Below are 72,089 nucleotides of genomic sequence, written 5' to 3' on the forward strand. Positions count from 1 at the left end.
GAAATTTAATTTTAATTTATATTTTATAAATAATTAAAAGTTAAATATTCGGATTTCCCGAATAATTCTTCAAAAGGCAAGAGGGGTGGGCATTATCTGATTCGCCATGAGTTTTTGACAAAAGTATTTTTTAAAACCAATTAAAATCAAAAATGCTATTGTTTTCCTAAATATTTTTTTTCAAATTGATTTTTATGAATATTTATTTACAATATTTAATCATTTTAATATTTCCTAAAAAATTAATCAATTATATTGAATTTATTTTATTCAATTTTAGGGTTTGCAATTTATTCGCATTTATTAGTTAATGTACATTCGTAATTTATTGTAAATAAGTTTATGTGTTTCATTTTCATAACTAAAATGTCATAAAATCAATTAATTAAATTTATACGATTTACTTAAAACAAATTTGCATAATTACCCTTGTAATATTTGTATTGTGTTTCTAAGATCAATGAAAATTTTAAAGATGTCTCAAATATTGCATTCGGATATATTCATGTACTTTTCAAAAAGCTAATTAAAAATCTAAATTATAAATACTGCATACATAAATTTAATAAATAGAAAAAGGTATAAACAAACCTTTATTTATTTGTTGCTTTTCAGCATTATACTCTGAATTACTATTCATTCTAAATTTTAAATGTAAAATTTTATTGAAAAAGTAAGTACAATGAATGGTGAAGTTGCAAAACATGTGGCTGTTTATAACAAACCTGTTTCGAAGCGTGCCATAATCACAACAGTAATTCTGGTCTATATCAATTTGCTTAACTACATGGATCGATTCACAGTTTCAAGTTTGAATTTTAATATGTTATTATGATAGTAATTATGTATATATATTGATTATATACTGCATGATAATATATAATACATTTTCATTATAATATTATTTCTTTTTATTTTTAATAATTTATACATTTTTAAATGTCAAAAGTTTTCAATTTTTTTTATGACATATATATATATATATATATATATATATATATATATATATATATATATATATATATATATATATATATATGCATACATACTTTATATAAAAATTTTATGAAAAGATGATTATTTTAGTTTTGAAATTGTTTTTTAGCTTTTTAAGTTTTTCCATTACCACAATTTTTTTAGATTGATCATAGAGTGAACATCAATTAGAAATGCTTAATTAGTTCATGTAAAGATTACGTTAAAGCCAAAATTTTGAAAAAAAATTGTTTTTTTTTTTTTTTTTTATAGGATCATTAAGAAATTCACCCATAAGCAAATTCCTCTTCATTAAAAAAAAAACAAAATTAAATTGTGAGAAACCTAAAAATAAAGAGTATAATTTTTTTTTAAATAAAAAAATTATTTTTTTATAACATTTAAAGTTTTATTATCTTTTTGTTATAATATTGTTTAATTTAAAGATATTTCATAAATAATTTATAAAGATAAAGGCTATAAAAAACTTTAAATTACATTGCGTTACTTTAAAATACACAACTTACATAAATTTGAAGTATATAAATATGTATATTGAGTAAAGTCATATTTTTTTGCTTTACGCTTTTCTGTTATACAACAAAATCTTATAACAAGGTTGCAGGCCTTATGCTAAACATAACCTTTTATAATACCAAAGTTTTAACCATGAGATATATAGTAATCCATGGAGATTTAATGCATTTAATGCAAATGTCTATTAATGGCTTAACATTTCAAATCATCCTTTCAAAAATCATTGTCAGTTCTATTACAAAAGGGCATACATTTAAACTAGAAAAATTGTAATTTAAATACAAATAGTCAACAAATGGAACACTCTCCTAGTTGACATTGTAAGTACACAATTCCTGAGTAATTAAAAAGAAAACTTTAAGGAAGAAGCAATCACTTATGATTATGTATATATATATATATATATATATATATATATATATATATATATATATATATATATATATATATATATATATATATATATATATATTTATATGACAGGTTGACAGGCATTCAAGCCTTCACAATTATTTGGTTTAAACTTTATATATGGTTAATAAAATAATAAAAAATAAATAGTTACATATTTTGGGCAAAGAGCCAAGTATGGTTGTCATGACTTTTTTTTTTAAATTTATATTATTTAAGTTGGGACTTACCAAAAAAACAGAGTACTGTTAAAGACCAAGAAAATTTTAACAGAAAACTTAAAAAACTGTAAATTACATCAATCAGGAAAATGTGAGGATAAAACGGAGTTCCAAAGTATTGATGTGCAAGTAAAGAAGCTAAATGAAAAAAATTTTTATATGCGACTTTGTTGAATGACCAGTCAAGCAAGAATGAGTTTTGGTTGATGGAAAGAGATCATAGCTCATATAAGCAGCAACCATGATAAGACCATGTTTTGCAGAAAGAAAAAAAAGAGAAACAACTATACAATGATGGAGTAGTGGTTGAACTTTGGAAATTATAGCAGGTTCAACTACATTTACAATACATTTTTAGACCTTGCTTAGAAAAGAATAGGCATCTTTAGAAGGGCCATCCCAAACATGAAAACAGTGCAGGGACAAATAAAAAATTTGTAGAGGTAAAGAAATGGAATCAGAAGTACTTCATTCAGTACATTCAAGTACATTCAGAAGTATTTCATTACTAATGAAATTAGTGAGCATAATAAAGAGACAAATGCAAATTTTAGTAGATAAATAAACTCTCTTAAAAAGTATTTTCAGAAAGTTTTATCGATATATCATTTTTTGAAATCATTTTTTATGTTAAGATTTTAAAATTTTAAGTTATAGGATTGCATTATGTATCACTGAATCACAAGAATTGTTGAAAGGAATTTCACACATGGTGACACACAGAAGTTGCAAGTTTGTCTAGTTCATGTAGTTATTTTATGGAATTAAATTGTTTGTTAGTGTTTTATATCCATTAAGCTTTGGCGTCCCGGAACGTTATTCCTGAAATGAACCGAGAATCACGTTATCCCGGTAGGAATGTAACAGTAAAAATGAATCGGGACAAAAATTTTTAAAGTGCGGTAACGTCTTGGTTTAATCGGGACAAGGTTGGTTCAGTAATAGTTGAAACCGCACGTTTTGGTTCATTTCCTGATTGGAAACCGCACCAACCAAGATCAAACCGCACCAGTTTTTTTTGTTTAATACCGTGACAAAAATTTGACGTTCCGTTACGCTACCGCACTTTTCCAAAAATGTTATTTTATAAATTAAAATTATAAAATACAAAATCAAAATAATAAAATATCGTAACTTTTTTAAATATTTTTGGAACTTTCGTTTTTTTTTATTTCAAAGAAACTTAATCAACAGATGACTTTATGGTTGTTTGAAAAAACAATCAATGGCGTTTTATTATTTTTGTAATGACCTACTTTGCTTAAGTCAAAAAGTTTAGCTTCGATCCTAAGAGTGGACTGAGGTGCTAACCTAAATTTTTTTTCTTCTTTAGGTTGGTGCATCACGTTCATCATTGGCCCATAAGATTTTAACTGAGTATTCTTAGTTTTTGACCAGACTTGTCATTTTTGACGAGCCCCATTAACCTATAAAAGGTCTGTAAGCTTTATATAGGTTAATGGGGCTTGTCTACCGACAAACCATTACTTCTTGGTTTTTTACATTTTTAAGGCGCTTAAAAATGTAAAAAACCAAGAAGTAATGGTTTGTCCTGAAACGTCACGGTTTGTCACGTTATTCTTGGTAAGTTATAAACTGAGAATCATGTTAAGTCCCGAAACGTCACGTTATTCCCAGAACGTAGCGTTTCAATCAGGACAGTTTTTTTAAAAGTGCGGTAACGTCACGTAACGTTATTTTTTTGAACCGGGACGCCGAAGCTTAATATCCATACAATTTAAAATTAATATATCTCAATGAGGTATAGCAGTCATCAAATATTTCTAGCTAGAGTACAGCTTTTTTGTAAATCATTATATATTTTTCAAACTATTGCGACATTTCAAAAAAGTATTAAATAATGGAAATAAATAAATTAAATCATTCAGGTAGCCTAAAATATTGCTAGTGTCAGGTGAGTGGTCAGTGGTGAATGATAATCCGAGAAAAAGTAAAGTAGAGGACTCAGTAAGAGTGCTGTCATAGTTTAGAGGACTGGGTCAATGTGGTATCATAGGCCTTGCAAATAATAAAGAGAAGACTGATTGGGCGATAGATGGAAGGACAGAGTTTTTATAGATTTAAACCATATTTATCATAAGGCTTGTAATAGCATATATTGCTTTTTAATAAAACTTTTTGAAAATCTTTAAATCTTTAGTCTAAATTTTTTTGTATACAATATAATCTTTTTAAACAATTCTTTTGTAACTTTTTCACGAACAAACTATTAAATAACTATTTAATCATTCTAACAATTTTAATAATATATTGTTCCACCTAAACAGCTTTTTACGAGAGTTTTTAGTTTTTGCACAATCTATCTGTTTATTCATTAAAAAAATTCCTTATTATATACAAAATTTGGTTTTATACTTGTTATAAGCCTATGTTTGTAACGTTAATGTTACTAGAAAATATGCATAGCAAGCGTAATTTATTGTTTCTTAAAAAATTCTTTATATAAGTGTTGTCTGAGTTTTCACACGGGCTATTCATTTATTTATTTACAACATATTTGAAAAAAAATTTGACATAAAGCTATAAAAATTTAATATCAAGGATTACATGCTTGCATATAGATACCAATATTTGGAGCCTATATTAATATATGCTCCAAATCGAATGCTATTATAGTAGAAACAGATACAGTATACACTATTGTTGTAGGCGATTTTAATTGTCATGAAGGGTCAAGATTTTATGACAAGTTTTCAAATCTTGCTGCTAAAAACAATCTGGTTAAATCTGATATAAACAGGTTAAATAATGCTTTTACCTATATCAGTGTTGATAGTAAGAATAATTCTTGGCTAGATCATATCTTATGTAGCCATGCTGTGGATAAATTAATAGCAAATGTTTGAGTATTAACAGAAGTCATTGCATCAGACCATAGACCTTTAGTTTTTTCAATTTTATGCTCAGTAAATAGCAAAGCTGCTACAGTAGATAGTAACTCTACTTCCAAAATGTTGCCTTGTAAGCCGGATCTGCAAGCTTGTGACTATTCCATTTTAACTCAATATGAACAAAGGGTGGATTATTTATTTCAAAGAGTAAAAGTAATTCTTAGTATATTAAATTGTTCTGTATTTCATGAATGTATTGCTTCTGAAATTGATCTTTACAATCTGCTGTGGCTGACATACCTCATAGGGGCTTAAAAGTAAATTCGGAATTTAATGTTCCTGGATGGAATGACTATGTTGCAGATAAACATGAGTTAGCCAAGGATGCATTCAAACAATGGGTAATTGATGGAAAACCTAAACATGGAATTATCTTCGAAAGAATGAAAAAAACTTGGGCAGTATTTAAACTTGCTTTTAGGCACTGAAAAAAAATCATACTGAGCAAATTAATGTTGACATATGTGCACAGAACATCAATAATGGCGATCCTTTGAAGTTTTGGAAGAGTGTGTATGAAATTAGTAATATAAAGGCAACTAATCATGTTGCTAGTATTGGTGGAGTTACTGGTGACAAGGACATCGCCACTATGTGGAAGAAACATTTTCAAGCACTATAGTTCACTTAATGATAACTAGCATAGAATATAGTTTGAACAGAAAGTGCATTCTTTATTGCTAGACATACCTATTATAGTTAGTATTATAGATGTTAGTAATGCTTTGCATAAGCAAAAAAAGAGAAAATCTGCTGGACCTTGCTCATGGAATCATTTATATATGGAGAACATAGACTGTCTCTCTAAGTATTTTTTTTAGTTTATGCTTGATGTATGGCCATTTGCCATCAACATTTTGTGAAGCCATGATAATACCTCTAGTAAAATCTAAAATTGGAGACTTAACAAATGTAAATAATTACAGAGCAATCGCAATCTCTCACGCTTGTTCTAAAATACTTGAAGGTATTTTATTTGAAAGAATCGAATCTCATGAGAATGCTGATGATTTTCAGTTTGGTTTCAAGAAAAATCATTCCACATTGTCTTGTACATATTATTTAAAAAAGACAGTTGAATACTATATTTATAGAGGAAGCCATGTATTCACATGCTTTATAGAGTTCAAAAAAACTTTTGATAGCGTTAATTATTGGAAACTGTTTTCTAAATTAATTGATCAGGGTATTGCCAAGAATGTTGTCTTTCTACTTGCATCTTGGTACAAGAATCAAACTATCTTTATCAGATGGCAGAAAGTAAACTCTGATAGCTTTAACATAAGCAATGGTGTACGGCAAGGTGGAGTTCTTTCACCGTTCTTGTTCATAATTTATATAAGAACACTGATTTTCAATGTTAAGAATATGCATATTGGATGTAACATAGGTAGAACTTTTTTTAATCTTTTGGCATATGCCAACGATATTGTGCTAATACTCCATCTTAGTTTGCATTACAATAATTATTAACTGCATTATAAAATTATATATATATATATATATATATATAATTTTATAATAAAATTTTTACTATAAAATAAGTTTGTGGTGTTATAAAACACATTAAATAGATTTATTATGCCTTTGTACATTGATGGCAGTAAGAAAAAAGTCAAATTAATTTGTTAGTTAATGCAAAAACCAATAACACACTGAAAAAGTTTTATCTCATTTTGCCCAAGGCTTAAGTATATATTAGTTGATTTAGGGGCTTAAGATTACATTGCTATCTATATTTCATTACTAACTTTATTTCAGTATGACATTGCTATATATGCATAGCTGCATTATATGATAGAAAATTATAAGTGTAAATACTTTTTTTTGATTATTTGGTTTATTTTAACTAATATTAGTAATTAAATTATTTAGGTGTTTTGCCAGACATTCAGAAATATTTTGGTAACATTGATAAAATAAAAGCGGGTCTTTTGCAAACTGTTTTTGTATGTGCTTATATGGCATTTGCACCATTATTTGGATACCTTGGTGACCGCTATTCACGAAAGTATTTAATTGCAATTGGAATCACCATATGGTCTGTTACTACTTTTGCTGGTTCTTGTATGGGGCAGAATGTAAGATAACTATTTCAAATATTTTTTTGTATTTTATTTTATAAAAAATTAAATAAAACAGAACAAATATAAATCAAAAATTTTTTTTGAAGATAATCTTTTTAAAGCTATATTTATTTTGTTAAAATCGGAAAAAATAGTTTTTTTTATTAGAGAAATTAAGTGGGGTTTGGCTCCTGGTGCTCTGCCTCCATGGACAGGGCATGACAAATCATTTTTTTAAAATGATTGTTGACGTTTGTTTCTTAATTTATTGACGAATGTCTAATTTAAGAAGTATGTCAAATAACAGGGCTGACAACTCGGGGAGGGGAGAGAAGTCCCTTCCTCCCCCACTTTTTTTCTAAAGGTTTTTTTAGAATTTCTTTTTTTTTTAGAAATTTTTTTTTTTTTTTCAAAAAAAAAATGGAAATTCTAAAAACTTTAATTTCAATTCTTTTAATTTTTTTTTTATATTCAATTAATTTTTTATTAAATTATAAGGGAGTTTTATTTTCAAATAACTTTTGTTCTATAATAATTAGATATATCAAAGATGCTTATTGAATTTCATCAATTTTTTATAAATTCAAAACAATTTTTCAGGCATTTGCAAAATGCCCGCAATTTAAAGATAACTAATATGCAATAACCTTATGACTGTAAACTGTTATACATTAATACAAAAGAGTGAATTTTTCTCAATTTAGTTTGTTAAATTTTTTTTAATTATAAAAAAACGTATAAATTTGAAGCAATTGTTAATAAAAGGGAGCTAAAAATAAAAAAAAAGTTGCTTTGACATTTCTTTTTTTAAACATTTGAAAATAATAATATAATATTAAGTATTTAATAATAAAGTATCATATTATTGGTGTCGTTAAACGCACAGTAAAAAAATGAAAAAAAAAATGCAATGTTTTAGCATGGTTTTTTTAAAAAGTAATTGCAAATTTTAACTAAAAGACAAGAGGGGCCTTGTCAGTATATACTAAAAGTAAAATGGTCATATTTCTGGATTTTCTTGGAGCCATAGGTTAAAATTTTCAAGAAATTCTTATTTTACTAAGCATTCTCAACTGTATTAGCAAAACCTGAGGCTTATAGTGACATGGCGGAGTTGACATGGAATACAATATAGTTTAGACTTTTTATAAATGCAGTCATAATTATAGTTGATACTACAATTTTAGATTTTCTAACTATCTTATATATATATGATTAACTTAATTAAAAAAAATAAGAAGAAATAATAATAATGATAGTAATTGTGATGAAAATTGTTCTTTAACACTAATTATTATTTACTTATTAGCAACATATAAAAAAATTGTTTAAAGTATTGTTTGTTTGACATACCATTATCTCATATATACAGTAATGAAAAAGATTTAACAATATTTATTTCCAAAAACCATTTTTGTACCATGTAATGCATTTATTACTAAAAAACATTTTAATTTAAAAAACAGCATACATGAACATAAAAGAAAAAGAAATATAAAATATGTTTTAGTACTTTGTATGGGCTCCTTAATTCTTTAGAATTAAAGAGCCCAAGAGAATTCTTTAGAACTCTATTGATAGTGGCAACAAGAAATTCAACACTAACCTATCATTATGGCTTTTTTCAGATCTGCTAGTGAAGTTGCAGGTCTTGTTTTAAATGAAAAATGCTTAATGCATTAGCCTAATGTGAGTTTGACGTCATAAAATTCTCTCTATTTTTTTATTTTTTAAAGCCATTACCTTTTTTAAATCTTTTCAATAATATTAATTACGGGCAAAAATGAGTTAAATATTATTTAGCCTGTTTTTTTATTATTACTTTTAAGGAATTATTTTCTTTTGTAATTTTTTTATATTAAATAATTAAATTTAATATTACATTAAAAAAAATATTTGATATAAACAAATTTCTTTTCTTGCAAAAAAAAAGCAAAGAATTTTTTTCCAAGCACTATTTATTAAGATTATATTGCTGTATATATCATTTATTAAAAAATAATTGCTGCGCTTTAACTTTTGTTATAAAAAAAAGTTTAACTTATGTTTGCTACATATTTTTGATGCAGCCACGGAACACATTTATTTAAAATTTAATTTTGAGTTTAAAAAAAAAATGTTCAAGAAGGAAAATTGATAAAAATGAGCTAGTTTTTTTTAAGAATAAATTAAATTTAAATATTAAACAATATTTAGTAATATTTTTGAATAAATTTGACAGTTAAATTAAATCCAAGCATTAACTTCAATTTTAATAAACTTAAATTTATTTTTTTAATCAGAATTAAATTATATATTTTTTAAATCAAAATTAAATTAGATATATTTTTTGAATAAAATATATATAGTTTTATTTAATTTATTTTTTATTTAAAAAAAAGAATTTTTTTTTTAATTGCAAATTATACAAATTAGAAAAACAAGATAAAGGGAGTAAATTCCAAGATGCTAGCTTTTTAGCGCCCATTTAGTATTACTATTATAGTATTACTAGAGTAGTGCCCATTATAGTATCACTAAAACTAGATGAATAAAAAATTTTGGAGCACTAAAGAGCAGTCACAGTAAAAGGAATTTTAGTAGATGGTACAAGAGGCACTAGCTCTTTAGAGCAATGTCCGTTATAGTATTTATAGATAAGAGAAAGAGAAGCAACATTACGACGATGTGACAATGGTTGTAGGTTGGCTGCAAGAGCAGGTCCAGCTATGTTTACAAATCAAGTCTTCTTAAGATACGCATGCAGTTTTTTATCTCGCATGACCATGTATAAGTTTAAATAAGCATAAATTTTAGACAATTTAGTCACGACCATTTATTTGTTTTTTTTAATGAGGAAAGCGAAATATAAATTGCTATCTGTTTGTAAAATATATTTGTATAATTTTAATGTAACAAGTATATATGTAATGAATGCATATATTTCATGCATGTATGCATATATATGAGTCTACCTCATAGACTTTACACCACTTTTTCAGTTATATAATTATATTTAATTATTCATCAGTATTCAGACATTTAGCTTATTTGAATAAAATGTTTATTACGTACACAGAATGTCCATGGTTCAAATCCTACCACTATCCAATGTTTTGTTGTTTTACTTTTAAATACCGCTGCTCATATGTTTGCTTTGTGACCATTATCTTTTCTTTTTTGCATATAAAAAATCTTTTTTGCATATAAAAAATCTTTTTTTTGTATGTTTTTGAACGATACTCATCTTTTCACATTCAGGTTTGTTATACCATTGAAGCCTCTAAGTGTATGTATTTTCTAAGTAAGGCGCACACACTTATATACATAGTTTCTGAGCTTCTATTATGCCATGCCATCTTCACATAGCCTTAAATGTTGCATATTACCTTTCTACTCATGTACAATTTTTATCCCAAATCTTTTAGCGCATTGTAATTTTGGATACCTGTTGCTTTTTACCATTCAGCCCAGTGTGCTCTATCCACCCCCTCTCTTTTGGTTTACTATATTATTGGTGAAATATACATAAAAAATTATTAATAATAAATCTTTGCTAACTTTTGTGCTTTTATACTAGACTTCCAACTCGTTTTTTTTTGTTTTTCTGTTTTTGGCTAACTCTTGCACTAGTATAATCTTTTCGCGTTCTTCCCTGAGACTCCAACAGTTTCGCTAAAGTAACTGGTTATATGTATGAACTTACAAGACAAAAAACCCCATGCATCTCTTGGGAAGACATGCAATGCGTTTTTGCACCTTGATTAAAAGAGAAAGGACATCATTCAAAGATCCCCTTAATTGTGGCACCATTATTCCATACAAGGACCTATTTGAGATATATATAGACAAAGTACAGAATCCAAAGCAAGCATGATAAAGAGATGCAACCTTAGCAGATGCTAATTTTGCAGTCAATTTGATATATGGTTTCCAAGAAAGTTTGAAGTAAAGGTTAATCCTATAAGACGAAGGGTAGATGACTCATCAAATACATTACTCTTCATAAATATAGGAAGATATAGAATGTTGCTATAACAATTGGCTGAAAAAAAAAAGATTTTTATCCGAGTTAAAGTTCACCAACTTCTAAAAGCCTCATGCTGTACCAGAAGTGAGATTCTTTTCAAGCTCAAATGCCCCCTCCAATCAATCAGAGAGTGTTGGGTTCTTATCAAAACAAGAATAAATGTTAGTATCATCAGCGAACAGTTCCACTTTAGATGTGAAAATTTCTGGATTGTGAATGTAAATTAAAAAAAGTATAGGGCTAAGGGTAGAACCTTGAGGAACCCCTGAAGTAACAAGAAATGAAAAAGAGTGCTGACTCTTGAGGACTACTTTTATACTAGGATTGGTAAGGAAGAATTCAATAGTCTTAAAGTTGTTACCTGATATACCGTAAGAAGTTAGCTTATAGAGAAGACATATATATATGAGAAGCCATAAAATTTATTATAAATTTCCAAATGATCAAAAAGATTAGTTAAAAGTTTTTATGTTCCACTTTAAAAATATATAAAAATTTTCATAATCTAAATGGCAAATTCATCTTTTTCATAATTACTTGTTTATTCATATCAGTCTTTTCCCACACTATATGCATGTTTTTATTTAACTTTAAGTCTAATATGCTCTAATTCTAAATATAATAACTCTATAATTATTTTTTTTAGAGTAAAAAATATTCTATTTTAATAAAAATATTCTATTTGAAAAGAATAATTTTTTGTTGTTTACTTATTGTCGTGTTATATTCTATATGTATTCTATATTTGTTCTATATTTCAGTCATTTTGGGGTTTCTTTGCTCTCCGTGGTTTTGTTGGGATTGGTGAGGCAAGCTACTCGACAGTTGCACCAACAATTATTGCTGATCTGTTTGTTGGTTCACAAAGAAGTGTAGCTCTTACAATATTTTATTTTGCTGTGCCTTGTGGAAGGTAGACCTTAGTTCTTTTTATTAAAATTAAATATATATTTTTAAATATGTTGATTCGTAAGTGAAAGTTATATATTATCACTATTTTTCTCATCTTAGAAATAATTTTTTTTTACATATACATAAAAATTAAACATTTAAAATTTTTTGCACTTTCGTTTAGTGATACATTATTATACTATATTATTTCTGATAAGTCTTTATTGATAAAACACTGTGTAAAATGAAAAAAATTTGATAAGTGATTTTCTACTAATTTATTATTGCTCTGTTCTTTTAAGAACATTATATGCATTATTATACTATGTATAAGAATGTATAGCTATATAAAGTAATGTGCGCATATATTATATGTACATTATGTAGTAGCATGTTTTATATATGTTTGTGTGTGTGTGTGTGTGTGTGTGTGTGTGTGTGTGTGTGTGTGTGTGTGTGTGTGTGTATGTGTGTGAGTATATATATATGTATGTATATATGTATATAAATATATATATATATATATATATATATATATATATATATGTATGTATATATAACATGCTATTACATATATATATATACACATATATGTATATACATACATACACACACAGATGTATATATATATATATATATATATATATATATATATATATATATATATATATATATATATATATATATATATATATATATATATATATATATATATATATACACACACACACATGGTGTATAAATTTACAAAAGTGAATGTCTTTATGATCTTGTGTTAGTTACTAAAAAGTAAACTTAAAGGCTTTAAAAATTGTAAATTCTAGAAATGAGCTAAACATGAAGGCGGGAGAGAATATGAGTTTGTTAATAGTCACACAAAATTGTGTTTTTGCAGATAAAACAAAAGATTGTATCTTACTTCAACAGAAACCATGGTAGTTTTGTTAAAAAAAGAAAGAGACAAAACCTTACAACCATGTTTTTTTGTTTTTTTTTTAATTTCTATTTACCTCCCCAAGGTCATAAAGGCCATTCAGTTGAGGAGGCTGCTTTTAGTTGTGGTTACAACCCTCTCTCAACTCTATAATTTCAAAACACAAACCTTGACAAAAAGGGTTGCTGCATGGAGAAGCAAGTTGACAATGTGCCTCATGAAATGTTAAAATTGCCTCAGTCACATTTAATAATTGGACTGAGGCTCAAGCTTCTCTGCTAAGACAGGTCCAACTACATATACAAAAATCATTAAGTAACACCTTTTAAAATTTTCATTTTTATCAATGAAATCTGACTAAAGAATGAATGCAAAGTAAACCTTGACAATTAAATTGAAACTTTTGAAAATACTTGCCTATACTTCAATACTCTTAGAGCAAAATATAGATGTGCTGCAGCAACTTATATTGCTGATACAAATATGGTTCCATGCATTGATTACATAATTGAAGCATTCAAAATTTACATGGAGAAAAACAGAGTTCCATTAAATCGTTAAAGCAAATTATACAAGATGTCTAAACTTTTAACGTGTATATCGTTTAGACATCTTGTATAATTTGCTTTAACGATTTATTGGAACTCTGTTTTTCTCCTTGTAAATTTTGAATGCTTCAATTATGTAATCAATGCAGGGAGCCATATTTGTATCAGCAAGTTGCTGCAGCACATCTTTATTTTTAAGAAGCTTCCTGCATTCATTCTTTTCCTGCAAACTGGCCCACATGAAATAGGTTCAGTTAAATGTGGGCAGCTGGCCACTTAACAGCTTCTATCCAAGCAGTTTTAAGGATCTTGAAAAGATTATTGACAACTCCTATTAAGAGCTGCATTCTATCACTGTGATGATTTCCAAAATCAGAGCATTGTAAAGCCCGCTAAAATTGATTAAACAGCGGGCTTGACAACTTTGAACAGCTTTACATAAGCAACAACCCTGCCAAGTTACTGAAAAGACTCAAGGCTAGATTTGATTGAGTGTTTAAAAGTTTCCAGATTTGGTAAGACACTCAAATTTGACGCTACACCATGCGCAAGAGTGCATATTTGAATGGGTTTGAAGATTACAAATTATATTTGCAACTTTCATATCACAAACCGAATTTAGTTTAACTCCATTTGGATTAATCAGTGAATTTGTTCAATATTGGAGTGAGTTTCTGGCAAATTTTCTGATACCGCAACAAAAGTTTGTGTCTTAACTCTTGTGTTTTTGCCAGTCTCTTGAGTGAGAAGTTGTTGTGGCAGTGAGCTGGTTTAATATTTTATTGTAGTATCAACAATTCGTAGACAAAATTTGAAAAAACCTATGCCACCATCAATTCCTAGCTTAACAAAATAGCCACCAGATATTTTGAAAGATTAAATAACATGATTCAAAAGACATATATAATAGGGTAAATAAATAATAGCCGATTCAAACAATATAAATCATCACAGTGAGCAATAGATGTACCAGAATCCCCTTTTTCATCTGTGATTTAAATGTCTGCAGTGACTTCAAAATCATGAATGGAAAAGAAATCACTCAATTGTTGAACTGCTTTTAGAAAATTCATTTAAAAAATTGTTTCTATAATCTTGCTGCTTGATGTTTGGTATACAGTTCTGACAAGTTTCTGTAATTCATTGTTTGACAGGCCCGTATTTAATTGTACATTTGCAAGGGCTAGGGTGGTCAATTTTGGAGAGCTTGGTAGTGGCTGTTGGATGCTGGCTGATGGATGCTGGCTGATGGATGCTGGCTGGGCACTACTTTGATCTAAAGCCAAAATATACATATTTTATGTTTATAATAAACTTTGAATAGAAAGTTTGTAATAAACAAATAAATATCACTGGGCAACAAAAAAAATTTGGGCTGAGATTAAAGAAAATGAAAATGAAAAGTTTTTATTAGCTCTAGTTTCTGAGATATACAATAAATTTTTATTTCAGTTAATTTGCAACTTTCAAATAATTCGTGTCAAGAGATAAGAAACTTGTTAAAATATATACTTAAAATATATAATTCTATCTAGTCTCATTTCTTAATAGTCAAGACTTTCTTTCAATATATATGTAAAAAGTATTTATATTTTTAAGTATAAATATTTGTTTGGAGTAATTGTAAGTGGAGGCCAGCCAGATGCTTTAGCAATTTGAATAGTTCGTTCATGTGATAATTTCTTATTGTTAATAACTCGAGATGCGATTTGTTACTTGTTTGTTGTTTTGTTTGGTTACATAGGCGTCTTTTGCTGCTTTGAAAGTTAAACTTAATATACTTGCAAATATTATTAAAATCAAGGAAATGGTTTTGTAAATTACAAGGTAATAATTCTTGAATAATTCTTTCCTTACAAGAAAATAATTTTTTTAATTATTGATAATTGTCACAGTTAATGATAATTTAGATCTTTTTTATTGACACCAAAAAATTATTTTTACTGCTCTTCAAATAACTATTCTCTCCTTTATAATTCTCTTTTTTTTTGGGGGGGGGGGGCCTTGGCAAATAATTTTTATCAATTTTTTTTCAATTTTTTTATCAGTTTTTTTTTTTGTGCAAATAATTTTTATCAATTTTTTTTCGTGCCTTGGCAAATAATTTTTATCATATTTTTACAAATTCTGTATCAAAACAATCCTACTCTGTAAAGATTAATTTTTCAGGAATCCTCCAAATATTTTAACAGTTGTCTTAGTTATCTTATTTAAATTAAAATTATGTTAATTATGTCAATATAAAAAATTATGTTAATTATGTAAATAAAAAAAAAATTTTGATTTTCTAAAACATAGTCAGTTAGCTTAGCCAATATAAAAAAAATTTGGTTTTTTCGCAGTTTTTCTGTTTTAAGATTTTTATTTTTTATGTAGGTATCTCTAGAAAATCTTTTTAACTATTTTTTTACATTTTTATACATTTTGATGGTAGTTTTTGCCTTAAGGTTGTTAAGATTTTTACGCTATGTATGAGCCAAGTCAAATTAGGCTTTATTTAGAAAATCAATATTTTGGCCTATAAAATGAAATATTATATAGCAGTTTTTATCATTACATATAGAATAGGTCTTATTCTACAGTTTTTTTTTATTGGCGCACTATGAAGTCGAAATTTCACTTAATTTGAACATTCAAATTGAATTTTTTTCCGCTGATAAAATTTCAAAATTGGTATCACAAGGTACCTTGATGTGTATGCTATCTTTCCATATAAAAAGTGGCATTCTAGGGTCAGCTAGGTTGGCATTATCACTATCCAAGATAACCATGGATTCAAGAGTTTAATTAGAGTAAAAGTTCTTTGCATATAATTTCACTTAATTCATGGAAGAGATGATCAGATCCATGTATGAAATAGGTTGTTTTGTCTTTGTTAATGACATAGTAATACAATTTTTTTATTCATAGAAAAGTTAGGTAAAACAAACAATATTCTGTTTTGAATCTAAATTTTTTTAACTTTAGTCAAAAAGTTTAGTGCCAAAAATTAGTATATGCGTGCATTTTGGTTTCAGAAACCCTTTCTTTTTAAAACTTGTTTGCACTTTAAAGATTCCAACATGTATACACATACATGTTTGATATGTGTTTCAGGTACATAGACAATTTATTTATAAACGTTTAAAGAGTGGTATTTGTCTTTGTTAATAAATTGGTAAAGATTTTCTAAATGTTAACCTTTTACGTACAGTCTTAGAAATCTGAGAATAATAGATATTCACACCTTTTTTTCCTTCTATTTATATATTATTGTGGTGTTTTTTCATTGGGCATTTAAAAAAAATCATGCACGGAAACTTGTATATGTTTTGTCTATTACTTTCATAATAATAAAACTGTGATCTCCAATATGCTCTCATTTAATTATAACCTATATAAATATTTTGTAAACAAAAAATGGTATATTTTAGTAATGTTAACAAAGAAAAAATTAAGTTTAAAGCGGAATCTTGCACAGAACAGAAAAACTCAAATTTTAATTACTAGATAATTAAACTTTAATTCCTCGGAAAATATAAGTTTAAGCGTTACAGCAATCGTTTAAATGCAGTTTATGAATGATCACTCACGGAAGTCACACAGGAAAGTTGCAAATTTATTAAATCATGTAGATATTTTTAAGAAAATAAATTGCATGTGAGTATTATAAGTGGAATACTTTACTTCTATGACTCATATTTAATAAATTTTTGATGAGAAATGGCAGTCATCAATTATTTCTAGCTAAAGGATTGGGTTTTAAAAATTGTTGTTTATTTTCAAACTGTAGCGGTATTGATACGCAAAAAAAATAAAATGATCAAAATATATATATTTAACTTATTCAGGTAGCCTAAAATATGATAAAGATATTTTTGCTATAAATGTTTTTTGAGAAAACCATAATAGTATGCATATTACTTTAAGTCCCAGTTTTTAATTGCTAAAACAAAGAAAAATAAAAAAATTACGCACAGAAATGGAAATGTCCCACTATCTTTTTGCATTGAATGGAAATGATTACAATGACAATTAGCAGCTGCAAAAATCATAGGGTAAAGTGATGATTGACATGAATCCAATAAAAACAAACAAAAGCTTCTATTACTGCCTGAATCCAGAAGGGTAAGTAGGTTCCATTTTTTAGCAGGAAGACAAATGGTATCAGCCTAAGGATTGTCAAAAAAAAATCTTGAAATGAATCCTAGTAACTACTAGCTTTAAGGTAGTAATATGATTACAGGGTGAGTCTGATGTTAAAGAACTATGGGATGATTATAGGTGAGATTATAGCATGATCTGAATCACCTAAAAGGGAATAAGAATAATAATGCTGTATCAGTGTAGTGGTAGAGTCCTCTCTATAAGTAAAAAGTTCCAAGTTCAATCTCCATCATGTTCTTGGTAGTACTGCACTCAACTTGTTTCTCTGTGCAGCAACCTTGTTTGTTAAATTTTGTGTTTCGAAGTTAAAGAGTTGAGAGTTGTAACCATAATAATGTAGCCTCCTTGACTACTTTATTGTGGTTGACAACTTTACAACAGCAGCTGATGATAATGTTGGTTGTTAGAGAGTATTTGACTCAAATATAGATAGTATTTGCACCTTAAGCAATAAGCTAGGCAGGTTATCTTGTTCCACTTAATCAATCAAAATAACAAGACTTTATATGTGGTTTCAACAATTTGCACTAAAAATACTAACATGAACACTGTCTGTGCATAACATGGTGTTGTTAATAGTCTGATATTTTACAGCTTTTGATGGAATTAAACTATTTGATAGCTACCACAGAGTTTAATAAAATTAAAACTTTAAACTTTTTTCAAACTTAAACTGAACTCTCCAGCTGTACAACAAAAAATTCATATGTAGATATAAAATCCAAAAAAATGGTTTAAATTTTTAATATTATTTACCTCCACAAGGCCGAAAAGGCTACTAAAATTGAGGAAGCTACATAATTGTAGTTACAACCCTCTCTTAACTCTTTAACTCAGAAATACAAACATTGATAAACAAGACCTCTGCACGGAGAAACAGCTAAGAATTTGATTCCATGTGGGAATCAAACTTGGAACTTCTTGCTTACAAAGTTAGTACTCTACGACTACACCGCTACTGCATTTAATATTATGTTATTCAGCCCTCAAAATTAGGTTTACTTCGGCAATGTCAACCTTAAAGTGTTTGAGGTCAGCAAAAAAAGTGCCGACCTCAATTCTATGTTTTATTGTAAGACCTTTGTATCAAGTTTTTTTTGCTGACCTGATGCCGACTTTTAAAAGATTGAGGTCAATAAATAATTGCCGATGTCATTTTTTCTAATTCTGAGGGTTGGTTATTATAAGGTAAAGGGTTATGTTAAAACTTATACTACTGACATTCTGCTTTTTTAAAACTCCTTTTGTGATTTTTATTTAATTTTCATTCTTGTGATTTATAGTGGTTTAGGTTATATAGTGGGATCAAAGTTTTCACAACTCATGAATCAATGGCAATGGGCACTAAGGGTGAGCAAACTCAATAATTTATTTTGTACCCATCTTGGTACAAAATAAAACATTTATATGATTTAAATGTGTATGTGTGAGTGATATCTAACTTCATATTAAACATTTTAGGTTACTCCAGTACTTGGTATAATAGCTGTTCTTTTTACTGTATTTGCGATGCATGAACCAAAACGTGGAGCTGCAGAATGTTTTGAAGATCCAAAAAAAATAGACGATGTTTCAGAATCAATTGTTGCTGAGCATCCTTCAAGCTTTATTGATGATCTTCGTGTAATAGTACACATGTATGTTATTTAAAATATACACTACTCACACACAAATATGTGTATATATATATATGTATATATATGTATATATATGTATATATATATATATATATGCATATTTGTATATATATACAAATATGTATGTATGTATATATATATATGTATATATATGTGTATATATACATATATATATATATATATATATATATATATATATTTATATAAATGTGTTTATATATATGTATATATATATATATACATGTGTTTATATATATATATATATATATATACAGGCCTCGGCCGGAATAAATGAGCGCGAGAGCAGAAAAAAAGCTCTCCTAAAATGTACATGGCGAGCGATGCGAGCTGCTCCTCTAAATACCTTCCTACGAGAACTTTTAGTTTTTGCACAAGGTATCTGTTTATTCATTAAAAAAATTGCTTTTTAAATACGAAGTTTAGTTTTATACTTGTTACAACCATATGTTTGTAACTTTAATGTTACAAGAATATACATAACAAAAAAGCTTCATTTATTGCGCCATGAAAAATTCTTTAGACAAGAGTTGTCTATTGGTTTTTAAACTAGCTATCAATTTATTTATTAACAAAATTATTTTTTTATATAATTTATTTATTTACTAAACATTACTTATTTGGGGGCGACTGAATAAGTGCGAATTTCATAACTGCAAATCTGCATAAGTGCGACTGGCATAAGTGCGAACTGGCATAAGTGCGAACTGGCACAAGCGCGAACTGGCATAAGTGCGAATCACTTGCAAAAACTGGCATAAGTGCGAACTAGCACAAGCGCGAACTGGCATAAGTGCGCCAAAAGAATTTGCAAACATTGGCATAAGTGCGAACTGGCATAAGCGCGAACTAATTGCAAAAACTGGCATAAGTGCGAACTAGCACAAGCGCGAACTGGCATAAGTGCGCCAAAAGAATTTGCAAACATTGGCATAAGTGCGAACTGGCATAAGTGCGAACTGGCATATGTGCGAATCAATTGCAAAAACTGGCATAAGTACGAACTGGCACAAGCGCAAACTGGCATAAGTGCGCCGAAAGAATTTGCAAACATTGGCATAAGTGCAAATTGGCATAAGTGGCGAATTGGCAAGTTCGCACTTATGCCAATTTGCACTTATGCCAGTTCGCACTTATGCCAATTCGCACTTATGCCAATGTTTGCAAATTCTTTCGGCGCACTTATGCCAGTTTGCGCTTGTGCCAGTTTGTACTTATGCCAGTTTTTGCAATTGATTCGCACATATGCCAGTTCGCACTTATGCCAGTTCGCACTTATGCCAATGTTTGCAAATTCTTTTGGCGCACTTGTGCCAGTTCGCGCTTGTGCCAGTTCGCACTTATGCCAGTTTTTGCAATTGATTCGCACATATGCCAGTTCGCACTTATGCCAGTTCGCACTTATGCCAATGTTTGCAAATTCTTTCGGCGCACTTATGCCAGTTCGCGCTTGTGCCAGTTCGCACTTATGCCAGTCTTTGCAACTGCTTCGCACTTATGCAGATTCGCAGTTATGAAATTCACACTTATTCAGCCTCCTCCTTATTTGATTAGAATTTTTGAGAAAAAGCTATAAAAGTTTATACTGCCTATAAAAAATGTTTTATATTTTCTTATTGTAACAGAATGCTTTAGAATAGTTGAATGCAGACATTTTAAGAATAATTAAAATAATTAAAAATTCCATAATAAAAGTGATTAATATATTAAATTAATATATAAAATATATAATTCACTACATCATTTAAAAATTATTATGCAATAATATAGAGTGTAATGATTTTTGATTAGATAAATAATTTTATACTTTATCAATATAGTAAAGTTTTATATTTATCAGTTAGTCACATCTAATCTAAAACATTTACATTTAAATTCACATCAAATCATATTTATCAGTCACATCTAAAACATTTACATTAGCGCTCTTTTTTATTATTTTTTTAATTAAAATTTTTTTTTTTATTTGCAACAAGCGTGCCTTTTAAAAAGCTTGTTGCAAATAAAATGTCTTTTTCTCTCAAAAGTATAACTATCATTGTAAAAGCTTACAATGATAGTTATACTTTTGAGAGAAAAAAAAAATTACTTTTACGAGAGCCGCAAATTGCTTCCCTAAACTGTTTTAGGGGAGTGTGGGCGAGAGTGAGAGCAAAAGCTCTCGCTTCTCACCAAGGCCTATATATATATATACACACATATATATATATACACAAGGTTTAAATTAAGCAATTGCGATTTGCAATCTGGAAAAATATGTGTTCTTCAAAATTTTAGTTTATGCAATGCTGTGTACTTTGTTTTCAAGGAGCAAGTTTTTAGCGAAAAAGTTATAAAAAACAAAACAAAACAATAAACTGACGACTACAAAAGTAATAACACTCTAGTCACTAACTGCATTTTAAAAGTAATGAAACTATAATAGCGTTATTACTTTTATAAAGCACTTATAAATTTTAAAGTTCATTCTTTGTTCAAATACCATTAGTAATTCCAATCTTTAACCAAAGTAGAAAAGCATCTAGAAAAAATAAAGTGGATATTCAAATATTATTAAAAACTATATATATATCAGGCCTTGTTAAGAAGTGTTACGCAGCTCGCATTTTGCCTGCGAAAAGGCGATTTGTCTACGCGTTCAGCTGTAGAAAATGCACTACACAAAAACTTTTATCTTTAAGAATATTTAAATTATCTTTTGATGTTGTTAACTCGACGTTGATTCAGAAGAAAAAAAAGTCGTTAGTAAAAGCATTTAACCGCAATTGTAAACTAATAGATTTTTTGTTAAAGAAACAGTTTGTTTAATAATTTTTTTGTTGTTGTTAAAAATTAGTTAAAAAAAATAAAGTGTTTTAAGTTTTATCTTAAGGAATTAAATATATATAATAATTTCTTTTAAATATAAAAATTATTTTTTGTCATAATAGTTTAAAAAATGCATGATTTATTTTGATGTAAATATTTTATTAATAATATATTTTGTTTATTGTTAATTCAATAATGTAAAGTTTTAATGACGTTCGTTTAATTTATGAAAATAAATTATGATCACAAATATGTTATCCGTAACTGATAAATTATAAAAAAAAACTCTTTATTGTTTAAAAACATCATTAAAAAGAGTTCACAAAATAAATAAGAAAAAGTTTATTACCAGTTAATAAAATAACCAAAAACCAACTGTAAAATTATAAGAAAATAAACAAATATTATTTTATGTTTTATGAACAAAGTATTTTTTTCAAAATAAATTTTAATTTATATTTGAAAAAAATAATAAAAATGATTTTTCAAATAGGAACTTAGATTTTATTTGTAACTTTTGTTATAGTGAGAAAAAAAAAACTGTATGATTTTTAACGCGTTAATAAAATAACTTTAATTACAATTCCGTACTTGAAAAGACGCTAGTGGCGCAATATAACTAATAATAACAAAATATATTTGCTGAGTTGAGTTACTTTGAAATACATTACGCCTTTTTGTTATGCAGCGAAATCTCATAACAATTGCCTGATGATATATATATATATAATATATATATATATATATATATATATATATATATATATATATATATATATATATATATATATATATATATATATATATATATATACTCTTCCTGATGATTCAGCAATGGTAAAACTTTGTTGAAGAACTTTGTTTAAAAAAGTTGAAGAAAAAAGTTAGATAAGTGTTTTTTACTCATTTATTATTGCTCTGTTCTTTAAGAACATTGAGCATTTTATTTGTAAAATACACTAACATAATTTACATATATATGTATATATATATATATATATATGTATATATATATATATATATATATATATATATATATATATATATATATATATTTAATTATTTTTTAATCGTCAATATAAACATTTTAGGACATGGGTTATTTAATGTACACTTGTATTTATATGGGCTTTATACTTATTTTGAAATAAATAAAATATATATTTGTGTGCGTGTGTATGTGTGTATATATGGTGATGTACTCGATGAGTCACCTACTCTTCATCTTCTAGGATTAACTCTTACTTCCACTCTTTCTTGGAAACTATACATCAAATCTGTTGCAAAATTAGCATCTGCTAAGGTTGCATCTCTTTATAGAGCTCGTCACTTTCTTACTTCGGATTCTATTCTCTATCTTTATAAATCTCAAATCCGGCCTTGTATGGAATACTGTTGCCATATCTAGGGCGGATCTTCTAATGATGCCCTTTCTCTTTTAGACAAGGTGCAAAAACGCATTGTAAACATAGTTGGACCTGCTCTTGCAGCCAACCTCCAACCATTATCATATCGTCGTAATGTTGCTTCTCTTTCTATTTCTACAAATACTATAATGGGCACTGCTCTAAAGAGCTAGTGTCTCTTGTGCCATCTACTAAAATTCATTCTCGTGTTACTCATCATTCAATTAAGTGTCATCCTTTTTCTGCGACTGTTCTTAAGTGCTCCAAAAACGCTTATTTGTCTAGTTTAGTTCGAAGATCAGTTTTTTGGAATTCTCTTTCTTCATCTTGCTTTCCCGATTCATATAATTTGCAATCTTTTAAGTCGTCTGTCAATCGTTATCTTGCTCTACAATCTTCATCTTTTCTCTTTTAGTAACTTCCAACTTTAATTAGTGGCTGCTTGCAGCCTTGTTGGAAGCGAAGATGTTTAAAAAAAAAAAAAAAAGTATGTATATATATATATATATATATATATATATAGTTTTATAAAAACTATGTTATATATATAGTTTTATAAAACTATATATATATATATATATATATATATATATATATATATATATATATATATATATATATATATATATATATATATATATATATATATATATATATATATATATATATATATATAATATATATATATTATATATATATAAACTATATATATATAAACTATATATATATATATATATTTTGATTATTATTACCAATAACTGGAGTTTTTATTATTATTGCCTATTATTATTACCGATACTTATATTACAACATTATTTACAATGTTGTTACTGTATATTATTATAATCTACTTCTCTTTTTTTGCTATATTTTAATTAGGTATATAAAAGTCTTTATTCTAGATAGATGTATAAAAGAAATTTGAATTATGTCCTAAATTATTAAACTTCTTACTTAATTATTATTCCAAAAGTTTTTCGTTTAAGTATTGTACTGTTTTTTTGTTTTTTTTTGTGTGTGTTTTTTGTGTTTTTTTTTTTTTTGTGTTTTTTGTTTTTTAGTTTGGTGTTTTAGTTTCTTATTATGGTGTTTACTTAAAATTAGTACTTGTACTATATGTAAATATTCCATGAAATGTAAAATCTATTTCAGAATACATTTAATTTAAGTTAATTTATATATATATATATATATATATATATATATATATATATATATATATATATATATATATATATATATATATATATATATATATATAATTTTAATTTAATTTTATAAATCTTTATTTAAAATTGATTAGCATTACAAATAATGAATTGTACCATTTTGTCAATTGTACAATTCATTATTTGTAAAAGTTTGAAATTAAAATTGTACAATTGAGTAAAAGTTAACTAAAAATGCAGGAAAAAGAACCGGCTATTAATGTGTTGAAAAGGCAGCGTAGCTGCCAATGTTTCATGGGAGGTTGGGGTCACTGACACCATCACAAAGAATATGTAAATATTTTTGAATAAAGGATTGCTGATAGGTAGTAGTGATTGCAGTGTTTAGAGTAAATGGCAATCTGTTGGGGTTTCTGCTATTGGTGCAAGGTAATTTAGTGGTTATCAAATGGTTTGTGTCAGCAAGGATTTTTTTAAGGATATTAATACAGGTCTTGTATAGTAATTCAAAACAAAATGTCAAAACAAATATCGAAACGGTTTGAGTTGGTTGCATCAACTCCGATGTTATGTAAGACATTTTTGTGGAAATGTTGTCTCTTTTTTTGCCACAAGACTGCAAGAGGTAAGAATTGGGGCACTATATATCATGTGGCTAATTGCCTAAGATCTGTAGACTTGTAGAAGGTTGGACTGAGTGTGTTCGATTTGCTTAAGGCGCTTTAGTAGAAATGGCACTGATTTTATAGTATTGTGCACTTTTATCCATTGTTCATCCCAATCAAGATTCTCATTAAGCAGGATTTCAAGGTATTTGTAACAATTTCAAGTTCAGTTTTATTGAGTATGGGAGATGGTAGTGCATGAGTGTCTGAGCACTGAGCATTGATTCTAATGACTTTACATTTTGAGCTGTTGAGTTTCATTCCATTGGCCACAGACCAATGTGTGATGCCATCAGCAATGGACTGATGGCAGGAACTATATCGTATTTATTGTAGGTCAGGATGTTGTCAGCATATTTTTTGAGAATTGTTTCAGGTGGGAGGTGGGTGTTTATATCAAAAATAAAGAGAATGAACAAGATTGGACTGAGAACACTACCCTGAAGTACTCCAGCTTGTCTATATTTCCAATCAGTGGTGTGATCACTTATTTTTACTCTTTGATGATGATTAGATAAGTAAGCTGCGATTCGAGATTGCAGCTTACTTATTTAAGCTGTGAGCCAGTTAATAACTAAAATTCATAATAACTGTATAACTCATAGCTGTATATAAGATAATGTATTATATTTAATACTATATATGTTATATATAATGTTAACTCATATAATATAATTGTTATATATAATACTAACAGCTATATAATAACATCATGGGTTTGTTCCTCAACTGTCCTGTTGTGTAATGTTATTTAGTCATCTTTTTTGTTTTCATCATCAGATCTGTCTTCATTAGCACTGTCTATTTTATTACTGTCATTATTTTATCTAATTCGTTAATTTTGGTGATTGATATTGTTGCTATCATTTTTGTTATATTTAATACAGGTAATCTGCGGTGCTTGAACTAGACTGAGCAATGAAAGCCCACAGAGAAATATGAAACATTTCTATTGAAAAAAAATTTTATATATAGGAGGATAACTAATAAAAACAAAGAAAAATGAACAGATATTCAGAATAAGCACAGATTTATTTTAAGAAGAAAAAGTTTATACACAGTCATAGTCGCCAATAATTTTATCGTTAAAGTATACTTAAAACAAAACAGAACATATAAGTAATACAAATGTTTAAGTTACCTTAACACAAATATACATATGCATAGAGATATCACTATTTAAAAATAAATACATATAAATTGATAGGAGATATAAGATAAAGACAACATCACTATAAAAACAACAAAACCATACAGAGTTTAACGCGTCCATAGATACCTAGATCGAATGTTGCTAACCAATTAAAAAAAGGTTTTGAATAAATTATAGCAATAACAACGAAAACAGTAAACAAAACCACTACAAGTCAAACGTCAAAAACTACGTAGAGCGGGGGGAAAAATCATATATATATATATAAAAAAATTACAACCTTAAAACTTATATTTTTACATATATATACACATGTATGCATACATACAAATATACATACATATACATATATATACACACACATACTTATGGTCAGTGAAGTAAAGTATTGCATGTTCCATTAAAATAGACTCAAGTATTACTAGAAACCAGTGTAAAGAATTCTATCCCTGAACCATATCTAGCTAACCCAGCCATACTTCAAATTACCTATGATAGATTTAACATTTATACATAGGATTTATATTATCTTCTGGTTCTAAAAGTTAGCTCAGACATGTTTCCAAAACAAACATATTCTCTTGTGGAAACAGCTATTATGTATGTAGCCGTATCTATGTATTTTAGTCATATTACTAGTAACCAGCATAAAGAATTCTATCCCTGAACCAAATCTAGCTAACCCAACCATGCTTCAAATTACCTATGATAGATTTAATATTCATACATAGGATTTATATTATCTTCTGGTTCTAAAGGCTAGCTCAGACATGTTCCAGACAAAAATTGGCATAACAGTCATTAGGATGTCAATATGAAGTTTCTTTTTAATCAGATTTATGAATCAAGTTTTTATTTTGTTGTTCTAATTTTCCACTATGTTTTGGCAATAATCCTTCAGTTAAGCGGCGTAAAATAAATTATTTATTTTCTTATTTGTGCTTGTCACAAATAGGTCTGAACAGGGTTTATACATCTCTCTAATGCACTTTTCCAAAGGTAAAAAAAAAATGTTTGTTTAAGGAAAAGGATCAGGGTTAAACTTTAGGGTTAAATATCAAGTCAGAACAATCTAACCCCTGCCTTAAATTCGTTCAGACCAGCCATAACTCTAAAATCCTAACAATGATGTTCATCACCCTAAACCTTGCTCTCACATGATCTATTTTTTTATTTGTGGAGGAGTGTGTTGTTTCAAATGTAATTGTGACAAGGGCAAAAATAATTTTATGCCGGTTAACTGAAGGATTACTAATATAGTATAATGTATTATAGTGTAAACGTATTTAATACTATTACAATATTACTTTTAATCATTGTTTTTATGTAATGTTTTTACATGATACTTAAAAAAAGTAAAAGTAAAAATGAAAATATTACTTTATTTAATTTAATTTAATTTTATTTAATTTATTTAAACTTAAACCACTTTAAATAGTTATAGAAAACTATTTAATACCCCTGTTTATGCTGATGACAAAGAGTGTTAAATTGTCATTAGAAAAAGCCTTAAAGGAACAATAAAACAATACTGCGAAGTTGTTTTGTCATTAAAAGAGCTTTTGTTAATATAAAACAACTTCGTGGCATTGTTTTATTGCTGTCTTATACAGTTTATAACATTAATGACATGCGCTTAAAATAAAACAAAGTCAATAATTAAAATTAATTAATAAATTAAAACATCGTAATAATTAAAATTAAAATTAATTAATAAATTAAAACATCGTCATTAAACTTTAAACTTCATATTTGCGCAATTCATATTGCGCATATTGCGCAATTTCATGCAATATTTTTGTTCTAATTGTTTATCAATAAAATATATAATATAAGTGAGAGAAAAAATTTGGTTTAATAAGATGAATTACATTTCCATAAGTTTAAGTATATGTTAAAGTTATTTTTTAGAAATTTTTTTTTCGAACAAACAGGAGAATAATTTATTTTTTTTAATTTAAATTTTTTATAATTTAATTTGTGATTTAATGTTTGCAGTAATCACTGGTTTAATATTTGCAACAGAATATTGAAATTGTTTTTAATTAAAAAAAAATAACACCTTTACAAAAAATATTTAGTTATTCAAAATGTTTACGATTTAAATAAAACTTTCTTCCTTGCTTGCATTATCTTCAAAATCTGATATTGTTACTGTAGTTAGATCTATGTTTGAATTTCAGGAGTTCCTCGCTATTCCACTGGGTATTATGAGCCTTGCTGCAATTAAATTTATAATTATTGTCTATGAGTGTTAAAATTCTTTTTTTTATTTATTAAAAGTTTTATTTTCGTAATTATTTTAGTAAGAGAATTTTAGAAGACTAAAATTCTCTTGTTCAAACAGATTTTTTTTTTAATTTCTTTTTTGAATTTTTGAAATATGTTTGTTACTTGTAAGATACATACTATCCTTGTTATTAAATAACTAAATATCTATGAGCATGTCGTATAGCATTTCTGGTTGTAACAGGTTTGGTCGGAAAGCGGGTGTGATTACACTCTATATCTGACCACGTCTGTTTTGGAACATTTCAAAAATGCACAAAAAAAAGCTTGAATGATGGGAGACTAAAAAAAGAAATGAATTCCTGAAGAAAAAAAAGACTAAAACAATTTTTTTTGTTTTTGTTTTTTGTTTGCTTGTTTGTTAATTCGCCTCCCCAAGGCTCAGAAGGCCACTACAGACAAGGAGGCTACTTAATTGTGGTTATAACCCTCTCTATAACTCTGAAACACGAACCTCAACAAACAAGGCCGCTGCGCTGAGAAACAAGCTGAACGTGGTACTACCAGGGACGTGGTGGGGATCAAACTCAGAACCTCTCGCTTATGAAGCAAGCGCTCTACCACTACACCACTACCACATATAAATTGCATTTAGAATTAATAATTTCTAAACTTCTCTCTTTTATAATTTTTTTTTATAAAATTAAGCAAAACTCTTCTATATAAAGTAACAAATTACTATTAATGATCATTTAATAAGGAAACAAATGTTCTTCAATTTATCAAAGCGTATAATATAATTCTTTATTTATGTACTTATGGTTTAATTCAACAAGTTTCTAATAAAACTAACACTAGTTCAATTATATAAAAAATAAAATAATAAAAAACTTTTTATAACTATTTCATGCGTAGTTTGCAAAAGTTTAAAACATTTAAAACAATTCTTCTTAAGTAAGATAAACAAAAGAAGTGTTGAGTTACTATAGAAATATTTTAGCAATCTTTTTTTTTAGCAGTGCCTTTAAAATGTTTAAAAAAATTTGGAAATGCACCAGACCCCTAGTGTCTATAGTCAGTATCCAAATTGCAAACTAAGTATACATTTAATAATTTTATATTTTAATTAAAGGGATCCCAAAGTGCCAAAACAAGTTGTATTCCTATTAAAGAGAATGATAAAAAAATATGTTTGAGCTGAATTTTTTTGAATAAAACAAAATAATAAAGGTATACCAAGAAAAACTAACTTTGTTGTTTTACTCAAACCTTACTGTCTCCATGTTAGCCAGTTGCTTTAAGTCGTTAAAATATGTGCCGCAATCTACAGACTTTATAATTTATTCAAGCGCGTTTAATTCCAGAGAGTTTTAGTATATGATGTCATTGTAGGATTTTTTTTTTAAATCAATTCTTTTTTTGAATCAATATTGTTTATCATAATAATATCGTATGGCGTTCCTATAAGTTTTAGAGGAAGCTAAACAAAAGAATGTTATTGAGTACCAACCAAATAAAGTTAAGATTTTTATGATACACTCTTAAATATAATAAATATATAAAAAAGGCATTGATCACTTTATTATATATTCTGAATCACCTATTGAAATGACATCTTACAAGTTCTTAAATTTTTACTTAATAAAGAATTTTGATAAACAACATCATTTATTAGAGATATTTGCTGAGTTCTTGAATTTTTGGTTAAAAAATATTTATAGATTTTACACTTAACAAATTTACAGACAGTTTATTATTAATTAAAGCAATAATTAATGTTTTATGGCTATAATTCAAGACAGATGATGATTAAAATTGTCAATGTGTTGCAGCGCACAATAAAAAAAATGTTACATTTAGTATTTCCCAATTTATGTTGTATTTGGCAAGTATTTTACATCAAAACCTGTTTGTTAAAATTACAAATCAAAAAACTACCAAAATTGAACATAAAAAGTTTTTCTTTAAACAATTTCAATTTTAAAATTTACTTGATAATTTTTTTTTTTGCAATCTTGACCAATAATTGTTTAATTTTAAAAATAAAATAAAATAAGCAATACATGTTTTACAGAATAAATTTCATTAAATATCTTCTTATATGACTAAATAAGAATTTCGAGAATACTTGTACCCGATGTAAAGTTTAGCAAATAAATGCTGTTAATTAAACTTTCATAAGATTAACTCTTTTGCTGCCAGCCGTTTAAAAAAAAATCTTTTTGCTGGGACTGCACATTTTTTTGAATAAAAGTTAGATGGCATAACATTGACAACTAATTAAAATTCAAATAGTAAATCTCTTTAAAAGCATGACAAACTATATATCAATAGAAAGCTAAACAAATGAACTTTTCAATTAAATAAGTTTTTAGCATCATTGAACAATAAGAAATGCAAAGTGCTTAAAACGATTATTTTATAAATTTTTTAGTTTTTATGAATAGTAACTAAAACAAAACTCATTTAATGTATAAAAACTTTTTCTTCAAAAAGTTTTTCGTCAAAAAGTTTTTCTTCAAAAGACTTTTGTAATTACTTTGTAATTAGCAAAATTCTTATACAAGTTAAATTTAACAGTGTTAACACTGCTTTATTTTAGAACTAAATTTAAAGAAGTTTTTTTTATCAAGGATTACTCAAAGATTTTGAGTAATCCTTGATAAAAAGTTAGAGCCATATTGTGTGATTATTAAATCAAATTTTACCAGAAAATTTACATCACTAAAACCAACCCATCAAGTTTCATCAAAATCTGAGGTGGTCCATGTTGAAATTTCCACTAACTAAAAGTTATCACTTTGTCAAGTGATAACTTTTTATAATTACACAATATGGCTCTTATTTGTTCTTGATTATGTAGAGAATTAATTAAACCTTAAAAACAAACAAATTATTTGTCAAGAGTGAAAATTTATGTACAAAACAAGATAAATTGTGATGCATACTGGGTCATTCCATACCAAATGGACCAAAATTTTAGAATTTTAACATGGACCACCTCAGATTTTGATGAAACTTGATGGGTTGGTTTTAGCGATGTAAATTTTCTGGTAAATATTGATTCAAAATTTACCATTGAAATTTACAGATAAATTTACCGGTAATTTTTAAAGTGGAGAGGGTAAATTTTCCTTTTAAAAAAATTCTTTTTTAAAGAATAATAGAAATAAGTAAAAAAAAATTTCAAAATTTTCTGTGAAATTTACCGGAAATTTTTCTGGGAAATTTTACCTTCACAACATGTTTTGTTCATACTTTGAACTCTATATTTTAAAAACAAAATTTTAGAAAACCTTATTTCTTTATTGTATACTGTAGACTTACTTTAATAAAACTTTGACATTAAATTTTTGAATTTCATACTTTATCCATAATGGCTACCTAATAAACCTAGGCTTTTAAACTTTTAGAAATTTACTGATAAGATATAATTCAGTAAAAAATTATGGACTTCTAAAAATGGCTGCGGCTAAAACTTAAGAAAATGTATCTCCATTTCAAACCACTGGTAACCTAGCATCACACTGATTTTAATAAGTTTTTTTTTTCCTACTGTTTTAATAGACTTTATTACTGCGATTTCAGAAAAAAAATAGTGGGTAATAGTGGGTTACAAAATCAGAACAATGAAATTTATCTAAAACGCATTTTTAGATAAATTTTATTGTTCTGATTTTGTAACCCAATTTATATAAACAACAAAAATTATGTTATAGAGTTGTTGTAATTTTAGTTTATATTACATACTGTAATATAAATTATGCAGAAATTTAAAAGGATTTCATAATCAGTACTAGAAATAATTTTTAATTTAACCCTGAATTAAACTCAGTTCTTAAAAAGCCCTTGCTTCTGCCTGCCCCCTCTCCCCCTGTCCATTCATTTTTTAGCATGCGCATTTTTGCCCAGAATTTAGAAAAAAACTGTAATTGAACACTTCTTCTCACACAATGTGTCTGATTATATGTCTGATGTATGAAGTGCCTTTAACCTGTGACATTTAGTTTTTAATGTTAGACAGTAAAAAGACTGTGTGTAAAACTTATATGTAGTTTATTAAGTAAAAACTTATTATGACTTATTTGATTACCATGTTTAAATTTAGATTACAACTTATACCAAGTTATAATAGTTGACTTGTTAGCACAATGCACAAGTTGATTATGTAATAAAAATATTATTATGAAGCAAACATTGTAGAAATATTTACATTAGTATACATATTGGCAAATGACACCTGCTTCACCTGTAAAGTAGTTAATGATTGTGGTATAAAACAATGGCTTCTTGTTCTTGGAATTGTTGAACAAGTAGCATAACATTCTTCTAAAAACTTTATGCAATTTAATACAATTGCATCATTTGGAATGTATTAAAAATATATTCCTTAGATATTTTGTCTACACCAATCATACATTTTCTCAGGTGAACTGGTAGGATCTGTTAGTGATTGTAAACTAGCTCTATCTAAAAGTCTTTTGACAGAGCCCTTAACGCTATCACAAGCACTTTTTCTATGTGATGTAGCAAAAAAATGCTATTCTGCAGATACTTTATGATATTGTTCATTTATAAATTTTGTATTGTAAACCTGCATCATCACCAAAATAAATGCAATGGTTAAAGTAAGGCATCAACTCTTTTAAATGTTTTATTGCTTCATAAATGAAACAATGAACTGAGTTTGTATTGTTGTGCAAATGATCTGAGGTGAAACAAACACTTTTACATTTAATCTTATTTTCTTCCATATAGTAAATAACAAATACATACAATTTTGCTTGACTGTTGTTCCTATCGAAATCTACTGCATCTTGATTTAAAAAATTGAAATTTTCAGCAAATTCTAGTAATACTAAAATATGATTACTTGGTAATGTTATTTTTAGATCCTGCAAACATGCTGATTGATTTTTGACTATATAATGATGGTCTCCTAAGTGGTCTATTTGTTGACAAGCTTTTTCAATAAAATCGTCTACTGGAAGAGTTAGTGGAACTATATCATGTTTTTTATTGGCTTTTTGCCACTGATTAAAGGTGATTTCTTCCATGCTGTGTTTATCAAATAAAGCAGTAAAATACTTTTTTAGTGTGTTGGTGTCTGGACAGTTATCACAACTGTGCAGCATGCAGTCTTGATTTGTTAAGTCACATAAAACTAATGTCAAGAGGTCTTTATAGTCTAAAATGTCTGGCATTTTAAAGCTTGAAGTTTTGCATTCTGGTTGTACTAACAAACACATACTGAATGGAGACCTGAAGCACCTCTAATAGGAATACACCACTTTGGTCTATGTTCACAAAATTTAGAAAACCCAATCTTGATGTCAAAGGATAATTTAATGAACTCTAAATAAAGTTATTTTATATTAACTAATAGAAGTCTCTTTTGAAAATGTTGTCTTTTACCACCAATTTGAATTGAAGATACTGTTTCATACCTAGACACATTTGAGAGTACTCATCTGGTTGGTAAAATTGATGAACTTTATTTTTTACTTTCTCACTACTAGATTTTCCTTCTTTTTTTCTATTAATGAGTCCAAGTTTTGTGTACTTTCACATCACAAACTCCCAAAACAGATGCTATTTTCTTTTTGGTTGCATTATGGATTTTATTCATGTTTCTCTTTGAATTGCTGACCCTGTTATTATAAGCTCCTAGTTTTCGAGGTGAGCAACCAAGGCTATTAATATTTGATTTAAAGTTTTCTTTTAAAATTTTATTTTCAGTAAAATCATTATCTTTATGATACAAATTGCTTCTGTGATTTTCTTTGTTTTTTTTTTAAATACAACATTTTTCAACAATCTGTACAAAGTTTATGACCAGGTGTAAAATCTTTATGATACAAAATCTTTATGATACAAAGTTTATGACCAGGTGTAAAATCTTTATGATACAAATTGCTTCTGTGATTTTCTTTGTTTTTTTTTAAATACAACATTTTTCAACAATCTGTACAAAGTTTATGACCAGGTGTAAAATCAAACTCCATCGCAACATCCATACTGATTACTCTGATAGATTCTAAAAGGTAACAAAAAGATAATCTACCTTTTAGATAAGTTATTTTTAAAAAAATTAATGAAGTCAATTTATTTTTAAGTACTTTTATGATTTAATTTTTTTTTAAACAATCAATAAAATGAAACTCTTTGTTTAAAAGCTGAAAACATTTGATTACAAAAGATTAATGTTACAAAGTTAATTTTTATTTTTTTAGCGCGTTGAAACCTAATTTTTCGGACATACATGGAAACATACATAAGTTTGAATGTTTTCAAACATCTAAAAAGCCCTGGTCAAGTTGTCACAACTTAATATTATATGTGTGGTCAGTAATAGAGTTTGCACCCACATTCTGACCAAGCCTGTTGTTAGTGGAAATTTATAATATCATGCTTTTTACATATTTGACCATATTACTTGCATATTTATTTATTTTTCTTCAACAGTAGTAAGCTTTCTTGGTGACCTCAATTTCAATTCTAGTAGCTCATTACTCTTATCTTTGTCCTACTGCACTCTTATCTTTGTCCTACTGCACTCTTATCTTTGTCCTACTACTGTGGATTCCCTAATCGATAATTTCAAATTTGAAAAAACCAATGAATGGAGAGTTAAGTCTAGTTATTTAAAAATGGTTTTGATCTGGCACAGCTTTAATTATCTTTATTTAGTGCATTATTTAAATTGTATTTCCAGATCATTTGTAGATCAGAAATGTACGTCTCATATATCTCCTCCATACTTATATACACCGAAGCATTTGTATATGCTAAGGTTTTATCTTTTATTGTATACACCAAAACTCATTTATTGTAAATTTATGTTATTTCCTATGATCTTGATCTTACATTTTTGCTTGCTGAATTTTCTGCTTGTTGAATTTTTTGCTTGTTGAATTTGACAATTCCATTACTAAGTCATTAATATCTTGTTGAAGTTCAATAATACCATTTTGTGTGTTTTCTGCAAGTTTTGTGTCATCAGCATCAGAGTTTAGTTTACACAGTTTCATATTTTATTTTTGTGTATTTTTGTTTTGTTTTTTTAAATTTATATACTTTATAGTCATTTATTTTTTTAATATAGCCCCAGTTTTCTATGGTCTACCGCTGGGTTTACTTGTATTTCCTTTGTTGTTGGTGCCTTGGCTTGGTGGGCACCAGATTTTGCACTGTACTCATTGCAAAAACTTAAAAATAATGAAGAAGATACAATTCAAAGTGTTAGTTGGATATTTGGAATTATTACATTTGTGGCTGGAGTTGTTGGAGTTGCCATTGGTGCAGAAATAGCTCGTCGATGGAAAAAAACAAACATAAAAGCTGACTCACTTGTGTGTGCTTATGGAATATTAGGAGCAATCCCTTTCCTCTTTTTTGCTTTGTACATAGCAGACAAAAATCAGTATTTAATGTGGGTATGTATTATTTTAGTTCAATATACTATTAAAGTGTATGAAATGTTTTTATCAGGTACCTTTAAGCTTGTATGGATTTTTTATATAATATTTTTTGGCCTGTATACACATAGTGCATAAGTATTTAGGCAATAAAATAGTAAACCTAGTAACCTGAGTAAACTGGGGTAAGAGTAAACATAAAAAAAGTGAACATTTTAGCAATTTTGTTTCTTTTGCATTTATTCAAAGCTAAAACAAAAAATCTTTAAAAATGAGAGGCACCGTTTTTAAAAATTTGAACTTTAAGGTTTGCTAAGGCAAAATTAAATTTTTAAAAATTTAATTTTGCCTTAGCAAACCTCAAAGTTCTCATCCTCGTAAAAAAAAAAAAAAAGTTTCTAAAAAATCTACTTCAAAACTCCCAAAACTAAAATTAAATTTTACTAAACAAAAAAGGTTGTTTTTTAGAAAATTTTATGACAATCAAGGTTCTCATTTCAAAATTGAATTTGCTAGTTCCGCAAAAAAGTTATAAGTAAAAAAACAATTTAAATGTTTTTCGGGGGAAGAGCAAACTGCGCTCATCTTAATGCATAAGTGTGAGCTAATTGCTCACACTTATGCATTAAGATGAGCGCAGTTAAACTAATTAATAGTTATTAACTATTTAAAGCGCAAATAAATATAGCCTTTGCTATTTATCTAAAAAATTACAAATTGCTCAAACATTTCAAGTACCATCTCAGCCTACTTTATCCTCTTCATTCGAGCCTGCTTCATCATCCTCAACTGAGCCTGTTTCATCATCTTCAAAATTTAATCAGTATCAAACTCCAATCATTCACCAACTTCAAAGTTTAACAACAACGCCAGTGACTACTGCTCAAACGTATCAAATGTTGCAACACTTCACAGAAAGACTCGAATGCAATTTGAATTTTTTTTACAGCGCCACCATATTGACACAAAAAAAACCCAAAAGAGTCAGCATTCCGAGAGTTGAAGGCCGGTGATGCTATGTATAGCATCATCAAATGATGATGCTATGTATAGTATCATCAAATGATGATGCTATGTATAGTATCATCAAATGATGAGGCTATGTATAGTATCATCAAATGATGATGCTATGTATAGTATCACTAAATGATGATGCTATGTATAGTATCATCAAATGATGATGCTATGTAAGTATCACCAAATGATGATGCTATGTATAGTATCATCAAATGATGATGCTATACATAGAACTGTTATGTAACTTCTGAATTGTTTTGTATCTTGTGAGTTGTTATGTATCTTGTGAATTGCTGTGTGTCTTGTGAATTATTATGTATCTTCTGAATTGGTATGTATCTTGTGAATTGTTATGTATCTTGTAAATTGTTATGTATCTTGTAAATTGTTATGTATCTTGTGAATTGTTATGTATCTTGTGAATTATTTTTTATCTTGTAAGTTGTTAAGTATCTTGTGAACAAAAAAGTATTAAAAGTTCCAAATTTATTGACCAAAGTATTTTAAATGTTACAGTCATCATGGGAACTTGTTTTTAAACAACTGAAACAAAAAAAGTTTTAATGTCATTGTTTTATCATCAAACATTGTAATAACATGCTGCTTTGTGGTTTTGTGGCTTGTTTTGTTTTTGTTTCATGTTTTTTTTTTATTGCTTGTTATTTCAAATTATGTTTTATATGATCCATGTGTTTTAAGTTATGTTTTATATGATCCATGTGTTTTCATTTACATTTTATATGCTCCATGTGTTTTCATTTATGTTTTATATGTTCCATTTTTTTTTTTTCTTTGAATAACGCTCTATGTTGTTTTTGCTAATATCGATGTGTTGCATGTAGAGTTTTAATTAAAGTTTGTTGCATGTAGAGTTTTAATTAAAGTTTGTTAATATTCAATGTGTTGCATGTAGAGTTTTAATTAAAGTTCCATCTAATGCAAAATTTGTTTGTTTTTTTTAATATTTTCAAAATTTTTTCCTTTGCTTAATTTTTAAGGCATTCATTTTGATTGGAAACATTCTAATGTGCATGAATTGGTGTCCAAATGGAGATTTGCTTTTGGTAAGATATGCAAATGTTATTATTTATTGTGATTAATTCTGTGTAACATTTAATATTTTATAATCTAAAATTTCAAAAATAAAGCTAAACTTTATTATTTTATATTTCACATTTATAAAATCACTAAAAGTAATTTAATAAAATTTATAAAATCATTAAAATCAGAAAAAGGTTTTACTGCATATAATTCCACACAATTTAAATGTTTTAGAAACTATTAAATTGTCTATACAATATTAAACAATAATCAACAGAGAAGACAATTTTTTATTTAGATTGCAAAAATTATCTTTTAAAAGTATATGCAAGCTTTATAGTTAAGCAATTTATTTAAATTTTTTTTAAACAAATTTTCTTTTAACAAGGTTGCAAGCAACCATTGATGAATAGTAAAAAAACGAATAATGTTTTTAGAGCATAAAGAAACTGTTGCAGTTAAAAAAATGTAATTTTGCTGAATGATGTGTTGCACAAGTGTTTTGATTGATGAAACAAAAAAGAGATTAAGATAGGAATAAAAGAGTGTTTTAAACAACTTGAATTTAAAAAAGGTTTTGCATACTTTTTATATACATACATATATTTTGATTACATTCGATAAAGTTATATTTCGAAATGCAATCCAATAGTATCTTGAGCCGAAGAAAAAATCCAAATAACTGATGGGGTGTTTGACAAGGGGAGTAATAATTACTTAGAATAAATAAAATTTCGAATAACTGCTGTTCAAATGACTGATGGATATTTGCATGAGTTTGTTAAGGAAAATTCACAGGGTATGAAATTTGCTTCGAATAGGTGGGAAATTCGAATAAGTGCCAGTTTGAACAATCGTGAGTTTACTGTACTATCCTTTGGTTAGCAAAGACCCCAATAGTCACATGTTTGGTTGGGGGGGGGGGATACTTTCGCATCAATTCACCTGATTGTTGAAGATTGAAATCAAGTTTGAATCCTTTGATCATTTTTTTATGCGCTTTCGCTTAACACCTTTTCACTCTTTGTCCTTTATCATTCTCCTTCTTTTCAAGACTGTACTCTTTTAGTTGTTTTAGAAGTTTCTGATCATATTGAACATGTCCTTTCTATTTACCCCTCTACCAATATTGTTGTTATTGGTGACTTTAAGTCTTATCACACTTAGTAGCTTGGCTCAAACATCACTGACCCTGCTTGCACTAAAGAACTTAATTTTTCTCAATATTTCTCAGATAGTTAACTTTGTGTCTTGTTTTCCAGAAAACCCTAATCACTTACCTTCACTCCTTAATTTTTGTTTTGTCTCTGACCCTAGCTTGTGTTCAGTTTCACCTTTAGGTGATTCTGAATGCAATGATCTCTAAAAAATCTTAAATAAAATATATCTAACATTCTGTCTCTCATTCATTGGACTGATCGTATTGCCTCACCCAAGGATGAGGCAGAACTATTTAAAAATAAATTTTCTTCTAATTTGACCCTTGAATCTTATGGCCATTTTCTTGCTTCCATTTCAATTAAACAGGTTAACCTTTTGTTAGACATTCGAAAAACTCCAGATTCCGTTGCTAAAGTCTTATCTCAATGAAACTCTTCTACAGCTTGTGGTCCAGACAATGAGTCATAGTCTAAAACACAACCTCTCTTTAATCTTTCTAACCTATTTAGTAAGTGCTGGACTGAATCACGTTTTCTTGTCTGCTGGAAAATAGCATCACAACAATTAAATCAAGTTTTTAAAAGTTCTAAAGAATATTCTAACCCCTCCAACTATTGTCGGATCAGTCCTCTATCTGTTATTAGCTAGGTCTTTGAGTCTTCAAATCAACAAATTTTTAACATTTCATCTTGAGTCAAATAACTTACTGTCAGACAATCAATATAGTTTTTGATCTCTCATTCTGTAACTGACTTGCTGACTGCTGTGACTGAAAGATTTTATTGTGCATTAGATGGAGGCGACGAGGCTAGGGCTATTGCTATTAAAATGTCTAAAGCTTTCTATTAAGTTAGGTATGCTAGTCATAATCAGCTGTAGAATGAGAAGAATAATATCTGTATTGATTGTCAGAAAGTTTGTCATCAAGTCATCAAGTTGTTGCAACTATGAGGTATTAAAAATTTGTTAAATAAAGATTCAAGCAATTTGCTAATAACAGAACAGTATATATTAGTAATAACGTTAGTAAAAATTCTGATTGGTTAAAAGTTAAAAGAATTTTTAAATATAAGAATTGCAAATGTCATTTTTTTTTAAGAAGGAGTTTTTAAATAGTTTAATAAGTATTAAAGAGAGTTCTGGAGAACACTTTGATAATACTGTGACAGAAATTTGTTAAAAAATCTGTAGAAAGGTTTAGTTGAAAAATAACATTAACAATTGTAGCCAGATTTAAATGTTTAGCAATAGGTTATTCTGTTACTCCAAAATGTCATGTTCAGGCTTGTGGAGCTGAAAGTTTTTTAAACGGCTTGGCTCTGGCTCATAAGAAATACTGGGCTTGGCTTCGGCTCTCGGACTTTATGAACAAAAATTGTAAATTTTGCTTTTTTTTACCAAATTTGCCTACCCATATTCAAACCAATAACAGCAATTCATTTTTTAATACAACTTTCACGTTTACAAGATAAACATGAAAATTATATTACTATCATTACTCTACTACTGCATAATACATTTGGAAAAAAAATGTTTTGGGTAAATGTATATTTATTTCTATATACTATTAACCCATAACTAGGATTTCTAGTTCTGATTCTACCCAGTGGGCATGATACCTAAAAAAAGGTGTCTTTTGAACCACTCAAAGGGTGTTTAAAATGTTCAAAAGACAATTAAAACGTTTAAAAGACATCTTTTTTACGTCCCAAGGGTAGTATAATTTTTTAAGTTATAAATAACCTTTGATCATTAAACCACGTAAATAGTTAACAGCATAATATCAGTATAAAAATATAATATAAAACAATATATGTAATATTGTAAGAATGTTTCCATATATAATTTATTTGGTGTTTTTTTTTAATAAAGCATTTTAAGAAATGCTATTGCAGGATAGTATTTTTCTGAATATGTTAATATTTTTATTACGTTTTGATAATAAAAATATTAACTAATAATGCTAGTTCAATAAATAACTCATTCAACAAATTAGTTAAACAACGAATGAATAATATTTGTCAACTGTTAAAAAAACATACATTCTGTTCCTTTAAAAAACACAAGAGCTGAGAGCCGGTCGATTTTGCAGCTCTGGCTCCACCAAAAAATAGCAGCAACATGCCTCTGGCTTGACTCCACAAGCTTGGTTATGGTCATCATATTCAAGAGAAGGCGTTTTGCAAATAAATTTACTTCCTTGGGATAGTTAATAAGGTAGGGTTAGAGACAAGATGTAAATTAAGATTAGTGATTAGGACTGTCTGGAAAATGTAAAGTTATCTTTTTAAATAGGAGATTGAGAAGTAAAAAGTTTTTCAACTTTAGTACTAGCTATAACAGCAGTGCTAGAGCCAATCTGTGTGATGTGCACTACAGTTGTCAAAACAAAAAGGGATGAGGTTTTTTCAATTTGATCAAACATTAAAAAGTGTCAAGACTTTTCAAAGTTGAAAAACATTTTTTTTTGTCTCAATCTTCTAACATTGAGAGTTTAAATGGAAAATCTTTAAACAAACAAACTATTTGTTTTTTAAAAGATTGCTTTTTCACTTAAACGTTAAATGTATTTATGCATTATCTTTTATTCATAACACTTGATCTTAGGTGACATGTGTAGCATTGTTTAATAAACTTGGATGGTATAATAAAATTGTAAATAAAGAAAAAAAGAGATCTGAGAGCTTTAGAAACACTATGTAAAACTGCAAGTTTGTTTGTTAGAATATGAAGTTTATGTTCCTGTAGGCAAGTTTGTGTTTCTGTTTTATATAAAATATTTGTGCAAAGCAGGGAAGTCTCAAAATATTTTTTTTTTAAAGGTATCCATGGTAACCTTTATTTTCTGCTCTGACTTTTTTAATTTTTTAAAACTTTTCAAAAATCATTTTAATTTGTGTTAAGTGTTGGTTTTGATTCCTATTTAGTTTTAACGTAAAAAAAGTATTTAATTTTTTATGAGTTTTTTACCTTTTTCACACCAATTGCTTTTGTCTTCATCCTTGTTATTATTAATACTACTACAAATGATAAATAGTATTGTATATATCAAATAATAAATAGTATTGTATATATCAAATGTTACAATAAAAATATAATATATAAATATAATAATGCAACTTTGTTATCACAAATATTATTTATAAATGCTATTTTATAAATGATTTTTGCGTTTCAGACATTTTTCAGTAAGAAATCTGTTAAAAATTATTTTTAATTTAATACTTTTGTTTCAAAACGAATGGTTTTTGAAAACAAATATTATTAATGGATAGTTACAAATAGTAAAACTACTTAAATATCTCACATTTATTTAGCCAAAAATGTGTTTTCTTTTATAAGTTAAAAATAAATTTGAGTTACTGAAGCTAAAGGGGATTGATTTAGATAGATGTTAAATATGAATGGAACTCTATTATTACTTTAAATTCATTTTTTTTTTTTTAGGTTTTTTTTTAAAGATCTTTATTCAATTATAAATTGAATCATGCAAAGTTGAGCATTTAACAAAGTTATTAAAGAACATTTAACAAATTAACAAAGTTTTAAAAATGGATGTTAAAATAAGACTGCATTTGATGTAGTAATAAGTTAATTTTTCAACAAGGTCTTGACTAAGTTTTTTTTCGAAATTTTGTATTTTTAATCTAGGTACCCAGATTAAGGGTGATAGTTAGTGTATGGACACTGACTATCAACAGTCAGGTGAACACTAAGTGACTATTAACAGCCAGGTGGACACTAAGTGATTATTAACAGTCATGTGGACACTTAGCGACTATTAACAGGTAGTTTTCTAACTATTTTTACTCATATTTATTTCTGGCTTTTAAAAAAAATTTATTTAGAGATGCATGTTGCAATGATGCCCTTTCTCTTTTCTTCCTAAATTGCAAAATTTCTTTAAATTTTTTAGTATTATTACTATTACTCATGTTTCGTTTTCCTATTGTTGTTGTTGTTTTTGCTGTTGTTGTTGTTTTTGCTGTTGTTGTTTTTGCTGTTGTTGTTGTTGTTGTTGTTGTTGTTGTTGTTGTTTTTGCTGTTGTTGTTGTTGTTGTTTTAATTCATACTTATCATTAATATCAATGTTATTACTATTATTATTATTGCTGATGTTGTTTAATTATCAATAAGGTTACTAATTTAGTTACTTTTTTAAGACTAAGGTATTTACTTAAGACTTCTCAGAGGTATTTACTATTTGTAACTATCCATTAAATAACTTTTTTAGTATATATTTGAATGCAAATAGTGCCAAACCAAAACTGCATTTTTTATCTAATTGTATTTTTGTTCTTGTGTTTATTTGTTGTAAGAATCAAAAAATGTTTTCTCGTATAATGAGCAAATGACTTTTTTTTAGTATGTTGTGCCACCAAAATGTCGGTCTACTGCTGAAGCTCTTCAAATACTTCTAATACATGTTTTAGGAGATGCTTTTAGTCCATTTGTGGTTGGCTTAGTAAGTTGTTGTTGTTTTTGAAAAAAAAAATTTTCTATTTTAAAAAAGGTTCAATTTAGTTTTGTTTTGATAGTTTACAACTTTATAGGAATGTTTGTGAGAGGAAGGCTGCTTAATTGTGAATTTATAACTGCTTTTAACTTTAAAAATATTTTATGACTGACATTTTTATGAACTGAGCTAATATACTTTTTAATAGCTTTTTAATATAAACAATCTAAAGTAAGATATAATAACAGCTAATTTAGTTTATAAAAAAGTAACAACAATAGCATCTATATTAGTTAATAAAGATTTTTGTTTTATACTATAATATATATATATATATATATATATATATATATATATATATATATATATATATATATATATATATATATATATATATATATGTATATATATATATATATATATATATATATATATATGTATATATATATATGTATATATATATATGTATATATATATATATGTATATATATATATGTATGTATATATATATATATGTATGTATATATATATATATATATATATATATATATATATATATGTATATATGTATATATATATATATATATATATATATATATATATATATATATATATATATATATATATATATATATATATATGTATATCTATATATATATAACTTCTTGTAGCAACTAATTCAAGGCATCTGATTAGAAGAGGAAAAGCTAAAATTAAGCTAAACAAAGTTATTATTAGAAATAGAAAGAGTACATACCAAAGATCTATGGTGCACAAAGCACTTGACCTTTTTCTAGATGTCTTTTTTCACTGCTACTTATATATAAGTATATAATTGTATATTGAGTGTATGTATATATTAAATGTACCTAGCAAGCATTTTGGCGTTGATTTAATGTTGAAAATGCTTTGATTTGAGAACGTTGATTGAAGCGTTGATTTGGAAATGAAAAATCGTTGTTGAAGTATCAACATTGATTCAGTGTCTATAAAATAACGTTGAACTGACGTTGATGTACAAAGATTGATTTATACGTTGATTTGGAAACAAAAAAGCAGTGTTGAAAATCAACATTGGTTCAACATCAAAAAACAAGGTTGAACTTATGTTACGTTTTTTAAACATTTTCGAAAGATAACACTTTTAAAAAATTTGCTAAAATGTATTTTAAAAATGTTTTACAAGTTTGGGTATGAGGTTAATTTATTTTTTTATTTTCACAAATATCTTTGTTTTTGTTTAACTCAATGTCACCTTCTACAGGTATCATGTTTTTGATTTTCTTTATCACCTCCTTTTATTAACTTCTTCATCTTCTTTTTCATGCTTGTAGGGTTTCCGTTTACTTCCATTTAAATAATGAGGTGCATACTTCAAGCGGAAGGCTAATTATGTATGAGTTTCTTTGTCTGCTCTTTGTATAATTTGTTTAAAATTTAGGGCTGATGCCAATGCATCGGCCTGTACCAATCAGTATCTACCAAAAGTAGGCATCAAAGCATCCCTAATATATAACCAATCAATATATTTCTGAAATAGTTGGTGGTTACATTTTAAAGTTGTTTACAAATAGTAATATTACTAATATTAAGTAAACACCTAATGAAAATATAATTATAATAATAAAATTAATATTTACAAAAATAAACATTAAAATCACAACATATAAATACAGAAAAACATTACTGATAATAATAATGATTACATTTACAGTAATAAAAATAATAATGATAAAAATAATAAGTTATAAGTTTTTACGAACACAAATAGCTATGTGTATAATGTTAGACAAACTGATAAAGCAAATGAAAAAACTAACAATGACAATTATTAAACAATTATTTAAATAGAAAACAAGAAAATAATAAAAATAATAATATAATTAAAAATAATAATTCTAATGATAGTGATAATAAAAATAACAATAACAAAAAGATTAAAAATGAGAAAAAAATATTTAACATTAAAGTAATACTATTAAAAAATCAAAACTGATAAAAAACATAACAAAAATATAGTTATAGAAAAAATAATAATAAGATAAGACAATGCAAACATTAAACAAAAAAAAACAAGATATTATAAGCAATACGTGACAATGCCTAATAAACACAATACACAAAATAAAATAAACACACACAAGAATGTTTGAAAAAATAAACAATCCAAACAGCACACAAAAATACATAGTAAAACAAACAACCTAAAAATACAGGAGAATTAAAACAATATACAAAATTACATGACAATAAAAACAATATATAAAAATAATTTAAAGAATTAACTAAAAAAATAATTTTTTTAGTTAATTCTTTTTTTTATTGAACTTTGTGTTATTGTCTAATTTTTCTTCTCTTCAGTTAGTTTATTTATTTGAATTCTTTGTATTGTTTTTACTTTGTTTATTGCTGTTGTTTGTTTTTTCTTATATTTTAAAAATGTTTTTTTTTTTAATTTTCTCTTTCTCTTTCATTTATCTTTGAGTGTGTGTGTGTGTGTATGTGTGTGTGTGTATATATATATATAAATATATATATATATATATATATATATATATATATATATATATATATATATATATATATAACATTATATATATATATATATATATATATATATATATATATATATATATATATATATATATATATATCAATACTAATTCGAGTTCTCTTCCTAATTTATTGATTTTTTTAACACTTTTAGCTTTGATTAGAAACAAAAAAATATGTATGCTTGTAATTAAAGCTCTAAAATATGCTTGCGATAACTTGTAAATAGTTTTATAAATGTCAAGTAAAATATTATATACAGTTACGAATAATTTTTAAATAACACAATAATTAATAAAGTACAATAAAAAAAAGCACATTTTGCTGGGCGGCCATTTTTATTTTTACAAAACCTTATAATAACCTGCCTTGATATCAAATAGAAATTAAAAAGACACGTCGTTTATGAATTGACTTTTGAACTATAAACTCAACTATAAATCAATGTGAAAGCGACGTAGAAAACTCCGACGTTGAAACGACATAGTATTGTTTAATGTTATTTTATCAATGGTAAATTAATGTGGAAGCGACTTTGAAAGTTCCGACGTTAAAAATTTCAACCTTGTTTAGACATTGACATGACGTTGTTTGCTTGCTATGTAAATATTTAAATGGTATTATTAAATTTCTATAATCATGGTGAGACAGGTAATTACTAAAATTACCCTAATGTAACACTAAAAAACAAAAAAACAAAATTCAATATGAGTAAATGTGAAAAAACGAAGTTAGTAGACTGTGTGACAATTTGAATCATACTTTTTTAAATTCGATTTAAATGCTGACAGTGAAGGCGAGTTCACTATGGTCAGGAAGTGAGTTCCATACTTTAATGATTCTTTCGCTATAAAAAAATCCTATAGTATCATTAATGTATTAATAACGTGGAGTAAATTTATGTGAATGGCTTCTAGTAAAATATTTTGAATTGGAAAAAGTAAAAAAATCTAAAAATGGTAAATCAACGAGATTATACACAATTTGATAATATAAAGATCAGATTTAATTTTTTAAAAGATTAGGGTTCCAGACTGGGGTGCAAGATTCTAATACAGGCTGCACATAAAGTTTGTAAGCTTTTAACAAAAATTAAGAATTGTTAGAGATGAAGGATTTTAAAAGTAAGTAAATGCGAGAGTATGCTATGCTTGAAATACGAGAGCAGTGATTAGAGAACTTCGTATCAAAGATTGTGATTCCATCCATTCTTCATATCACATGGTGATTCCAATATCCTGAATTGAATAAACAGTTTCAACATTGATAATGGAGTTTAATTATTAAGGATATTAATTAAGTATTAGTAGGCATATTATATCTTACCGTAGCATAAATGAAAATATATGATAATATATTAAACTAAACATAATGAAAATAATGTAATGTGTCTTAGTAATAATATTGTGATATTTATAGATATTCGACTTATAGATACTATGATATTCGGCTTATAATAATGAATCATTTTGATAAGTCGAATATTATAGTATCTAGAAACATCAGTAACTAAAATATTATACATATTATACTGTACATTTTACTGTACATATATGAAAATATTATACTGTACATATATGAAAATGTTATACTGTACATATATGTTATGACAATATGTTATGACAGTACATATTCGGGGTGGATGCTCAAAATCTGGACTTTTTTGACACAAAATAAAAATTACAATAAAAGTATTAGTTTCAAAGCTATTTCTGAAATTTTAAACAGTAATGTACACATATAAGAGCTTTCGTTTCACTCAATCCAGCTGCCTTTAGCTTCAATGACTTGCTCGATACGCTTCCTGAACATGGAGCAGGTGTGCTCCACCTCATTGGCCAACATGTTGGCAGCTGCAGTAGTAATTGTTCGCTTTAGAGATTCAACAGTATTGTGACTTGATTTATTGGTCTCACGTTCTAAAGTGCCCCAGACATAATAGTCCAATGGATTGAGATCTGGTGAGTTTGGAGACCAAAAGTGCTTCGACCATAACATAGGGAGATTCTCTTCAAGCCAACCCTGTACCAAATTGGAGGTATGAGCAGGAGCTGAGTTTTGCTGAAACACATATGGCCTACCATTGGAACACTTGTCCATCGAAGGTTTCACCACCTTATTCAGAAGGTCCAAGTAGACTTCTTTGTTGACATTTTGGCCCTTCAGGAAGAAGTGTGGTGGCATGACATGGCCTTTGTTGGAAACAGACATAAAAACATGGACAGAGGCTGGAAATTTTGTCTGACCAATCACTGGGACATCTTCTTGGTCTTGAGTTAACCATCTGTCATTTCTTCTGTTCACTTTGGCATCCACAGTAAAAATTTTCTCATCGCTGAAAAAACGAAGTTTACCGGAAGCTTCATGTTTTATTGATGCTAAAAGAACGGAACACTTAGCCACTCTCTTCTCCTTCATTGAAGCAGACAGCATCTGCCTGACTTTCAGGACATAGGACTTGTACCTAAGGTCATCACAGATCACTCTTCTCATGTTGTATGAAGGCCTTATTCCTGATTGGTTTGTCTTCTCTGCTGATGAAGGCCTTATTCCTGATTGGTTTGTGAGCAGTCTTTTCTTTTCGTTCTACAGACTCTACACCATCATTAAACCTCTTTGCAATATCATAAACTGTGCTTTTTGGGAAGCCAAACCATTTTATAATCTCTGGGACAGAGTGCCCGGCGCGGAGGGACTCATCCACTGCAACTCTACGGTCATATTCCTTTGACATGATGTGCTAAATTTGCAATTTTTTTTTTTTTTCCCCGAGAGTACAATGTTTGTTTTGATTAATGTTTGAATTTCGCAACATAAAATTTAAAAACAAAAAAATGCTGGCAAATTTAAAATTGTCCAGATTTCGAGCATCCACCCTGTATGTTATGACAATATTATACTGTACATATATGTACATACTAAATATTATACTGTATATATATGAAAATTTAATATATACAGTACTGTATATTATATAATATCATTTAGTGATACTATATAAAAATACAGTATTGCATATATAGTACTGTATTATACTATAGCTACTATTATACTATATATACAACACTATATGATACTATATATTATTTATAATATTTTATAATAAAGACATTTATTATTAATATTATTAACTTATATATTTTAAATAAACATGCATTCGCTTTATTAAGCGAAGAAAAGTGAAACAACATACCGATGTTTGCTTTTGGAGTTTGAGTAAAATTTATAATAATAAAAACGGACACTACAGATTAGTGCTGAGCACAAAATCCGGATCAATCTATATCCGGATTACCGATCCGGATTGATCCGGATTGAAACAAAAGTAACAATCCGTTTAATCCGGATTAAAATACCAAATCCGGATTATGATATAAATCTGGTTTATTCAAAAAAAAATATACTTGGAAAAATTAAATATAAAATTTAAAAAACTCAACACTAATATAAACATTTGGTGAAAATTTAAAGTATTTACATTGAGTTACAACCATATAAAAAAATTAAAATCAATTTTATCGAAAACTGTTTTTGCGTAAAAATTCCCATTTTCCCCGATTTTTTTGAAAACTACTGAAAGATGATATTAGATGTAGGTAAGTACTCTGCTTAGAAGTAAGTATCAGACCTTTTATTCAGTTGTATGATACAACTTGGGAGTTGGGTTTGGGACCTCCTAATAATTTTGATTAAAAACCCATGTTATATATTATCTATATTACAAGATGGGACATACATATACTTTTTAAAAATAACTTGAAAAATGAAAAAAATATATTAATTGATTAGAAAAATCAATAAAATAAACTTTAACACCTTTGACTTTTTATTTTAAAACCACATGAGGTTAGATTTGGCTATGAATTGCATACAAATAAGCACATAACATCTCCTTTTTTTATTAATAAAAATAGTAAATACCTACTTGCTACTTTCTAATTCCTAGTTCCTACCTCATAGGTGGGTATCTAATAATAAATTGTGAAAAACTCGAAAACCCTGGTGTATTTGCTATTAGGGGTCTTATATTGAGTCGATTGTCAATAGATCTGAGATCGTAATTCGAATTATTTAGGTTGATACTTGATAATAATGAAAAAATAGCTGATTATCTCAAAAACAATGAAGCCGGATTGGATTCGAAATCCGAATCAACGGATTGAATCCGAATCGACGGATTGGATCCGTGAATCCGGATTAAACGGATTGATCCGAAATTCGGATTAAATAATTGTAATCCGGATTGGTCAAAATAATGCTCAGCACTACTACAGATACAAAAAAAAGGTTAACTTAATATTATCCAAATATTAAAAGTTTTATTTCATATCCAGCAACGTTTTTGATAACTGGAAATACGGCAAGGTATTTAGTAAAACGGCAAGGTATTTAGCAAAAACCCAGTTAACTTTCAGCGAAGTTTTAGATCACTGGAAACCCAGTGGAATTCGAGCGAAATCTATCGTTTCTAGTAAATTTTACTGAAAACCCAGCGCACTCAGTGATCTTTAAGATTTCCAGTGAACTCCCAGCGAAAGTTCACTGGGTTTTTTTGTAAAGATATATATATTTGTATCTAATTTTTTTTTTTAATTTAAAATTTTATATAGATTTCTGATGCGTACACAAAAGCTCACCCAGACGATTCAAATGCGATTCGAATGCAACGAGGACTCCTATACAGTTTGTACATAACGCCATTTTTGTGTTGTTTTGGTACAGCATGTTATCTAATATGCTCGCGCTATGTCGAAGAAGATAAAATGAAGGCTGAAAAGGAAATAAAAACTGAAATTTATAAAGAATATTATAGTAATACCTCAAATGCAAGTTTTCCTAATTTATTGGTAAACGGCGACGAATCGCAAGATGATTACAAACCCCTGGTTGTTTGAAACAAACCTTTAGTTGTTTCACAAGAAATAATAATTGAAATAAGTTAAATTTTTATTCAATAAAAGTTTAATTTCTTGTAAAAATCGCATTTAGTGCGAATGTTTTTCGATGTTTATTTTTATTTTATTTTTTTGAAGTTTAATTTATATCCTATAATATTGTTATAATATTGTTTTATACGTTTTTACAAATAAAATATTGTTTTTTAAAAGTTAAAAATTTAAAGTTTATAAAAATGCTTGTTTATTAAAGTAAATTGTACAATTAAAAAATTCTGAAAAAAATTTAATATAAAAAAAGTATTAATTTAAAAAACTCTTTTAATTTCTATATTTTTGTATTCTTTTTTGATTGTCTAGTTATATTTAATTTTTTTTTTCAAGATTGATAAGAAATTTGTTGATAGTGTCACAAGATGAACTCTCAGTCCTGATCTGAAAACAGTCTTACACCAGGAAGTGTATCTGGTTGTAAAAAAAACTTCACAACTTATTTAAAAATTAAAAGAAACCACAAGACTGTGGAAATATGGACGTTAAATAGAAAGTGAAATAAATTATATAACATAGTAGAAACCATCAAGTCTTCACATTAATTGACAACACTGTCAATTGATGTGAAGACTGATTATAAATCAACACAAATGAGAGTACTTGGTAGAAGAATGTTGGCTTACGCGTTTAGCAAAAAAATTCGATTTTGCGGTCACGTTTTAGGATTACCTTCCGATACCTTTACCAAAGAGTTCTTTATTGTTCGGTTATGACGTTTTACCAAAAACTCATCGTGTTCGATACATCGGACGCGATGATTTTGTTTTTGTTTGCCGTATAATATTTACATTAAGATTTATAATATTATACGGGAAAGACTTCAAGGAGATCGTAATGACCTTATCACGAAGCCCTTAACAAAACTCTATTTTCCTCTACAATAAAAACATCTAAATACTATATAAAATAAATATATACCGAGAATATATAATCACTAATTATATATCATAAATTTAATACTCTACATACTTCAGAAGTGAAACTCAAAATAAAACATAACAATTCAATATGCATTATATCGACTAAAAATATTTTTTTTTAAATCAAGAATATTTTTTATTGAAAAAAGATGTTTTTAGATGCTTGAAAAAGGAATAGGTCAATTTAGATGAAAAAACAAAATTAGGCCGTACTATTTAATTCCAGAGAAAAGATCCATGATAAGATATACAAGGTTGAGCTTGTTTAATATAGCAAAAAGGTTTTTCTAAAATGCTATAATTACGTAGGTTATATTTATTTTGGGGTTTAATTTTGTAAAGGTTTACAAAAATCATCGGGGGACATAAGTTCTTTACATTTGTACATAAAACACAAAACATTAAATACATTTAGTTGATAAACATTTAAGGCGTCCATTTTTTTAAAAAGCGGTTCAGAGTTCGAAAAACGATTTTTAAAATTTGTTATGCGAGCTGCGTGTTTCTGATGCCGATAAAGAGATTTAAGTTTAGTTTTATGTGTACTTCCCCATATAATATTTGCAAAATTGAAATGACTGAATAAAAGAGTAATGTAATTGTATTAATTACTTTTTGTTTAAAATACCTCAAGATTTTTATAGAATTCCAATGTTTTTTGCAACTTTATTAAAAATATTATTGGTGTGTTTTTCAAGACAGATTTTCTTCCATAAAAACTCCTAAAAATTTTGTCAGTTAAATCATTAAATTAAATAGGTCGTTTAACACATTGTTAATCGTAAATCGTTGACTTAAATGCCTTAATTAGACATATTGAGAAGACACTTATTTATAAAGACTGATTGGCTTTTTCAATTACTCTTAGAAGTCAAAGGATTTATTAAATATCGAAGCATTAAAAATTCTAGATGTTACAATTAAAAAACTAGTTAGCTAACAATTTTGATGACAAGCTATTGCTTGTCATCAAAATTTTACAAAGGATCAAGATTGCATTGCATAAGGTACAACATGACCAAGATATCCTTGAAGGTATATGTGTTCAACATGTGGAATGTTAAACTTAGAAACACCTCCTCACCAACACATCACAATACCTCATTGGTGGCACATAAGACACAATGACACAGACACAAACACAGTCTCAAGAAAACAAAATAACTGGATACGTTAAAAGTTCTTGTGAAAACTGGAAGGTTTTTAACGAAAATTAAGGCGGAATTAGAAAGCTATTTAACAACAACACCGATCGCTAAAAACGGGTATATACTCAAACTCAACTAAGTATCTCAAACTTACCCGCTTTGCCAGGAGAATAATGGCAGTTCCAGTAGCTTCCTTGAAGCTTCTCCTCCAAACAAGGAGAATATTGACATTTCCAGTGACTTCCTCTGAACAAGTGTTTCCTACAGTTAGAAAAATCTGTTGTGACAGAAGACAAATCTTTCATCATCCAAAGTTGAAAAAACTTGTTAATATAAAAGAAAACTTTAGACAGATGAAGAAAATCCACATTAAATAAATATGTGAAGCACAGTAGCAAATAACAATAACCAAATAAGATTTTAGTTTCGAATTTAGCTGTTTTATAAATTTTATTTTTATTCTTTCGATACATTGTTTAACAATCCTGTCTTTCGATGCATTGTTTAACGATGATGGATATTCGATGCATTGTTTAATGATGCGTGTTTCGATGCATCGAAAACGATGTATTAAATACGATGCATCGACTTTTTTAACGATGTTAAACGAGACATCGCATCCCTACATTGAGAGGTGTTAGAAGTTTTGTAACGATTTGTTACAGGTAGGATTCAATTGTGTGACGCAACATTTTTTTTCAAGTTGAAAATCTAGAAAAACTTTTGAGCAATTTTATATATATATTGATTAAAAGAGTGCCGAGCCTAAATCACAAACCCTTAGTTGATGTATACTTAACAGGGGCTGTTCTAATTTAACGTAAATTGGACCTTTTTTTTTAAGTGAATAGGAATTAACTTTTTAAATTGACTTATATTTTAGTAAATTAATGTAGACTTCGCTGCGTCTGTAGCTTTATTAGTTAATAATATAGCCAATATATCATCGATAAAAAAATAATAAATTATTAAATAAAGATAATATAAGAATTATTTAAACAAAAATAATAGTTAATACGCATTAGCATAAAATAGTATGTAAATTTAACCTACACTAACCTACTGCTAAGAAGTTATTTAAGTAATATAGTTATCAAAAATTAAAGATCTTCGGTGTTTATTTGTCTGTTTAGTCACTGTTTAAGTACATTCCACCTACCCATCACCTATTTACCTAATAAAAAATTTTAAAAAAGAAAATTTAAATCAGCCGATGTATCTAACAACACTGCGTCCATATCAGTCAATTTATTTACGCATGTATTATTATTACGAGAAACTAAAAAAAAATAATAATAAATAAATATAGTTATAATTACACAACAATAATAGTTAAAACATATAAAAACAGCCTTCAATTAAAACATCAAAATAATAAGAATAAAAATATAAGACTTCGATCTCTAAAGAGGAAACCGCAACCCTTGATCGTCGCTCCTCATAATATTAAAACTACAAAACTCTATTTGAAAAAATACGTAAAAACCTGAAAAAAAATTATTATTCTAATCTAATTTCTAAATATAAAAATGATTCAAAACAAATATGGAAAATATTGAAAGAAATAACGGGGAAACAGAAAACCTGTTCAAATTTCCTTCCGAAAATGATTAAAATAAACAATGTATGTGTATATGAACCAAATGAAATAGCGCAAGAATTTAATAAATACTTTACTGATATCGGAAGTAGGCTGCCTGATAGGATTCCTTATACAAATATTTCCTTTAATGATTTTTTGACAACTTCAAATAATTTACTTTCTCCCTATGACTTATTCCTAGATTTATCAATTGAAGAGTTTGAAAGAGCCTTCAAATCTTTTAAAAGACACAAAGCAATCGGTGCGGATGGAATAAACGGGAACATAATTATAGATGGCTATGAAAGTTTGAAAAATATTTTATTTAAAGTTTTCAAAACATCTATACAACAAGGGGTTTACCCTGACCTATTAAAAATTGCCAAAGTTATCCCGATTTATAGACGGAGAAAAAAACAATAATTATCGCCCTATTTTTATCCTTCCTACTTTTTCAAAAATATTAGAAAAATCATTATTGAAAAGACATATACCTACCTGATTTCAAATAACTTACTATATAAAAATCAATTCGGCTTTAAAAAAAATAGTTCAACTGAACTTGCGATTATTCAGTTTACACGTGAAGTCTTAAATTCTTTTGCTAAACCACAATATACACTTGGTGTTTTCGTCGATTTATCAGAGGCTTTTGATACAGTCAATCATGATATCTTAATTAAAAAACTTGAGTTCTACGGAATAACTGGTAAATTGATCAAATGGCATAAAAGCGACTTGTCAAATAGAAAGCAATTCGTCTACCACAGAGAAGAATTGCTTCCTATTGATTTTTAGAATAAAACATTAATTGAAATAAAGTGTGGTGTTCCACAAGGTTCAATCCTTGGTCCACTTCTCTTTTTAGTATACATTAACGATCTAAATAAGGCCTCGAACCTCTTGCAAACATGAGCATATAAATTAGTATCGTCTGCAGACGATACTAATTTATTTTTATCAAATAAAGACATTAACAAATTTTCAATATGAATAAAGAACTTATAAAAATATCTACTTGGTTTAAATGCAACAAGCTAACCTTAAATATCGACAAAACAAAGTGGATCCTTTTTCACTACTCAACAAAAAAACGTTTTTTGTCTAATGATTTACCTAAACTTTATATCGATGAACTAGAAATAAAAAAAGATTCCGTTTTAAAATTCCTAGGTACTTATCTTGACGAAAATATGACATGGAAAACTCATATTGATTTGCAAAAGGTATTGTAATCCTTTATAAGGCCAGAAATTATTTAAATAAAAATAATTTAAAACAACTATACTACTCATTTATTCATAGCTATATAAACTATGCAAATATTGCCTAGGGAAGTACAGGTAAAAGTAAATTGCAATGTCTTTACCGCCATCAGAAACATGTAATGCGAATAATATATTTTTTAAATCGTTTTTCAAATACAAAACCTTTATTCAAAGATATGAATGTATTAAACGTTTATGAACTTAACTTATATAATACCTTATATTTTACGTTTTGTTGTATGAACAACCCTTTATTACATGTTTTTAAAGATCTATTTACCTTTAGAGTAAAGAATAAATATAGTTTGCGAAATAAAAACTATTTAAAAGAACCCTTTTGTCAAGCAAAGTATAATCAATTTTGTATAGATTATGGAACACCTTGTCTCTGGAATAAAATTGTCCAGCCTAATTTAGTCCATCTCCTAATTTAATCCATTTAGACCTAATTTAGTCCAGTCCTAATTTAATCCATCTCTTTTTCTGTTTTTAAAGAATATTATTTTTTCAACGGATAATATATGGAAATATTTTTGAGATATTATTTTACCAATTTATTTTTTCAAATGTTTTGGATTGTTATTTTGTTATAAACTACTTATATTATTTTATATTATATTTGTATTGTAATTTTTATATGGTTCTGGCGACAAGATCGTTATGATCTTCTTTCAGATTCCAAGTTTATATGTTTATATTACATGTAAATCACGACATGTAAATATTGTAAACTAAAAGAAAAAAAAAAAAAAAAAAGAATATGAAAGGTTACTCATCTACGGCTCTATGCAATTATGACGATAATGTAAAAAAATAAAGAATTTAACAATTTTTTGCCAAAAAATAATATTTTTTTGTGGGTTTATTTGTACACGCGTACAAATTATGCCTTTCAAAGTAAGTATAAAAAATTTAAAAGTTTATATGTTCAGGCTGTTTAGTTGTCATTTTTTTAATTTTTTTTAAGTCTTATATATTAATTTTATTTTTAATTTTTGGAATGTTTTTGTAATTTTTTCATTTTTTGTTGAATTATTTACAATTAAAAACCTGTAAGCCTGGGTTATGCCACACTGTTCAAGTTCTCCAATTCTTCTGCGGACATATCTGATAATTTCCATTTGTCTTTGATAACCATTTTTTTAAATAATAAAATAACCATCATCTCTTTCGTATCGTTTTGTTTCTCGACGAAAATTTGATTTAAATCATCATATTCATAAGAATCCTACGACATCATTCTTATGACTATGAAATCATGTTGTATTTTATAACAGGTCTGTTCGCCATGTGAAAGACATCATTAACTGGAGGCAAACATTTTGTATTTCCTATATTCTATAACATAAACCAATACTCTATAACATAAACCCTGTCTGGCCTGTTGGATACGTTTCAGCAAAATATTATGGAAAAGAAAGACCTTGTGATCCTCCATCAGTGTTAAAGTATGTAAAATCAATTTTAATACCTAAACCATCAAGTTGTCCCAAAACAAATTCAAGATTACATGCAGAAACTAAAGCTGCTCAATCTGACAAGTTTTCCGGTTAGATGAAGATGATTTTTATGAGTTATCTGCTTTGATGACTCAGTTGAATTTTATGACTATGTTCTAGCACCATGGAATTTTGGAACAATCAAAGTTAACAAGCCAATTGTTCTTGCAACAACTACTTTTTTTTTTGGAGGACCAAAATTTTTATGTAAAATGCTTTCTGTGTATGAAATGAAATCAAATTTTCTTTTTGAACAAAGCTCCTTATTTTTTATATGCCGTAAAAGCAACTGGCCATGTTTTTTCTATAATTTGTGATGGTAACAGGGTAAATCAAGCCTTTTTCAAGAAATTTTAAACAGATGGCGCACCATCGCAAACAAAAGATAATTTATATCTTCTGTACGGTTTTGTGCATCTTTTAAAAAATATTTGTAATAATTGGATCACAGAAAAGTCACAGAAACTTTTTTGCTAATAAGTAAAAAAATGTTGCCAAATGGTCTCACATTGTAGAATTGCATATATTAGAATCAAATGGTCTCACATTGTAGAATTGCATATATTAGAATCAAATGGTCTCACATTGTAGAATTGCATATATTAGAACCAAATCAAATGAATAAAATGTTAAAACTAATTGAAAGGCAAAAAGTTTCAACTTGTCTCAAAGCAGTTTGCGAACAGTCTGTGCTTTAAAGTATCACCTAAAGTTAAAAGAGGTTGATGATACTATTTCTTTTCTTTCAATATTTTTGTTTTGCTTGGATCATTTGCAACCGATCCGTTAGAAAAGCAGTTTGGAAAACTGAGACAAGTATCTAGAGGCACATATTTTATTACTGTACAACAAAACTAGAGAAAGTTGGTGTTATAAAATAAAACTACTTTGCAATTAGATATGTATGGTGTTAGTACATCGTTTTACTATATCAGGACATTCTTGTGAAAGATTTTTTATTTTTGAGTAAAAATTAAAAAATAAAGAAAAATGATTGATATTTGATAACAAACCAGAATTAGTAGGTGTATTATCTATAGATGTAAAAATGACTCTAATTTACATAGCTGGGTATATTGTCCAAAATGATAAAGGTTCAGATGACTCATTTTTTTATTTAGAGATAATACATGCATATCTTCTTTGTAAAATCTAATGCTTGCATCGGAGTTATATCAATTAAATATGAACAGAAACCATGGTGTTATACTTTCAAATATGTTTTTAAAAAATTATTATAATTTTTATTCACCAAGATCCGAAAAAAAAAAAAAACTTTTTGAAAGTTTTAGTGCTAAATAACAAAGTGTAAGTGTTAAATAACAAAAATACTGCATATAGTTAATAGATATTTTTTAGATATATTTGAATTAGATTTTGTTGTTTAGTTTTATTACTTCTTTAAAAATTAATTTTCAGGTTTAATTCAGTTTTTTCTGTTTAAAAAAACTGACCTAAATATATGATGTCATCCGCGACCAGTTATAAAGTACGCAATGATTAAAATTCATAAGCCCGCGTAGAAAAAGAATTTTGTTTTATTTCTAGGTATTGTTTATCTCATCAAGACGCTTTCTTGTTTTCGCCGTGATGCAGCACACGTTTTTCTTTAAAATAAGTACCTGATTTTTTGACTGGGCTATCCTGTCAAGGATCTACTTGGACTTTAAGCATACTTCATGCCCGTCAAACCGGAGTTATAAATGTTAGGTAAATTGAGATGTGAAAAGATGAATAGAGATACATCCACTGATGGTTTGGGCAGGTAGTCTTACTAATAAAAGGAAAATTTTTTATGCTTGCGGAATGAGGAAGAGCATTATGCCTTATATACATTATAGAGTTTATTATACCGAAAATAACTTATGACGTTAAAACTTGACGGGAAAAGTCTTATACCGGGAAAAAAAATTCGAGACTAGTAGTGCTCCAGTTAAAAGAGTAAAACAACTAAAACTTTTTTGATTGAACAAGAATTTTAATAATGCGCAAAAAATCCCTTTCTACATTTCGACACTAAACAAAGCATTTTCAAATATAGAGTTTGTATTTTCTGCTCATGAAATTGGTTTGATACCATTTAAGAGTACACAATTAATAAAATATGTATTAATTGATATTTAAAGATACGAAACAAAAAATTTAGATAAGTTATATTTACAGAAAAATAAAAAGTTAACACTTAAAACAAGAGATACAAATTTTGGAAAAACAATTATTTTTACGGGGAATGCGCTAGAGAACCAAAACCTAGACCTATTCCCGTAATACCGCCTGCTCCACGCGATAATTGAAAAGCACGAGACTTTTCATATTCTTTTTCAAGATTGTCTAATACTTTTTTACTCTCCTGAATTTTAGACGATTTGGCGGCGTCAACTTGTATTCCTTGAATACCCATTAACCTCTTGAATTTCTCGTCATTACCCTGATCCTCAAATGCTCCAACCCACTGACTAGCCCCTTCTTTCTAAATTTAAACATTTTTTAGTAAAAAATAAAGTAAGAATTATCTTTTATTTAGTAATATCAAAACTTTTATGCATGTCGTATTTATTACTATTATGCAAGTTATTGCATAACTGCTAATATAATATGGCTCACCTTATCTTTAGCCTTACTCCAAAGCAGTTTTCGTTTGTCTTGTACTTGTTTAAACTGTTGTACATTGATCATGGCAGGGTTGAGATATCCTGGTAGATTGATTCGTTTAGCTTCTTCAGCATTTTTTTCTTTAACGGCTATTAAGTGTTCTGCTAAACGCTGTTCAACTTCCTCTGTAGAAACCTCTTTTGACTTTTTATCTAAAGTATATATAAGTATCATAATAAAATACATATACTAAACAGGTTACTATGGTTACATATGAATGCTAAACAGGTTACATAATTCATTTGAAACCAGTGTATTTAAAAATAAATGTTGTAAAGTAATTAAGATTTTGAAAGCAAAAAAATTCTTACTAGACGGATTAGCTGGTAAAACAGCCCTTGTTAAACCAGTTGAAGGTTTAGCCCATTTGCTACAATATCTTCTTGGAGGACTAACACTTCGACTATAACTTCTTCTTCTTCTCGGAGAACCTCGCCTTCTTTCAGGACTACGAGAACGCCTACTATCTTTACTTCGACTACGCGATCTTTTTTTTCGTTCAACGCTTCGTGATCTTTTTCGCTTTCTGTCTGGACTCCTGCTCCGTGATTTTTTTTTACGCTCAAAACTTCGACTTCTGGAATGCCTTTTTCTTGGCGGTGTTCTAGATCTTTTGCACCTCGGGCTAAGACTTGAGTTTCTACGCCTTGGACTCGGGCTTAAATTTTTACGCCTTGGACTCGGGCTTAAATTTTTACGCCTTGGACTCGGGCTAGAATTTTTACGCCTCGGACTTGGACTCGAGTTTTTACGCCTCGGACTCGGACTTAAGTTTTTACGTCTGGGGCTCGAACTTGAGTTTTTAAGTCTCGGACTCGGACTCAAGTTTTTACGTCTTGGACTCGGACTCAAGTTTTTTCGTCTTGGATTCGGACTCAAGTTTTTACGTCTTGGACTCGGACTTGAATTTCTTCGTTTGTTACGTTCGGGACTTAGACTTCTGTTTTTGTCTCTACGATCCCAAACAGTTCCAGCTTTCTTTTTATCGTCTTGTTCAAGATTAGTATCGCGATTAAATTTCTTTTTAAAATCAGAAGCTACAAAAAAACAACAAAAAAACAAGATATATATATATATATATATATATATATATATATATATAAATATATATATATATGCGGTAATAATATTATATGCGGTAGTGGTGTAGTGGTAAGAGCGCTCGCTTTGTTTCTTAGTTTTTCCGCGCAGCGGCCTTGCTCGGCAAGGTTCGTGTTTCGGAGTTAAAGAGTTGAGAGAGGGTTGCACCACGAATAACAACTAAAAAATAAAAACACAAAAAAATGAGTAGCCTCCTCGACTGTAGTGGCCCCCCTCGGGCCTTGGGGAGGTGAATAATCTAAAAAAAAAAAAAAAAAAAAAAAATATATATAAAGAGAGAGAAAGAGAGATTCCAACTTAAATTCTTATCAGAGGTACTTATGTACGGTAGTGATGAGCAGAATGATTCTGTACTAGTGTAGCTATTTTTATAAAATATTTGAAAATTCCTAATAAAAGCTAATTTGAAAAAGCGTTGTGATAAAAAAAATTTTATACATGGGATAAGGGATTTTTTTTTTAATTTCTGTTTTTTAAACCACCCTAAAAAACTTCTAATAGCATGATATAATTTCAAAACATATCAGTGAATCATATATTATACACATAAATAATTTGCAAATTATATTTCATGGACGAAAATGTTATTAAAATTTTTTTTTTTACAATACACCTACAATTCATAAGTTTTTATTTTCGGATCCACATAGTGAAATAAATATTAAAATTTATGTTACAATATGGATTCGAAAAAAAAAAATCAAAAAAAATGTATTTAATTAAAGAATGCAAAAAAAAAAAAAAAAGCTTTAAAAGTATTGCTGACTTTTTTCAAAACTCTAAAATATTTCTAAAAACCTCTAACAAAAAATAAAAAGTCGTGTTATCATGGTGATGATGATGTTATCATGGTGATGATGATGTTATCATGGTGATGATGATGTTATCATGGTGATAAAATTGTTGCTTATCTGAATTATTTCCATATCACAATTATGCCATATTGAACAAAAACTAAACATTAAATACAATTACTAGAAATTAAATATAATAAAATATTATAATCTTAAAAAGTAAATACAAAAAATTAGTATATTATTATTATCAATCGAAATACTTATCATGATATAAACTGCATCAGTCTTGAAATCTGCCAGATAATAAATTTAGGGCAAATAGGTTTTTTCTGTCGACAATAATTTCATAAAATTTATTTTTTCCCTTTCGCTATGTTAAAACCTCCCACCTAAATCGTTTGTACACGATACCTACATTTCCACATAAAACTTTTAATATCAAACTCTCATTGAATGTATTGTATTACATTTTTAGATTCAAATAAAAATGTTCCTTTACTTTCCTTTTGAAGAAAAATATTAAAAAACAAAATCTGCAGCAAGTGTCAAAAATATTGTCAACAAAAAGCATCTAAAGCTTTTTTAAAAACAAAGAAAAGATGTGCAAACACTTTAACAATTAGTAATTTAGAACTGAGCAACCAAAGATGTAAAAACAAAGAAAAGATGTGCAAACACTTTAACAATTAGTAATTTAGAACTGAGCGACCAAAGATGTAAAAACAAAGAAAAGATGTGCAAACACTTTAACAATTAGTAATTTAGAACTGAGCGACCAAAGATGTAAAAAAAGGTTAAAATATGGTTAAAAAAATTATTAGTAAAGAATTCTGCTCAAATTGCGACTGAGAGTCAATAATTAAACAGTTAAATTATATAAGTGTGATAACTAACCTTTACATAGTTTATTCCTAATGATATATGGGACTATATGATATAGGGACTTTCCAAATTGTAGAGGACCTTTTCATTTATAAGATCTTTTTTATTTTGAACTAAAACTCTAGCTAAGGAACAAAATTATTTTTAAATTCGAGAAAAAATGACCATAAAATTTATATTCTGATTAACACAAAGCAGAAATAAATTAACAAAGAATATCAGGTGGTCTATCTGAAGAATTTGGCAAGAACTATTAGTCTTGGCATTTTGGCTTTCTAAAGTAAATAAGCTGTAAGTATTTTTATCCTGCTGCGAACCATACCAAATGAAAGCAATACATGTAAGATTGTTAAAATGATAATTTAAGACACCACAGTGGCCAATACAGGCCAGAAAAAATAAGTCTCCAGTTACTTGTTGACAAACCTAGTTATTTTGCACTTTTTGAATAATTTGTTTTCAACAGATTCACATTCTCATAACATCAACTTTTAACTTATTAGAAATACTTCAGGTAATGAGATAGTGGAAGATAGAGGTAATGTAGAAAGAGGTAATCTTGAAAAGTTATCATAGCACTATATATATATATATATATATATATATATATATATATATATATATATATATATATATATATATATATATATATATATATATATATAAAATATATATATATTACATAAAGTAAACGTTTGTGTAAAATGAGTTTTAAAAGTAGTAAAAAAAGTTTTAAAATAACTTTTAAATTAATATACCAAAACAATGAAGACAAAATTTTAAATTATTCTTCAATACTAAATCAATAAGAACTTGCACTTGCAATATATATATATTATATACCAATACATAAAATCGAGTGATGGTGGAAGGAGTTTAGGTTTATTTATAAACTTTGTGGTTCACAGAGTTTTAAACTTCTTCATATAGCTTCTACAAGAAAAAAATGGCCTCAATTACAATGGCATAAGCTTTCCTCCTTTATAAACTATTCAAACTAGTTTAAACTTTATAAACTATACAAAGTTTAAACTTGATTAATCAGTTAAAACTAAGTATAAGTTCTTTTTATTGCAGTTTATTACACTATTCTCTATTGTTACGCTATTTTCTATTTGTTACACTATTCTCTAGCTCACTTTAATGAACAATTACTTGCAATAATATTTTTCAGTTAATGGATTAATATCTTTAATAGTAAAAATATTTTAATTTTTATCAAGTTAAAGACCAACATAAATTCAAAACCTTTATAATTACCTCTATAACATAATTTGAAGCTTTAAAAATTATCTTCAAGAAGTAAGAGTTTATTTTGGTATGAGAAATTTTGTTTTTATGTGTTGTTAGTAAAAAATAAAGTAAGAATTATCTTTTATTTAGTAATATCAAAATTTTTATGCATGTCGCATTTATTACTACTATGCAAGTTATAACAAGTTATTAACTTTTAACAACAAATAACTAATAACAACATGTAATTAAAAAAAAAATGTTGCTATAGGGATGATTGAATCTTCAAATTTTTAATTTCATTTTTGTCGAAAATTATTAACATGTCTTTTTGCTTAAAATTTTCAAAATAATAAATGAAATAGTATAAAAATATTTAATAACATATAAATATTTAATAACATATAAATATTTAATAACATATAAAGATATTTAAAAGAAAATATTGTAAAATTATATAATAATTAAAAAACATCACAAATTAATTATTTCTTGACTTTCACACCTATTTTTGAAATAAGAATAAAACAAAAATTATCAGCAAAACTAACCAAAATAAAATATAAATACAACAAGTATAATTATCATAAATCATCTTCTTGATCATATAACCTAAATACTTTAGAAACATATACTTGTGAATTACCTTTTTAAAACCTGGATGCAAAAAAAGATGGTTGGCCGCTATTAAAAAATGCCATACTCAATACTTAAGTTAAACTTCATTACTCTTTGAAGATCCAGAAATAATCAAAATGCCATTTGCAATGAAACAATATTTGTATTTTCTGAATATTGATGTGTTTTGAATTAAAACTATTTCATTATATTTTTTATTGCTACAGTACAATTTGACCTTTGTTTCTTTTATTCTGCTAGCACAATAACTCAAAATTTTTTTAATACAATCTCTCAATTACATATCACTTTTCATCACATTCCAGAATATTTTTTCCTCTTTTTAATTTGTTATCAAGAAATCAGTCTGGCCATGAATGAAATAAGTCTGACCATTACTTAAATCAATCTGACCATAACTTATATTAAAATTTCTCTAAACCTCACATTATTAAGCATTCAGTCTGACCATTACTTAAATAAAAATTTCTCTCTAAACATTTCTTTACAAAAAGTTCCTTATAACAATGACATAGCTTAATAGAAATTATTTTTTAATTAACAAATACTTCTTAATATAACTCATAAAATTAAAAAAAACAATTTTCAAAATTTTGATTAATTTTTGAATTTTTAAATATAGAAGGATTTGTTTGCTGGTGATGAAAAAACATATTCTGTACCATATACAGGGCTGTTGCACAACCCCTTGAATTCAGTTCCAATGATATAGGTTCAAGCCTCATTCTACAACATAGTGACATTTCCAGTGACATTTATGACTGCTTTCAACAAAGTAACCTAAAAACACATTTTTATCACTGAGAAATCAATTAGGGTATGGTCACTCACCTTCAAAAGTGTTTGCTAGAAACCTTTTCAATACTCTTCTAACTATTTAATAAGCGCTTTTTTGATTGCTGGGAAATAACATCTGTCATTTCTAAATTGAAAATTCTGGATACAGTTTTAAACTTTTTAACTCTTGTTTTATTAGTCTATTAACTATTATTACCAAGGAACTGAGTTTATTTAACAAGATCAGCATTCATAACTAAATTTCTGACAATTGATTCAATCCTCTTATTTTATTGCTAATTTTTTTGGACTGATTTTTCTAATGATGACACATGATCTCCTTTGGCATAGTACAATATATTGCATGCAGTTAGCAGCCATAATGGTTGCAAGGTTAGGTCTCTTTTTTTCTCTTTCTTTTTTCTTTGACCTCTGTCAATGTGAAAATTCAGCAATATGTGTATGTGTGTATATATATATAATTATCATTATCAATTAACTATGTTAATTTGTCAGCATGTTATATAGAAACATTGCAACAAGTTAACTTTATCAAATGCCATTTATTATTTTACATTTACTAGTATATAGTATTATATTTACTGATATTAATCTTTTTGTAAAAAGATCAAAATATAATTTAAAACTTATTTTATACTTCCAAATAGGTCACCATTAAGTCTTAAGTTTCCAACTTTTTTTGGCTTGCTTTCCAAATGTCACCATTGAATTTCAAGTTTATCTGTTTTCTACACTGCTTCATCTACAGATATTATTTCTTTAATAAACAGCTACAGAAACATTTTTTAAATTTGTTGCACCATCTTATATTTTCTCCTCATTTAGTATCTTGCAAATACTATTGTGTAAAAAATTTCTTTTTTACCTACCTAATAAATTTTTGCAATTATTCAACAGAGACTTTTAGTTTTTTTTTTAATAGTTAAATTGATTTTCTTTGTCTAGTTTTGACATCCAAGTTTAAGATTTCCCTGCTTTCATTCTGATTTTCTGTTGTTTTCAGTTTACGTTCCTTATCTTTTTAGATAGATAATCTCTTTACAGTTAATCTTCTTCAATGGTTTCTATAGTATCTCCCAACTTATTGGTCGATTGCAGCATTGTTGGGAGTGAACTTATAAAAAATAAAAAAAATAGATGGTAATAATGTCATAATGAAATGTAGTTATGTCATTATTAATTCTAAACCAAAATAGCAAAAGATTAATAGCAAAAATCTAATGTACCTAAAACATGCTCCAATGTACCAATCTAGTGTACCTAAAACATACCCTGAGCTTCTTAAGCTCATAACCTATACCCAATTTTTCAAAACCAATTTTAATGGATTTAGCTATTTTAACTTTTGCTGTTTTGGATCCATATGGTCATTATCAAGGTAATAATATTGTTATTAATATAATTTTCATCATAATTGTATGGTGCAAAACTTATGGAATATGAAATTCAAAGAAAATTTTTTAATTTTATTATTCACAGTCATCAAAAAAATTGATGATTTCTATTAAAGTCTTAAGTCTATCTTATAACATTATACTTTAAATAAATATTATCATGACTTACTTGGTATGTTTTCATCTACAATTCCATTTTTTGGTATGACTTGGGAAAGCAGAAGAGGTGGAGAAGGACATGGCTAAACAATGTGTTTAAAAAAAGTTACCTAAAATCTTTTAAATCAGTGTAACAATAAAATGTATAAATGATATTTAATGCAAGTAAATAAAGGTGCAGCATTTTTCTTCTTGCTTTTGTTTGTATGTCATACAAACCTGGAATACATACCTAACTTGTACTTCACATATAGTGACCATATATATCAACATCAAGTGCAGCAAACTTCGTGTCTCTGGCATTTAAATTATACCAAGAAAATGTGATTACCACAGAAAAAATATTCTTAAGGGAAGTTTGGACATAGGATTACTACTCTTTATTAAAATTGGCTATAAAAACAACTTTTTTTATTGTTTAACTTCAGCATTTAAATAAAATATGATGTTAAAAAAAATATGAAACATAAGATGAAAGATAACTCTCAACAATTGAAAACATTTTTTTGTTTAGAATTTAATATAGCTTGCTTTTTCAAATGTGAATATTTTGGAAAATTAATAAAAAGTAGTACATAGGAAATAACGTATACTATTTTGAATTTACTATTGGATTTTACAAAATATGTTAAACAGATAGTAAACTAATACACAAACAGCAACTTACGCTTTCAGAGGAATCACTTTCTGAAGAGGAATCTTTCTCTATAGCAGCTTCTAAAACAAATTATTTTTACTTCTTAAAAACTTAAAAGTATAAAAATTTGGTAGCTTAGTAATATAATGCAAAATATTTTAGTTTCAAACTGAAGCCAAAAATATAAGTGAAGGTCGAAAACTCGATTGCCAATGCCACCTAAAATAAATGAATACATGAGACTTATTACTTAACTAATTGAATTGTGATCAATGAAAACCATGATAATTATATTTTTAAATAAACTAATAAAAACTGTTTGTTAGCATTCTTAAAAACAGCAAAAAAATAAATAAAGTGTATTTATAAACAATGACCATGTTTCAAAACACAAAGAAAATATATATAACAATTGGGTAAATCTGCAGTTAAGCGGTGTAAAATAGTTTTATTTTTTTGCTTGTTGAGAGAATTGATCAAGTGGTGACTTTTTAATATAAGGAATACTTATTGGCTTCAGTACATATATCAACTATCTTATAGTCTGCTGCTACAAGGGAGTGCTGCTACATCGACTATCTTATAGCCTGCTGCTACAAGAAAGTGCTGCTACATTGACTGAGGGTTTGGCATGGGGCAGCAATCTTTTTTCTTTTATTGTTTGAATTAATATTACTAATGTTTAAAAAGCCTCCACTGACAAGAGTGCAAATCAACAACAAGCAAAAAAATAAAATTATTTTACACCACTTAACTGCAGAATTACCAACAGTTGTATAAGTGTCAAGGATTTAATTGGATATTTATACCCCACTTTCTTACAAAATATTTTAATAGGTAGTAAAGGTAAAAAATAAATTGCTGAAGGACTTATTATTACAGTTTCTTATTATTAGTATTAATAAGAAACTGCACTAATAAGTTCTTTTTGTATTAATAATATAGTTGAACATAGATGGATGGCAAATCATAGACCACAAGGCTTAAGCCTTATCATTTGGAATACAAGAATCCACCAATAAAAATTTTAAACAACATATGGATAGCGAATATTAATTAACTAGACATTTTAACTACACATAACAAATAATTGTACAAAGAATTTAATTAAATGTATAATTTATAGAGCAAAATACTAGCAACTATTTTTAAAAACACTTTTATTTGTTACCTTTAAAATGGCGCTTCTTTATAGGCTCGTCTTCTTTATTTGGCATTTTACATTAAGCAGTAATGAATTCTTACACAATTTTTGTTATATAAATCATGTAAAAATCTGAATAATCTTTCTTTGTAATGTTATGTAAAGCTAGGAGTAATAAGTCTAAATAAATTTTATTTTAAAACATAATTTACGTTAAATTGCATGATTCTTTAAACATACACTCAATAAATTATAATTGATTTTAAGTAAAAATGGATGAAATATACGAACAAATCTGCAATATAATAAAACAGTAATTTGAAATAAATAAAACATTAAAATACTTTCTGAATAGTCAATACATATCTATCTATTGTCGCAATTTAAAATTTATCAATTTTATTTTAAGTGCAGCTTTAGAGAGAATATCTGTATATAACATGAAATGGGGTCAAGGCCACAACAGATTACACATTCTAAATAAAGTATGCTACAGAATAAGGTCAGATAAATACAAAGCGACAGTATAGCTCTACCTCAACTGATGCGCGCGCAGCAACCTGGGACTTAACCGTTTCCCGAAGCTTAAAAATTTATTAGAAAATATCCTAAGTGAGTGCGCGGTTTTATAGAATTCCGTCGATTTACAAAAAAAAATTGTCTGAAGACTAGGGGTTGTTGCTTCAGTTTTTACTTTTTGAGCTCTGTAGCCCACATAGCACGTTTTGTTTGTGAAGCATATGAATTTGGGTAATATATTCAAGTTGCATTCATTATAAAAAAGTATTATTAAGGCATCAGCCTGGGCCTTGAAAAAAAAAAAATTTAGCCAATTTACCCCGAGGCGGGGTAAGTGGCTTAAAGGGTAAGGCGACTCACTATAATTATAGTTAATGCCTAATTTTTTATATAAGAGTAATCTAACAACTTTTTATACTTTTTACATTTTGCTAAGTAATTTCAGCTGAAATATTTTTTGTCAATATTAATGACTATTATTTACGTTCTGGTGAGCCAAATGAGCTTATATCATATTTGAGAACTCAAAACATATATTATTGGATCCCATCACCCAATTGCAATTTTTAAAACAAAAGAGTAAATATAAAAGAGTAAATATAAATAAAAAGAGTAAATATAAATAAAAAATCTGTAGTTGAAAGTAAAAACAAAAAATTGTTTTAAGCTATCATTAAAATTCTTATACAATATGTAAATATATAGATTTTTTTATACTATACACGAACGGATCCAGGCTGCAGCAAGTGTAGTAATTGCTACAGTCAGCTCAGTTTTTTTTCACTTTTAATTTTTTACATACATTCTTTTTTATGCAAAAAAAGAAAAACAATTTTAGTAAAATATGGAGGCGTCCTATGATTCAACCGAATCGTAAATTTCAATTTAGAACCGAATATAAGAAATTTATTACACAACCGAAAATATTCATAAAAAATTAGAACCAAAATAATCTCAATCGAATTTTCGATCGAAAGTCATAATTGTATTTAGAACCGAAAAAATTTCGATCAAATTATCAATCGAAATGTCATAAATAATTTCAGAACCGAAAAAATTTCGATCGAATTTTCGATCGAAAAACGTGAAATAAAGTTTTTAAATTAAGTTAAAATAAAAAAAGAAAGGATTTTGTAATTCGATTCAAATTTTTTCGTTTGTAAAATTCGGTTCTAAAACTTTCGGCGCAAGAAAGGATTGTGTAATTCGATCCTGCAATGAAGGTATACTTCATTGCAGGATCGAATTTTTCGGTTTTGAAATATTTCGGTGATATTTTCGAGGATAAATATTTTCGGCTCTATCATATGACACGGATATGGAGGTCTTCAAAATGCGGCGCTTCAAAAATTTATTTAAAATCATATCTGTCGGAAATATTTGGAAATATTTCATTCGGAAAAATGAAAAACCCATGTTTTTAACGGGTTTTGTCTCACATGCCTGTCACGGAGAAAACTGTCCGTCGGAATAAACTGTCCGATAGGACATTTTACTCCGGAGTATATTGTCCTACATTGGAGTAAGCTGTCCGCTTTGAATAAAGTGAAAACAGACATAACAGCATTAAAAAAATTGCTTTTTATAGAAGTTTTATTTTGTATAATTAAAGTTACTTTTAAAAATACTCTTACCATAGTTCTTAGTTAATAGAAGTGTTATTATTATTAGTTCCTGAATTTAGTTATTGTTTAATAATAATATTTACAACAAAATAATAATTACAACAACAATCATATTAATATTGTAATAACTAAATAGGCAAATATGTTTTAAGTTTCATAATAAGTAATATATAATATGAGTGTCATAATGTTTTATATCAGATTCAAAATTAAATAGTCATCTTACTTGTACTAAAAGTAAGGTAATTATTTGATTTTACTAGTTGTAACTAGTTTATGATAAACAAGCCAAAAATTAAAGTTAAGTAGTATTATTATTTTAAAGAGTAGCATTAACTTAAAATGTAGCATTAAAGAGTTGCACTAATTTAAAGAGTTATTGTTATTATCATTCTTCTTTATATTTATTTTGACTATAATTTTATTTATGCTTGGAGCTTTATTTATTTATTTAGATTTATTATTTTTATTTATGCTTGGGGCTTTATTTATTTTGATTTGTTATTTTTATTTATGCTTAGAATTTTTTTTGATTTTTTTATGCTTAGAGTTTAAAGAAGCTTTTTGTTACAAGGTTTCAAAGACTTAAAGTTTTTAATTTGTTTTCATTTTATTATTATTAAATAATTATATTAAAAAAAAGATTTTTTAAAATATTTTTATGTCATTGGTTTTAATTTCGCTATTATTTTATTTTAGTTTGCCTACTGTTGAAATATAGTTTTAATTTAGTAAACTTCCATGAATTTTGTAAACTTCCAT

General features: G+C 27.4%; 2 protein-coding genes across 2 annotated transcripts; one reads left to right on the forward strand and one right to left on the reverse strand.

The window, feature by feature from the left end:
* The first annotated feature begins 462 nt into the window (after positions 1-462).
* On the forward strand, positions 463-51,513 carry LOC100213566 (protein spinster homolog 1). Its single transcript, XM_065808276.1, has 10 exons — positions 463-579; positions 675-809; positions 6,932-7,137; positions 11,893-12,044; positions 18,934-19,000; positions 19,112-19,287; positions 35,841-36,171; positions 38,169-38,234; positions 43,739-43,837; positions 50,992-51,513. Exons 2-10 carry the CDS (start codon positions 683-685, stop codon positions 51,274-51,276), a joined length of 1,509 nt encoding a protein of 502 aa, XP_065664348.1. The 5' UTR covers positions 463-579; positions 675-682; the 3' UTR covers positions 51,277-51,513.
* Positions 51,514-59,885: 8,372 nt separating this feature from the next.
* On the reverse strand, positions 59,886-69,726 carry LOC100213864 (serine/arginine repetitive matrix protein 1). The gene is made up of 6 exons (XM_065808277.1): positions 69,211-69,726; positions 68,070-68,119; positions 67,413-67,485; positions 60,711-61,436; positions 60,352-60,551; positions 59,886-60,217 (listed from the first exon to the last, which is right to left on the reverse strand). Exons 1-6 carry the CDS (start codon positions 69,254-69,256, stop codon positions 59,969-59,971), a joined length of 1,344 nt encoding a protein of 447 aa, XP_065664349.1. The 5' UTR covers positions 69,257-69,726; the 3' UTR covers positions 59,886-59,968.
* Between the last annotated feature and the right edge of the window lie 2,363 nt (positions 69,727-72,089).

Source organism: Hydra vulgaris, chromosome 10 (assembly GCF_038396675.1).
Source record: "Hydra vulgaris chromosome 10, alternate assembly HydraT2T_AEP".
Taxonomy (NCBI): Eukaryota; Metazoa; Cnidaria; class Hydrozoa; order Anthoathecata; family Hydridae; genus Hydra; species Hydra vulgaris.

Bases quoted from the DNA above. Each gene is read 5' to 3' on its own strand.
- LOC100213864 (XM_065808277.1), bottom strand. From the start codon at position 69,256: ATGCCAAATAAAGAAGACGAGCCTATAAAGAAGCGCCATTTTAAAG. The intron at 68,120-69,210 runs GTAACAAATAAA...AATTTGTTTTAG, and splicing joins AAAGAAGCGCCATTTTAAAG to AAGCTGCTATAGAGAAAGAT. The intron at 60,218-60,351 runs GTGAGCCATATT...GTTTAAATTTAG, and splicing joins GGAGTAAGGCTAAAGATAAG to AAAGAAGGGGCTAGTCAGTG.
- LOC100213566 (XM_065808276.1), top strand. From the start codon at position 683: ATGAATGGTGAAGTTGCAAAACATGTGGCTGTTTATAACAAACCTGTT. The intron at 810-6,931 runs GTTTGAATTTTA...TAAATTATTTAG, and splicing joins GGATCGATTCACAGTTTCAA to GTGTTTTGCCAGACATTCAG. The intron at 7,138-11,892 runs GTAAGATAACTA...TCTATATTTCAG, and splicing joins GTTCTTGTATGGGGCAGAAT to TCATTTTGGGGTTTCTTTGC.